This window comes from Cyprinus carpio, chromosome B5, assembly GCF_018340385.1.
Source record: "Cyprinus carpio isolate SPL01 chromosome B5, ASM1834038v1, whole genome shotgun sequence".
NCBI lineage: Eukaryota > Metazoa > Chordata > Actinopteri > Cypriniformes > Cyprinidae > Cyprinus > Cyprinus carpio.
Window position 1 is genome coordinate 24,594,222 of NC_056601.1, and position 54,391 is coordinate 24,648,612.

Sequence of the window (54,391 nt, forward strand, 5' to 3'; positions counted from 1 at the left end):
TTGCTCCCCCCCTCTGTTTTTTTCATCGAATGATGGTACCTTAGTGGTGGTAATACTATAATAATTAAAAAAACCATCTACTAAAACAATCCAAAAAATATAATACACATCAGAAAAGTTAACGAACAACAATTGCATATTGATACTGGTGGTAATATTATAAAAATTTACAAAAAACTAAGCTCTGACATGGCTTACTGAAAAGTACTATAGTATTCTTGAAATTCCTTTATGCATGTAAGTGCTGACATGGCTTACTGAAAAGTACTATAGTATTCTTGAAATTCCTTTATGCATTGTATAATTTCAAAGTACCTTGTCTGTTTTTACTTTTCTTTAACTGAATGTTTTGTTTTCTTATTTCCAGACTAACCCGGTACATAGTATTACTCTACTTTACCAAGCTGCTGAAGGCTTTTGGGATATTTGAGTCATATGATCTCCTCAAAGTTGTGCACATTGTACAGTTTCTCTTTATTTTGAAAATGGGGTAAGGAATGACTTCACATAATAAATATATTAAAGCATATATGTGTCGTGATTTGTTTATTTACAGTATTTGGTAATATAAATACCTTTACTATTCTGATTAGGTGTGCGATGATACTGGTTTTCTTTCAAAAGCCATTTTCATCTGGAAAAATGATCCCCAAGAGACAGGTAGAATGTTCTTCTCATACTAGCGTAACTTTTAAATATTTTTTTTAATTGCTGTCATTTACTCACACTCATAACTCATTTGTCCATCGTCGAATTCCAAATGAAAAGTTTTTTATATATTCTCATCCTTTTAGTCTATCCATTGAAAGTCCACAAAACCCAAACTTTAGCACATTAAAACGTACAAAAAACATTGTAAGAATGATCCATATTAAGTAGTATAATCAAGACTTCTGATCAAACATGATCGCTTTATATGATGACCTGATTCAATTAAAGCTTTTATAATCATACAGCTGAACTGTACTTGACTGACATACAAGAACAAACCTCACTGATTCTGATTTTACGTGCTCTGTGTGTGGAGCAAACCTACATTAAATCTGTTCAATCTGTGTGATTGTGACTTTTAGAAGACTTGGTTTAAATTACTTGTTTCATATGTATTAGAAGTCGCCTCCTTCAATTTAGAAACGTTTTGTCTTTTAATGAGTTGGAAGTTATGCAAGCTTTTATTATGTCCAGACTGGACTATTGTAACTCACTGCATTACACTGTTTCTCGTACCTAAATTTCAGACCTGCAGTTGGTTCAAAATGCTGCTGCTAGGCTTTTGACTGGCACTAAAAAATAATGCAGGTATATCACCTGTAATATCATATCTCCATTGGCTTCCAATCAAATATAAGATGTTATTTGTTTTTAAGGGTTTAACATGGTGAAATTCTTCAGTTACATACATACTCTAGGCCATTAAGATCTAGGTTAACAAAGGTTTCAGTTATTCCCAAATCTCAGTTAAAATCAAAAGGAGATATGGAACAGCTTACATCTTCACATTAGATCCTGTTCCACTCTTGATGCATTTAAATTATTTTATACTTGGTTTAATAATTCTCGATTGTTGTGGAATAAGATGTTATGGAATAAGATGGATTGAAAATGCAGTTTCATGTGGATTTGTGCCTATTTTGAATGTGGTATTTCATCTGTTTAACTTCTGATTTCAGTGGATTAAAATCCTCAAGCATTCTGTCATGAGCTGTGTCATCTCCCTGTTGGGTTTCTTTGGGTTGACACTCTGTGGGCCACTCAGGTATGTCTTTGGGCTAAATCTAAAATAAACATCTTCCACCCTCTGTCCTTTTATTTAACAACCATTTGGGCTAAACGGATGTTTTTTCTTTCAGGACCCTTTTGCTGTTTGAGCACAGTGATGTGGTGGTGATCTCTCTCCTCAGCGTTCTCTTCACCAGCTCTGGAGGGGGACCTTCTAAGGTCAGAACTCTAGAGAAATCATAAGCGTATATCAGAAGAACAAACTGAAAACTCCCCGGCACTGCACATTTTGTATGTCTCCCTATATCTGACACACCCACTTCAGGTCTTGCAGTCTTCACTGATGAGTTGAATCAGTTGTGATAATTGAGGGAGACAAAATGTGCAGGGCAGGGGGTACTCCAGGACAGATTTGACAACCACTGATCTAGCTTATACTATTCAAAACAGTGTGTGAAACTATGTATTTATAGTGCTTCTAGTGTTTATAGCCTGTTTGTGATGAATCGCTTGTATTCCTCAGTTGTAAGTCACTTTGTATAAAAGCATCTGCTAAATGAATAAATGTAAATTTAGAATGTTTCATATATTCCAGCTGACACATTTCCCTCTGCTCTTTTTTTTATAGACAAGGGGTGCTGCTTTCTTCATAATTGCTGTGATCTGCCTTTTGCTCTTTGATAATGATGATCTCATGGCAAAGATGGCAGAGCACCGTATCCTTTAAGGACCAGAAATGTGTTTACTGTTATTATATCAAGGTGAAATGTGTAATTTTGACACCATGCAGGCAAAATGTCAAAAATAATTGTTGTTTTCAAATTAAAATGAAATTCATTTCAGAGGTGGAACAACTTATTACATTTGCATGGCCATTTTATTATTTGGAATGGCATTTACAGTTGTATTGTTCACAATGCCATCATGAGTGTGTGTTTGGTAGGGGTGTAACAATCCTCTCTAGTCATGATTTGGTTCAATACATGATACTGATCTCACAATGCAATACTCGCACACTACTTTTCAAACAAAGACAAAATAGTGTTTTAAAGTGGTTGCTTTTTAAATTATTACTTCTAATATATATATAAAAAGTTAACAGCATTTGGTATTACATCAAGGGTTAACTTGATGACCCTTGTCCTTCTCCACCATCCACAGGGCAATAGTGACACCAGAAAAGAAAAATTCATGATTTCTTAGTTAAAAATATCTAATTTAATACACATATACTTGCACTCTGTCCCTGACTACATGCATTTTAAAAGTTTTTTAATATTGCATTTTATTGAGTGATGTAATTGTTTAATTTATTCATTTCCCATATTTAATGGTAAATTAAATCTGTCTAAACTTTAATTTTGGGTGAACTTCACACAATAGAGAGAGGGAGAGTCACCCTTACAGTACATATTGTTGTATTGCAATATATTGTTACACTTCTGGTGTTTGGCAATTTTTACTTGTAGTTATCTACAACTGTAAACTCCTTAACTCCATTTCTTATAGCCGAGGGACACCATGACAGTGCTCTTACCCATGCACTGTACACAGGAATTGCATTTTTAGGTGTGGCGGACCACAAGGTGTGTTTTTGATCACTATTTTTAAGCTTTAAACGCTGTTCCTGAGTGTTGTGTCATTGTTTACTGCAGTATAGAGTCATTTACTCACTGATATTTGCTCAGATGAAGGATCAGCAAGATGATATGGTGATTTATTTTCATTTTCTGAGCAGGGTGGAGTGGTTCTTCTGGTTCTAGCTCTGTGCCTGAAGGTGGCCTTCAACACAGCATCTAGAAAATTATCAGTGGAGATTGGAGGCGCAAAACGCCTATATGCATTATCTAACCTGGTGTCCACTGTAGTTCTACTGCCCTGGGTCATAGTGCTTTCTGCAACCACTGAGGTAAGGACCAGCAGATGCTTTCTTTATAATGCAGTGGTTCTCAACCTGAGGGCTCTGCAAGCTTCCAAACTGTGTGGTAGGATAAGTGTGATTTCTAGACATGAAAATGACCAACATACTGTATAGAAAGTGTCAAATTGAAATGAGTTTTATAATAACTAGTCCGAGGCAGTATGTGTTTATTATTTACTGGGTACTACATCCTCATTTTACAAAGCCTTTTATTAGACAAATTTGTTTATGCCGCTGTACGCATTTTTTGATTCTGTTTCTCATATGAGAAAGACTGCAGCCTTTAAATGTGTTCATATTTTAATTCTTGTTTTAAGTTTATTTTATCAACTTTTAGGAGTACACTAGTGTGACCTCAGAACTAACAGCCACAAAACTTCAATTCTGATTTCAGTGGTAATCAGTTAGCATCTGAGAGTGTAAATCAGTGTAAAATTATTAAAATCTAAATAGTGTAACATATTCAATTATATTTGATCTTATTATCACCATTTTAAATGATACAGACAGGTTGTGAGTTGTTCATCTTTTTAAAAATGAAAATCCTCAGAGTAAGGTGGAATCCTGGTCTGGCCTCATCTTGCCGTTTGCCATGATCATCTTCTCTGTGATGATCCTGGACTTTTATGTGGAGTCCATCTGCACGGCAAAGCTGGAAACCTCACGCAGCGCTCGATATGGCTCCATTTTCTTGTTCCTCAGTGGATTGCTGTTGGCAAACTTCTGGACCCACCCACTAACTGACCAGCTCAGAGCCATAAGTAAGCCAGGCCAGCAGAGTAGCACTGAGCATGTGCTGTCTGGTGGAGTGCTGGTCAGCGCCTGCTTCTTCATCATGGGTATATCAATATCTCTGAAACAGACTTAATGTAAAGAATGTCTTCCATCATAGAACCAATCTGACTTTGTGCTACAAAAATTGAAGTAAAAATTCTTATAACAGTGATGTAAGTTTTAAACCATTTACATTTACTGTATACACAATACTTTTTCCTAACTGAATGAACCATTTGATGTTTTCAGCTGATAGCATTCTGTCAGCCCCATCTTCAAAGGGTCAGAAGGGAACATTGGTGGGTTATTCCCCTGAAGGAACTCCTCTGTACAACTTCATGGGAGATGCGCTCCAGCACACGTCACAGTCTCTGCCTCGCTTCATTAAAGAATCGCTCAAACAGATCCTGGAGGAATATGATTCACGGCAGATCTTCTACTTTCTATGTCTCAACCTGGTATGTTAGCTCATGTTTTTATTCGATTTTGGTCAATTAGTGTTGGAGACACTCAATTTAAAGGGGTCATCGGATGCTACATGCACTTTTACAAGTTGTTTGAACTGAAATGTGTATTGGCACAACCACCCTATAATGATAAAAATCCACCCAGTGTTTTTTTTTTTTTTTTTATCTCGTTAAATCATTTCCCCTTTCTCAAATTGAGCCTATCTCAGATGACTATCTGCATGAGATCTCACAGACAGGCCCCTCCCATGATTGTTTGAGTGACAGTAGCGTTTCAGCACTGGACTCGTGTCTTACCTTAGACTTGCCCTGAGTGAGCTGTCATCAGTCCACCATTGTTTCGACGCTGGAGTAGATGTAGACAAGAATGGCTCCTAAGTGATTGAGGTGTTCTGTTGTTGGATGTAATAATGAACATAATAGTCGTCATTTACTCCTGACATGTGAGCCGCTGAAGATGCAGTGGATTACATTTGTTTTTGAAAGGAAAGCACCCCCGATCTACCTAAATGCGTCTATGTTTGCGCGAATAATTATTCAGCGTTGAAATGTACTGTCTCAGAAAAATGGTTGCAGAAATCTAATTATTCATGGTATCTTCTTCAGATTTGAAATAAAAACTTGTGAGACATGTGACTTTCAACCCATTACTTTTCTGGATTGCTCCAGGACTGATTTCATGTATTTTTATATGAAAAAAAAATAAAATAAAATCAGTGTGGTACAATTCTTTTTCAAGGCACTTCAGTGTCTATAACTTTTTATCTTTTTGAGCATTATCAACTCTGGATGATGGATAGTAAAGCCCAAAGGGTCCAAAAGACACCAGAATTGTGTGTGTAGCACACTGAAGTCAGGAACTGTTACAATTTGTAGTTAGGTAGGTCATTTTCAGCTGCTAGTCCCAAAATGGGGGGTGCAGGTTAACAGGTTAATTCCTTTACTGTTGATAGCTTATAATTTTTGTTATTTCTTTAAAACAAATCATATTTATAGGTCATTATTGTATGATTCAAATGTTTTAGTCTGCATAGCACTGTGGCATTGAAATGTATGAAACTGTCTATCAGCTTTAAATGGGTCATATAATATGTTAAAAAAAACATTATTTTATGTATTTGGTGTAATACAATGTGTTTATGCGGTTTTAGGTTAAAAAAAACATTGTTTTCCATATAATGTACACTACTGTTTCTCCTCTATATCCCACCTTTCTGAAACACGTGGATTTTTACAAACCTCATCGTTCTGAAAAGCGAGGTGTGCTCTGATTGGCCAGCTACCAGTGCATTGTGATTGGCCAAATGCCTCAAGCGTGTAACGGAAATGTTACACCCCTTAACATACTGTAATGCCGTCTCCCAGGAGGACGAGACTCAGTCCAGCTGCTCTGCTCGTGCACATCCCATCATAGGTTCTCTTTTAGCAGTTCAGTCAATGTACTGGGATATTGTTTTATTTCGTATTAGAGGGAGTGTCAGGCACATTTATAAAACCAAATAACTAAAAGAAATTTGTGAATTAGTGCGTACTGGAGACGCAAACCGTTTCAAACAATTCAGTTCGATTTGGTGAACTGGTTTGACCGGTTCACTATAAAGATCGGGTTAAATAGAACGATTCGTTCACAATCCGGAAATCACTAGACGAGACAAAACCAATAAAACCCATTACAAACAAGGCATTTGTTGCATCCAGTGGGGACATAATTACCAATTATAATGACTTATACTGTCTTTTTATGCATTATGTTGCATATCGCGCTGCGTAAACATAAAACCATGTCTGCATTTGTGATTGGAGAAACAACAAACAACAAGCCTACTCTACACTGCTCAAAACTTGCATTTGAATCATCAGTGGCAAATCATTTAAATATAAAAAAACTTACTTACAGGCTGTGAGTCAGAAGTGCCAGACTGTCCTTGCAGAGTTGGAACTGCCCCACTTTATAGAAACAGCCTTTGTGCCACAGACACATTGTAGGCTAGTCTGCAGCTTCAGGACACAGTCCTCATCCTCAATAAAATGCACAGCACACCTCTGAATATTTAGGTTGAACTGTTCTGGAACAGTGTTGTAAATACAACATAACCACTGATTTTTAGTTGTGTCCTCTTTTGGAAGGCCAAACAAAGTAGTTTCGCTTTCCCAACGAAACACACTTCTACTCCACAATATGGTGGCGGCAGCAACTGTGAGAATAAAAGTTACGCCTTCTTTCTTTGCAAGAACATTTGGGCGGCATTATGAAAATCTTCCCACATAGTGACGTAGAGATGTGGGGGCGTTAGAATGAGCCATTTTAGGAGGGTGTGGTTAACTCTTAATTTTTTTTAAAGAATATCTCTTTAGATTTTAGACTAAAGTCTTTGCAACTTCACAGATCTTCTTTATGCACCAAGAGCTTGTAACACTCCAAAAAGAAAGGAAAATTTTAAATCGCATCATATGACCCCTTTAACTTACCTAGATTTTAATTAATGATCTATTTTAACAGTATATTAACAGTCATGTTAATCTTGGTTCAGGCCTTCACATTTGTGGAGCTCTTCTATGGTGTGTGGACCAACAGTCTGGGTCTGATATCTGATGGCTTTCACATGCTGTTTGACTGCTCGGCTTTGGTTCTAGGATTGTTTGCTGCCCTCATGACCAGATGGAAAGCAACCAGAATATATTCCTATGGGTAAGGTTGTGTTATTTGAAGAAAAATTACATAGTTGCCCTTATTTTGTTATTACACACTTATATGAACTTGTAAAAGTCTAATGATTTTGTTTTGTGGACGATAAAAATACTCAAAAAAATACCATAAACTCAAAGGTGCAACTACATGTACTATTGCTCGGTAAAAATTCACAGACAAAATCCTGTCATTCAAATAAGAATCTACAATATACAGATTTCAAGACCGAAAGCTATTTGGTTTGAATGTGACTTGGTGTGAGCTGAACCAATTTTAAAACCAATTTTAAAGCATTTTGTAATTGCTTACACAGAAAATCTAAATGTCTGGGGATCACACACTGTCAGACTTTCAGGTTGTTCCTAACTGAAACTTACACGTCGTTGTTAGTAGACACATGACAACAGTTTGTTTTAATGCTGGTCACTACCTGATATTCTGTGAAATCTGTGCAAAATCTGCAGACTTGCTCTGACCTTGTGTAACTAGAACAGACTTGAGTTTTTGTGTAGTTGATTTCATTCCAGACTTTACAGTGAAGGAGGAAGAGAGTAGATAGTCATACAGACTTTGGAGTGGATTCAGTAAGCATCCACCTAGAACACGAGTAACCACACCGTAATGTGCTAAAAGCCTCTCAGAACACTAAGCAGAGACATAGAAATGGTAACCCCATTTTGGATCACTTGTGGATCTCACACAAAATGTAGTTTGCTTGTGTAATTGTTGTTTATTAATTTTTGTTTTCATGAACCAATTCCCCTTTTCAAGTTTGATACTTGAAGTTCATCACTTTTGAAAATGTAATTGTTGTGGAGTCATGACCATAGATATAGATATATACATAGATTCCTCATTAGCGACTGTTTCTATGGGCCACGATACGTAAGCCATCCACCATTTTTGGAACGTTCTGCGAACCCTTGGGCTCAAGTTGACTGTGTGTGTTTACAACAGTAAGTTATACTTATCTTTGAATATTCGTTGATTATTATGATGAATGATGTCAGGTCGACCGTTCCAAAATGGCAGACGCGTCAACGTATCTGGAGCTGTTGAATAGGGAATCTATACATATCTATGGTCATCATGAATGTGTTTAATCTGTGCACAAGGAAGTGGTAGTTCTGATTCTGATCTTTACAATGAATTTGGTTCACATAACAGTCTGAAAGATTCATTAACAAATTAGTCTGAATCAGAAATGATCCAGTAATCACGATTGATGGAAAAGTCATGGAAACTCATTGGAACCCTGACTGCTGAAGACGATACAACTGTGTTCTGTCATTTTAATGCTGTTAACAGTATGGCTTGTCTCATTTCAGGTATGGTCGTGTGGAGATCCTCTCTGGGTTTATCAATGGCCTGTTCCTCATGGTCATAGCTTTTTTTGTGTTTATGGAGTCCGTCACCAGACTCATCGATCCACCAAACATCAACACAGACATGTTAACAGTATGTACAGCTAACCTCCAAGAAGACATTGTTGTCAGGATTGACAAAGATTTGTTGTTGCCCATAAATGGATTTTGCTTTAGTTAAACAAACAAAAGTAAGGCAAAGTAAAGTTTCTCATGTGAATCCTGTCACCTCATGCTTATGCATGTTTTTAATCCATTTGTTCCTATTAAGCCAGTGTCTGTTGGTGGACTCATCGTTAATCTGGTGGGCATCTGTGCCTTCAGTCATGCACACTCCCATGGGGCCTCCAAAGGTAGCTGCTCTGGACATGACCACGGCCACTCACACCATGGGCATGGGCACGGAAGTGCAGAACACAGCCATGGAGGACATGGACATAGTCATGGGGGACACAGTCACTCTCACGGCCACGGGCATTCGCACGGGTCTGCTGGAGGGGGAATGAATGCTAACATGCGAGGTGTGTCTGTTTTGAGTGTGTATATGTGTTTATTACATACATGATAAGATTAGTTCATCCAGATATGATAAGTCTGTAATCATTTATCAATCCTGATGATTTTCTGCCTTTTGAGAATAACATTTCCCATTTCCTGTTTGCAGGAGTGTTTCTGCATGTGCTTGCTGACACGCTGGGCAGTGTTGGTGTGATTATATCCACTATTCTCATCAGACAGTTTGGATGGCTGATTGCAGATCCCATTTGTTCACTCTTTATTGCCACACTGATTTTTCTCAGTGTCATTCCTTTATTAAAGGACGCCTGTGAGGTTCTTCTCCTGAGAATGCCACCTCAGCATGAAAAGGAGCTTAACTTTGCACTTGAAAAGGTATATATAAAAAAAAAAAAAAAATACACTACCGGTCAAAAGTCTGGAATAATTAAGTGTAAATACAGTAAAAGCTGTAATGTGGTAAAATATTATTGCAATCTAAAATAGCGGTTTTCTATTTTAATATATTTAAAAATGTAATTTATCCATTAAAAAGATTGTGACACTGTCAATATGTCAATATTCTCTACCTCATATTGACAGTGTCACAACCTGTTTGCACATTCGCCTCTTGTACATTCCTGTGTATCTTAATATTTAAGACTACAGTATACTTTCATGCACATTTTATTTTCTATTCTATATTTAATTCTACAGTATACTTTTTTATTGTATTTTATTCTTATATTTTTATTGTTTACTTTTATTAAATTTTTTTCATACCTATATTTATAAATATTTTCCTCTGTGTTGTATTCTTTAATAATTGCACTGTCCATGGAGCGGACCTGACTCACATTTCACTGCTGGTTATATATTCTCTATATAATCGTGTATGTGACGAATAAAAATCTTGAATCTATTCCTGTGATGGCAAAGCTGAATTTTCAGCAGCCATTACTTCAGACTTCATTGTCAATATCAATTTTGGAAACTGTTTTTGCTGCTTTACATCGCATAGTATTTAATGTTTGCTTGCTTGTCACAGATTCGGAAAATCGAAGGAGTTTTATCCTACCGTGATCCACACTTCTGGAGACATTCAGCCAGTGTCATTGCTGGAACCATCCATCTCCAACTCATGTCTGATGTAGTGGAACAGCGAGTTATTCAGCAGGTATGAATGCTACATCTTAAACATGGCCTGTTTACAGATTTACATCAATTTGTTTGGGCTTTCCAAAACTTGTATTACCATTTTGCCAAAGGGTTAGACATTTAGTTAGATGTCATTTTTCCTTTTCCTTTTTATTTATTTGTTTATTACTTAGAATTAATGGCTTTTTTATTTTGGTTATTTCTAATAATATGTTGTGGACAAAAATAACTGACCAATTCCTATTGCTTCTACCAAAATTCTTCTCAGGTGTCTGCCGTGTTGAAAGATGCTGGTGTTAATAATCTGACTATTCAGTTGGAAAAAGAAGCCTACTTCCAGCACATGTCAGGCCTAAGCACTGGATTCCATGAAGTTCTAACTATGACGCAACAGATGGAGTCCATGAAATATTATAAAGACGGCACATGTATCATGTAAACTGTTTTTTTTTTTTTTTTTTTACATATATAAATATTAAGAAATAAAGGGATTGAAGGTGTAATTTTACTTTCCTCTTTAAAAAAAAGAACTTATTTTATGTCTTCGACAGTTTTATTCCTAACTGCCATAAACACAATAAAATATTCTATTATATTTATGAACACAAATTTGCTTTTCCTTTTTTATAATAAAATGTTTTGTTAAAATTTTTATATTGCATTCTTCTCACATTCCAGTAATTTCCATTGACAATCACTTGTTTTTTACATCACGCATAAATATAAAGTTTAATTATACACTGTAATACTGTGACAAAAGTTACAAATCAGAGATAAATGAAGAAACAAAAACCTTCCATAATACCCATTTATTTTATTTTATGTTTGTTGTTGTTGTTGTTAGAGTAGTGTTTAAATGCAAGGTCTTTATAACCAAGGCATTAGTCCTGATATGTGGGTTGGCTGGGAATATGAAATCACTCATTGATAATTATCACAATTTTCTAATAGCATGAGTGAAGTTTATGAAGCAAACTCAGACACTGTATACATGTTTCAAACCACCACAATATACTACAATGATACGAATATAAATAGTTTTGACAGAGCCACATTTTGCAGTTTACAAGGCCCTGAGTTTTAAAAGAATACATGACAAATGAACTGGTCAGAAAGCTAAATTTCAATGTTATTTGTCTAATGTACAACAACTTATCAACAGAAGCACGTATTGTCAATAAAGTGTTTCAGTTTAAGCTATAAATACATTAGAGTGGTATGTGCAGTTGTTTAGGTGTATTATTAAATTATAGTATAACAGTAGCAGTAAATAGTATAATCACTTAACATATGTATTAGAAAAATAATTATATTCTTCATAGAATTTTTAGAGTAGGTAGTAATAAGTATCATGTAATTATAAACATCAGAGGAGTATAAATTGGGTTCTCAATGTACTCAGTTTGAGCAATACTGTAGAAATAAAAATTATTTAGGAACTTATTTTGTGGGGTGAACGTGTAACATTTAGGTAGAGAAGTTGCAGCCACTCTCTCCACGTCAAAAGATGGCAGTGGAAAACACACAAACTATAGTACACTACAAGAAGAACGTATTCTCCCCGCCCCTGGGCATCACGTGGTTATCAGTTGTCCTGGTAACGCATTGAAAGCAGATGCGACTTAGCCAATCATATCTCAATGATTTTCGAACCCAGCGAATCACGTTCGAAAGAGCGACAATTTAAACCACAGTGCAGAATCAGTCTCAGATCGAGTTCGCTTTAGTACAATCAATCAGTTTGTTTATCGAGTCGCAGCAACAAGCATCCAAAAATGGCTCTCCGTGTCTCAAGGGTAAGTTGTTTTTAGAATTATTTTGGATATTTATGTTTAGACACAATGCATTTGTTGCATGAAGATAAAGTTCACAATTTTTGTTGGGTTTAATTGGTGTGATCCCGGAAATGTGTCCCTTATCTCACACGTTAATCTGTGTTGTAACCTTTAAATAGTTCAGTAACGTTGCACTTAATTTTCGAAAAATTCCAATGCGAGCTTTGTGTAAACGAAATGTTTAAAGGACGTAAGTTAAGTTTTTAAAGGGCATGTTTAGCTTGGGTTGTAATTGGTTTGTGCTAGTGTACTTCCTCGTGTAACTAGTACGTTAGGTGTGAGATCAAGATTGAGCTCTTTTTAGAATTAAAACCTGGTCCTGCTGAATCGTAAATGACGAAGTGTAATGCGTGCTCAGCTAAACCTACCCACTGTTTATGCAAGACTACTTTGTGATCTTCTTGCAGAACACTCGCCTGGCCAGCAGCGAGAATCAGAGCGCTCTGCCCGGAAAAGCAGCTGTAGCCAACAAGCCCGGACTCAGACCCCGGGCTGCGCTGGGGGAGATTGGCAACAATCCCCAGACACGACAGGTTTTGAGGAAGAAGGTAACCGCATTCAGTCTTCTCCAGGCATCGATTGTCTAACAATGGTCTGTCTCGGTTTAACCCATATTGTACAACTTTTTTTTTTTTTTTTTTTAAACAGGAGGTCAAGGTTGCGCCCAAGGTGGAGGTTGTGGCTGAGAAAGCACCTGTGGTTCAACAGCCCAAAAAGGAGTCTCCAAAAGTTCAGCATGACGTTCAGGTAAGCAGTAGGTGAAGTCAGTATGGGGAAAACTACACTGAAGGGAGAGATCCACTGAAGCTTCTGTAACGCCTAACCTCCTTTGTGACTATTTGTGACTCTGGACCACAAAACCATTCACAAGGGCTTTTTTTTTTTTAAACTGAATAAGCTTTCCTTTGTATGATTTGTTGGGTTGTTACTATTTGAAAATCTGGAATCTGAGGGTGCAAAAATTAAACTCCTTAAGTTGTCCAAATTAAGTCAATGTATTACTAATCAAATTTTAAGTTGATATTTACTGTAGGAAACTTCCAAAGTATTTTCATGGAGCATAATCCTTAATATCATGATTTTTGCCATAAAAGAGATCCATACAGTGTTTTGTTGGCTATTGCTACAAATATACCCATGCTACTTATGACCGATTTTTGTGGTCCAGGGTCAAATTTGTATAGTAAAAGTTGTCTTACACCTTTTGTAAATGGTGTAGTATCAGATCCCAAGCCTTCTGGCATTTCATTGGGTAGGGCTAGTGCGCACTTGGTTTAGTGTGTAGATTTTAAACGTGACCTCTTACACTTACCCTGTGGCCAAAGTTGCTGGTTTTAGTGTAGTAATCACTCCAGTACAGCAAACTGTCAGTCCCAAAGTAAGCAGTCACTGGTAAATCCACTATTAGAATTAACTAGTGCTCTGTGAAACTTCCTTCTGAATGCACTTCATTAGGGAGCTGTGCTCACTGCTGTGTAGTTCTAGTATCAACCAACAGGGGTCAGTGTTCACTGTTTCTGGCTGTGTAGCGTTTAAATTAAATTGTTCTAAATTCTTGGTGTTAGTTCATGTCTACTACCTTGCATTAAGATTCACTACACTTGTTGCAGATTGTGTCCGAGCCCTCCTCTCCTGTTCCCATGGAGACCTCAGGCTGTGCTTCGGATGATCTGTGTCAGGCGTTCTCTGATGTTCTGCTTGATATCAAAGATGTGGATGCAGATGACTATGATAATCCCATGCTTTGCAGTGAATACGTCAAGGACATCTATTTGTATCTGCGTCAGCTTGAGGTTTGGGGGAGAAAAAAATAATGCTGCTGCTTCAGATTGTCTTGTAATTTTTTTTTTTAGCAATGTGTTGACTTTTTTTTTTTTTTTTTTTTTTTTTTTTTTTTTTTAACTTGTAGACTGAGCAAGCTGTTAAGCCAAAATATCTTGAAGGAAAGGAGGTTACGGGAAATATGCGTGCAATTCTTATTGACTGGCTTGTACAAGTCCAAATTAAGTTCAGGCTGCTTCAGGAGACCATGTACATGACTGTTGCGATCATTGATCGCTTCCTTCAGGTGAGTCTTTCTGTTTTGGTTCACTGTGTAATGTTGTCTTGAGCACTTCTCAGTTGCCTCCTTGTCCCTCAATCAGGATCATCCAGTTCCAAAGAAGCAGCTCCAGCTTGTTGGTGTAACAGCCATGTTCATTGCCTCAAAGTATGAAGAGATGTACCCACCAGAGATTGCAGACTTTGCCTTTGTGACTGACCGTGCCTATACTACCGGTCAGATCCGGGAGATGGAGATGAAAATCCTCAGAGTCCTCGACTTCAGTTTTGGGAGACCTCTGCCTCTACAGTTCCTTAGGAGAGCCTCCAAGATTGGAGATGTAAGCTAGTGTACCAGTCTGTTTTAAGAAGCACTTCTGTGACATTGCATGTTCTCATAGCATTAATACCAATTGTTTTGCAGGTTACTGCAGAGCATCATACATTGGCCAAGTACTTCCTGGAGCTCACCATGGTTGATTATGAGATGGTCCACTTTCCTCCCTCCCAGGCGGCTAGTGCAGCTTATGCCCTTACTTTGAAGGTCTTCAACTGTGGTGACTGGGTGAGTTCTTGGGCAGATTTGAGGGTTTGTGAAGTGTTTTTGCACCCCTGCCTCCTGACCATTCCCTTTGGCACTTGCAGACACCTACTCTACAGCATTATATGGGCTACACTGAAGATGCGCTGGTTCCTGTAATGCAGCATATTGCTAAAAATGTTGTGAGAGTCAATGAGGGGCTTTCAAAGCATCTGGTAAGTGGATTCAGCCTGACGCAAAGCTGGCCTGCTTGACTGCTTGGTTCAAGTAGCGGTTTCTAGAAGGTTTGTTAATGTGACCCACTGAAGAGTGTTTGTTTGCTTCTCCAGGCTGTGAAGAACAAGTACTCCAGTCAGAAGCAGATGAGAATTGCCTCAATTTCTCAACTCAAGTCATCCTTGATCAAGGACCTGGCCAAGCAGATCTCATAGTGTGGGATTGTTGAAGAGACTTAAGCACTATGTGCTGCCTTGTAAAATTGTAACTTATGCATGCTTTTACTGTTTGTTTTATTGCTTGTTTTACAGATTTCATCTGCACTGCCATGCCTTGAGTAAAGGACCTTTTAATGTTGATGGATAATTCAAAGTGTTTATGCAACTTTGTACATTTGATTTCAAATAAACATTTTAAAAACCTAGGCAATGTCTCATAGCAGTGACACATGGACTTTTTTTTTTTTTAAATCAAGTCCCAAATTGAGATCAAGCTGAACCTCTTAAGTAGAGCTTTTGCAGCAATCTCCTTTTAGCCTGAAAAATGTTATAACTGTCCATTCCATTAAGTTTCTTGACATTCAATATGCAACTGTGCATTGGATTTGAGGTACTGATTGCATCTCACTTTCCCTTTACATTGCCCCATATAAATTGATGGGGTAAATTTGGTTTCTTCAGGTAGTATTTTATCGCTCCGTAGGTACCAGACAAGTTAACGTTCCACTCTAATACAAATTTCCACACTGATTTTTCTTTAGCCTACTTTTATTTTATTTTTTCATATCCCTTTGCTTCCACTCCCCCTGTTTCTTCCCAATTATTTTGTGCATTTTCTCTTGATGCTTTGCCATGTTCTATAGTCAGTTACATGATTTTTTTTTTTTTTTTTTTTTTTTTTTTTTTTTAAATTGCAACCAATTTTAGAAACAGTTTCCTGGGGATAACCAGCATGCATGCTTCTTGCTATACATGAAAAGGAATTCCTTGAAGGAATTTTGTAGTCCTTTCTATTGTGTCAGGTGAAATGCTGGGGCCATGCTTCATTTTAATTAGCCAAATCCAACAACTTGTTAGGGTCTGCAAGCACAAATTGAACTGCAGACCATTAAATTTTTAGACTGGTTTTTGTTCTGGAGATAAAAAATTCCTTAATTTTTCCTCAACATTGAGTAAATTCTATTTTTTATTTTGTTTGATAAAGCAATCCCTTTATATACAATTTTAAACAGCCAGAAAAAAACAGTGATTTCTAAATTTATCGCTGAATTATTGAATGAAAAAAAAAAAAGTGAGATAAAGCAAGCTAGTGATTCCTTAACTTTTATGTAACATGCCGTTTCCGGCCCAGACTCACGGAACAGTGTTTCTTAAACTCCAAGGTACTCATCAAGCGCAATGTAAAACTTCTCCATTATTTCGACTGTTTTTAACAGTTAAAGCAGGGGTGGGGGACGTTGATCCTGGAGGGCCACTGTCCTGCTGAGTTTTAACTCTAAACCTGAAAAAATAAAAAAACTACCTGTATACTGAAGTCCTTGATTAGCTTGTTCAGGTGTGTTTGATTGGGGTTGGAGCTAAACTCTGCAGGGACACAGGCCCTCCAGGATCAACGTTCCCCACCCTTGAGTTAAAGCGAGCTCTTCGGTGACAGCTAGTGCACCTATTGGCCTGTAGGTGGCGACCGTTCACTTTTAATCATGTGAGGTACGTTTCGCAGGCGTAAACAAGGGGCTTTTTACAATTTTATATGATTGAGTGAACACGTTTACATACTGTTGCTTTTTAACGTTTATTGCCTATAGGTATTTCTAATGCTCAAGTCTCCTCTTTTTACTGTTTATTAATATTGTTTAAAAACAATTATTTAATTCAACCTACGCATTGTGAGCCCCTCCCACTGTTGTAGGTGGAGTGCTGAATGAGCAATATGATACGCACTGCACTGTACATAGCCTACATTCAGCGTCAGTCTGAATGGACAGACCCCAAGGACAACATATCATTTGATTCCAAAATCAAGTCATTCATTGGAAGCCCTAAGACGCTATACTATGCTATGGAGAATTTAATTCAAGACCTTAATAATTTTATATCACATAAAATATACATTTATGACAGGTTAAGACTGTCTCTCTGGGTTGGCTGCATTTCCATCAGTTTAAGCATCATTTTCTCAATTCTCAAATTAGATTTTTGTCCCTTGAAACATCACATTTAGATCTGTTATTCATAGCAGATTTTAATATTTTTTTCAAGTAGTCTATAAGCCTGTTTTTTGGCACATGTGCAAAAGATTAAGTACAATTTGCAAAAAATAATGAAATGTAGGCTACATGGCTAGCTGATTCTCTTTGAAACTGTCATACTCTTCACAACTTCTAAACCGCCTTTCATTGTGTGAGCATCACATGAAAAATGATCCATTCAATTGTCAAAATCTGTCAAATAGGCTACAAATATTTTTCATAAATATCTATGTGTGCAATACATTGCAACAAAAATAAATGTACACTGTACAAACAAATGTGCATATTGACTTTTCCCAGCTAACTTTTAGCTGTTGAAAACTCTAGCTATCTAAAAAGTGTGGTGTGATAGACAATAGTATTAAGCTAAACAAAACGATACGTTTTATTACAGCCTATAGCGGAGAGACTGGTGGAAATTGGCAGCAGCCAAAATGTAAAATGTCACAAAAAAAAATCAAACCATTAATTGTATTACAAATCCTTACAAACTTGATCTGATCTTACATTTATGAAAAATACCTTTGTTCCAAAAATCTTTCAAGTAAAATCTGCCATGTTTATATAGCTAGTTGCCTTGAATTATTGGTCCAGAAAACATAGGTACTTAAATACAATATTACTCATGGCAAACACTGTATGGCAGCTCGTCAAAATCTCCCCTATTCAGGCACTAGGATGTGCACACAGCTGCTATTCCCATTGTTTTTTAAGAGGGAAGGGCTTATCTCCTTTGCTCCACCTTCAGTGGTTTTGTTCCTTGGGGACCAGTGATAATGAGTCTCAGTTTCTCTGGCAGGCTGCGCTGGTAAATGCAGGTCTGGGCTGAGAACTCATACTTGCATGCTGAGGTCATGACTGGCCAGTGAGATCAGTTTACAAGACAGATTCCTTGTGAAAAGAAGAGTCATAGGGCTGCAGTTCAACAATTTAGCTCTAACAATAAAATCAATGTTTTATTGTGCACCATTGTTTGTCTGCATTACATTATCACAATAACGTTCCCAAAGCAAAATTATCATATAAAGGAAATTCACACAAGCACACTACTTTACAAATTGATTTGACCCTGAAATCAGTTCTTTATAATTGTTAATGCCCAATAAAGACTTTTTAAAAATATCCAACTTAATTTTTTTATGAAACATTGCTGAGTACAACAGGTTTCTTTCTTGTTGGTCATGGATCAACATTTTTGCCAAGAAACATAGTTCTAGTAGTATACTTAACTCTTGCCATCGTAAGATGAGGAGATACCCCCTGACTATGTAAAGCCCTTTGAGTGCCTAGAAAAGCGCTATATAAATGTAAGGAATTATATAAAAGGAATTATCATAAAACAAGGATATAGCATAATTAATCCATTAAACTGATATTATTTGTCACATATGGCCTGGCAGTTTGTGTGCACGCTCCAACACAATGAGATGAGTCTGACCCGTGTTTGAGTCTGACTCAGGTCATATCCTGACCCTTTGACCTTGTGATTCAATATACAGTTGAGGCCAAAAATATTGGCCCCCTTAGTAAATATGATCAAAAAAGGCTGTGAAAATTCATCTGCATTGTAAATCCTTTTGGTCTTTTATTTAAAAAAAATTACACAAATGTATCCTTTCATTTGGTAATAAGAATTTAAAATGGGGGCAAATATCATTATGAAATAAATGTTTTTCTCTAATACACATTGGCCACAATTAATAGCCCCCTTTTATTCAATACTTTTTGAAACCTCCATTTGCCAGTTTAACAGCTCTAAATTTCTCCTATAATGCCTGATGAGGTTAGAGAACACCTGACAAGAGATCAGAGACCATTCCTTCATCCAGAATCACTCCAGACCCTTTAGATTCCCAGCTCCATGTTGGTGCTTCTCCTCTTCTGTTCACTCCTCTCATTTTCCGTAGGGTTCAGGTCAGAGGACTGGAATGGCTATAGCAGAAGCTTGGTTTTGAGCTCAGTGACCCATTTCTGTGTTGTTTTTGAGGTTTGAGTTTGGGTTATTGTACGGTTGGAAGATCCAAACATGGCCCATTATAAGAGTCAGTCACTTACTGATTTTTTATCTGTTGGTATTTGATAGAATCCATGATGGCATGGATGGATGGCATGAAATGATGGCTCATTTTTTAGTTTCATCTGATCATAGAAGCCATTCCCATTTAAAGTTCCAGTCATGGCTGATAACTGAATATGCTTTAGTTTGTTTTTGAATGAGCTAGGAGAATTTTTCTTATAACCCTCCCAAACAACATGTGTTGATGTAGGTTCTGTTTGACAATTTATTTAAAGGTTTTCTGAACCAGAGACTCAACTATTTTCTGCAATTCTCCAGCTGTGACCCTTGGAGAGTCTTTAGCTACTCAAACTCTCCTTCTCACCGCACATTAGGAAGATATAGACACACGTCCTCTTCCAGGCAGTTTTGTAACATTTTCTGTTGGTTGGAAATTCTTAATTATTGCCCTGATGGTGGAAATGGGAATTTTCACTGCTCTAGCTCTTTTCTTAAAGCCACTTGACCAATTTGTGAAGCTCAATTATCTTTTGCTGCACATCAGAAATATATTCTTTGGTTTTTCTCATTGTGATGGATGATTAAGGGAATTTGGGCTTTGTTTTCCCTCCTCTTTATATTTCTGTGAAACAGGAAGCCAGAGCTGGATGATTTCATGTTTATAATCATGCTGGAGTGCACAAAATTGTGAATATGAATGGGAATAAGAATTTATAGGGGGGCCAATAATTGTGACCAACGAGTATTTGTGAAAAACATTCATTTCATAATGATATTTCCGCTCCGTTTTAAATTCTTATTATCCAATTAAAGGATACATTTTTTGTGAATTTTTAAAATAAAAGACCAAAAGGATTAACAATGCAGATGAATTTTCACAGCCTTTTTTGATCATATTTACCAAGGGGGCCAATATTTTTGGCCTCGACTGTATATAATGAATAATTGGGCCATTGAATTAGTAAAGTTATAAAGCCCAAAGCCATGGGTTGCAGTGAATTTAGAATAGCTAAGGGGAGTTATTTAAAACGACGCAGAGCCTCCTTCCTTGGCTTTGCAGGGCTTATTGCTTTTGTAAAAAAAGGTCAGTCCATAAAAATATTTTTTAATTCATAATTTATACACACAGCAAAAAAATTATAAAATAATTATATGTAAATAAAATATATGTTTTTTTTTTTCCACCGAGCAATGTAGTTCTGATAGCAGGATGGCTCTGAACATGGCTCAACCAATCATAATCAAGGACTGGAATTATCTGTTTTATGCTGAAAATGCACACCCAAGCTTGTGATGTGGCTACAAAGTGCGTCTTATACCACACTTACCACATCTCAAAACCATTGTTTATATTTCAAGACATTTGTCTGGTTTTTGTCATTAAAATGCTCTTGTCCCAAGCCTCCGTTGCTAATTCTAAAACATAATTCTAGAGGGATTAATAGAGGCATGAGGCATTGATATGCAGACTAATGCAGTTACCGGAGAACAATAAAAGGTAAACATTTTTATCATATTGTTAGTCATATTTCTTTGCTTGGTCACTCTCTTTGATGGTTTTGGTTCATTTGCAGTTGTAAGGACTTTTATATAAAAAAATAATTTCCCCGGGTGATGTTTAGCTGCAATGTAGTCGGCAGACCTGGAAGTACTTTACAGTTGTGCATTTACTGAAAAGCAGTTGAACACACCTTGGCACATTCGTCAACCAATCAGAATCAAGCATTCAAAAGCCCAGTGATATAAATATTATCATTATATATTTTAACTAATATAATTTTTCATACTCAAGACCTCTAAATTTAATGCTAAATGTCTGTTGCAGTGTTTAATATGAAAATATGGAAATAGGATTTGGTTACATTTTAGGTATCTTGTACAGGTTTTGTGGTCATGATAATCGCATTTTACTCCCAGAACAACAGAATAAAAATATCTCCAACTCCTTTTCATTGTGTTTATTTAAGCCCACTTAATGTAGGCTAGCACCTCTGACAATTTGGAATCTCAGTTAAAATGTCTAAGTCATTTATGAAATACACTTAATAAATTAATAATAAAATAAATTTGTCTTTTAATTATTTCTCAGAATTGTGAATTTGTATCTCACTGTCTGACTGTATGTCTCAAAATTACAGCTTTGCCTTTCAAAACTGACTTTATTTCATGTAATTGTGACATTTGTTAAATTATTTTTAGAAGGTTTTTTTTCTCTCTCTCTTTAACATAAAAACAAGATAAAAATGAGAATTTAGAAAGTTCTTTTTTTTTTCCGAGAACAGAAAACAGCAGTCTCCAGGTGAGATTGATTAGTCTACCTGTGCCTCTTTTCTCTCAATCTATAAACAGACCTCAGGAACCCATTTGAATAAGGTGCTGACAACCATGTGGAGTGGACGGGGAGACACTAATAAGAGCACAGCTGGCATCTGGGCCGCAGTCTCTCAGAGCCTGGAACCCCATGCATAAATAAACACAGAGGCATTCATTTTCACAATTTATAGATTTTCAAGTAAAAGCCCAATGTTCTTCCTGAACTTTACAGACCTCTGCTGTTCTATGGCACATGAAGGGAATAAAGTGTTCCTTTGTGTCCAAGCCTCAGTGTTTGGTTCCGTTCAGGTGTGAACAGACATTAAGACTGATGTGTTCAGAAGCATCATGACTGTGTAAAAGGCCCCTCAATGTTGGATTTTGAACTTTAATATTAATGTTAATATTTATTTATGTATTATATAAATCTACTCCGTTGTATGCTTGTCCCAAAGACACGTTGTTTGAGGTATTTGTCTAAATTATTTTCTGTAGTAACTGACAGAATCTATTGCAGAGTTTAATTTTCATTTAACACATAAGTATCTATTAGCAGGCCTTTGTTTGATTTGAACACTCAGTGTAAGTTGTCATGCACTGTAAAAGATACCTAATATAGCGCAGACTATTGAGGTGTGCTTTTACTTTATCAGACCTTTTCACTTGCCAGATGATAAAAGAGAGTGAAAGGTGGGCTCTTGATTTGAACCAGTATGTAATCACCTAGCAACCATCCAGAAGCAGCTGCGTAGCAACACGTATAACCACCTTATCAACCACATAGCAGCATCCTAGTGTCATGCACAAGAGAATACCACTGCAATGTACATGATTAACTATGGTTTACCAATGTGATTTTGTTAATGTATAGTTGAAATTTGAACAAAATGTAACTAGTGAATAAGTGGTTCCAAACTCTTCATTTGGGGGAAGGACAGCAAAGTTTATAGATCTAAATGGGTGGCATTGTATTGACTTCTTTGACTCTGCAATGACCCCATGAAGAGTTGTGCAATCACGGATGTATTGTTGAATCATTGCTTGATTACTTTACGAGTTCCCCAATTTGTGTGAATGGCCTACCCCTAACCCTGCCCCTAAACCTCTCTGTCACTGGGATCTAGAAAAATCATACAAAATCGGCTGTTTCAGACATGATTCTCAGCATCAAAATAATGATTACCTTTCATAACAAAAGATCTATTCATTATTTATCAATGGATATTCTGTCTAAAGCTATCAGCATGAATGATGCAATCCTTAACTCATGAATTGATTTTCTGAGACACAATATTTCAAGTTTTATTCTCATGAGCCATAAGAAAATCTCTCTCATTTTTAAAACACCCATCTCAAAATAGACACCATAACAAAATAATCCAATTTCCTCTCGAATGTATTTTGTTTCTGTACACCCCCATTGTCTTATTTTAGACATATATGCCTTGTAACCTGATGCAGGAGCTTCTGTCACTCACACCAATGTGATTTCATTAAAGCAGCTCAAATAATACACCAAACTCAAATGACCATGTCAAACATTTGAGGGATGGGTGCTAGTTCAATTCAGTTATTCCCCAGCCTTGACTTTATTTCCCAAAATGTCTTGTTTTCCCCTCATGCACACAGCTGCAGCAGCAGCACTTATTGATTTGGATTCAGTCAATAAAGGCTAGTTTCCTCTACTCTGATTTTAATGCACTTAGGGAGAAGGTCCCTGCCTGCATGAATGCTGCCAGGTTATAACAGAGCTGAATGCAGAGCACATAAATTATTCAGGGGCCGTGCTTCTGCCCAGGCCTCCATTAATGATGTCACCCAACCCCCGTGGAGCCAGACACTGTCCCATGGGATGTTATGCTTGACACTGCTGCTGTGGGGGTGCTGATCTATAGGACCCCAAGCCTGCTATAGCTTTCCTTCATGAATCAACACAAAGAATTTTTTTTTAATTTGATTCATCATAATGATACCTTCTACTGGCGATTTGTATCACTCTATCATTCTATACTGTAGCACAAAATATTATATAAGACACAAAGAGCACTGCAAGAGATCTTGCAAGATAGTCAGACTGTCAGATGGTAGTGTAAACAGTTAACAGCAGCAGAGCCGATTGAATTGCATATGTCAGTCTGCTTAGAGTTCTGGGAAGTCAGTTGAAAGTATTCTTCTTGGACATGGAAAATCAACACAGAAAAGACTAATATTTTGCCACTTTGCCACTGAATCAGAGGGCCCCTTGATCGCCAGGCAGATATTAAGAGCTCAGAACCTCTAAATTGTTGGCTTGAGCAGTGATCCATGTTCTTGTTCTTTATAATCACCGGGGGGAAAAAAAACTTTTGAGTTGTTTCGTTATGTGCATCCCGCATGGAGTTTTCCCAGTGGTTTATTAAAAATGTAACAATTTCAGTTGAATGCTTAAGTATCATTGTCTTTTGTACAGTCTAAATGAGCAAAATTGTAACCTCCAGAGCAAATCCCAGAGATGCCTGTTGAAACTTAAGCTGTACACAATGTAGCCGTTCTGATTTAATTTATACAAAGACATGATCTGTGGTGGTTGGTCTATAAACACACCTTTAAACATATTTAAGAAGGAATGTTAGTAAAATAAGAGATATTTAAAAATTTACAAATCAAGATAATGTTACAAATAACCATTCATTTAAAAAAAAAAAAAAAAAAAAAAAAAAAAAAGCTTATTTTAGTGCAGTTAATGTCAAATGTATAGTTTTTTTTTTTTTTTTTTTTTTTTTTTGGATTTATACAGAATAATATACAGTATATTTCATTATAAATGAATACGTTTATAATGTTGTTAGGTCAGTAGTGCCAGCATATCAGAGTATTTCCAGGAGTCCTCTGTTGAACACAGCTCTAAGCTGTTGAATGCCAAAGTTATTGGTATGGCACACAGCCATCCCATTTAAATTCATTTGTACTTAGTATTCACTTAGCATTAGCCGGATGTTAACAATTGTTTATTATTGCTTTCCTAGAAAGTTCTACATTTTCCTTCAAGGAGACAGACGAATAACAGAAGAATAAAATGTTTCCAGATGTCAGATTTTCTTTTTTAAACTGTAAAAAGGGTATAATTTCTTGAAAAATGTGGGGTCTTTTCCTAAGTCATTTTCAGTCATTTTACATGCACTGGTGTTTAGTTTATCTCCATACACAAACTCTTGCTGTTCTGGCATTCTTGCAAGTCATTAATCTACTTTTAAATCTCACAATTTATTTATTCTAGGTTTTTTCTTCAACAAGAGAAATCCTCAGAGATTTCTTTCAGAGATCTGTGAATTTAATTTTGAACACATTCTGAACATTAATCATGAATCATCAATTTCATGAGCAATAGCAACTGGTGGCAGCGTGAGTTTAATTTTATGCAAATGAGCATTAATGGGATTTGGGGTTATCCAGTGGAGGTGCAGACACTGACCAACTGCCTAAGGAACACTTACTACCAACCAGCAAAAACTTGCCGAAGCACTATGTATGTTTTGTAATGTAACACTATAGTTAACATTTGTTAGTGTGACTAACTATGAATAGCTTGTTGTAATTACTTTGAATTAGGTGTAGTCCTCTTTATTGGCTACTATATAAGGTTCCTATATAAAACACTAATATACATAATAATATCTACTACCCAAAAGGGCTGGATATTACAGTGACATAGGCAAGAGTAAGTTCTGGGGCCCCAGATTTACTGCAAACTATCTCTCTTTTTTTTTTTTTTTGTGCAAAATATATTAGTATCGATAGTCTATATTGTCATTCAAAATATTATGAATTTTGACATATTACTACTCGCCTGCTATATAGATATAAATTACTGCTGGTGTAATCTTTAGTTGTCTCACAAGTTAATGGTATTAATTTAACTGTGTCATCATATTTATCACTCTGCACTTCAGAGGGCCGTGGGATGCACAAAAAAAGTAAAAAGGTGTCTGTCCCACAGCATTTTCTGCGTTACTAGCATAAGGTATGCAAACATAACAACCAGATTGCAAAAACAGAAAATTGATTAATATTTATTCTGCTGATGGAGAAATCCCTATTTATGAGATATATTATGTAGCTGATTGGCTAAAGAGATGTCTTTAATCTAGATTTAAACTGGGAGAGAGTGTCTGATACTTCTTTATAGCAGACTTTGATGTCCTTCTACCTTTAAGTTGTTGCAACCTTAAAGAGTGTGATGGATTTTAGCATGATAAAAGGTCTGTTAAATACACAAAAGCTAAACCATTTAGGCCTTATAAGTAAGCAGCAATACCTTTCACAGGTACAATGAATTTCTAAACACACAATACATTCAACAGATGCACAATGAGGTGCAAATTTTATTTCCATCTGACTGCCCTTGAAATTATTATGAAATAATATTAGCAAATTATTAGCAAACTCAGTGTAAGAATTTCCCTTATAATCCTCCACTCATTTTTTTTTTGGATCTATTTTTGTTGCACAAAATATGTATGACAGAAATGTTGTGTTTTCTCTTTCTCAGTCAGCATACTCTGAACCTCCATTTAAGGTTGCCTGTCGTCTCTTTTACTATCTGCATTTGACAGGATTAGCATTTTAGCACAACATGCAGATAAGGGGCACTCTCGTCTGATCATGGCAGACATTTTAATTAGAAAGATGCAGAAGGTTAATTCCCCTCTCAGTATACCCCCTCAGATTGAAGGGCATGCACAATTAAAATGTTTTGTCTGCTGTATTTGTTTCAGTGCAACCACAAGTAACATTATTTAAAAAAAAATACATTGTGAAAATGTTTTGACAGTTAACATAAAAATGGGCTTTATATGGTCACATGTAAATATCCAGCTAGCATGGTTGGACTGAGTTTTGATTTTGGACAATAATAAAAAATTACAAAAATGTAAATATCTTCTCTGAGTCTGAAGAGAATAATTTAAACAAAGGGTTATCATTTGTCCCTACTACACACACTAACCCTTTTTAGACTCAAAGTGGAATTATTTACATATTTCTATTATTTAAAACTGAGAAGACTTTGTTGACAAAAACCCTACAGCAATGCAAAGGGTATATAGCCTACTCCATTTGAAACAAAGAGCACTTTCTGCCCTCCGATGTCTAGTGTGAGATGTTGATAATTTTCATCTAGGAAAAGTGAAACCACATTTTATTGGCTGAGAGCTACAACAACAGAATAACTAAAACTGGTTGTTGTTCTTAATTAATGTGCCTTTCTTGTTGTTTTCTTATAATAAACATCACCTCCCCCATTATATGCCCCTTGTGTCATTGATCAGGTGAAAAATTATATTCTTCCCCTCCACTGTTGTGCCTGACTGCTAGCCAGTGAAAGGAGACAGGAAGCACAGATTAAACGGGTCACAAATCAGCTAAAGAGTTGTGAGGGCTGGAGGAAAATAATTGGATGGACAGGAGTGTGCCCCTATCAAAGCCATAAGGTTAAAGCGGTTAGCCAAGAGTGTGTGAAGAAAGGGAAAGTCTGAACAAATGCTGCCAAAAAGGGTAATAGTTTCCTTATAATGACAAAATGACGTAGAAAGCCACAGACAAAGGTTGATTTACCTTTTGTTGCATTTCAAAAGGTGTACTCACAGAGAGATTTCCTCCACACATCATTGACTACACTCTCAGAAATAAAGGTACAGTGAGGGTACAATTAAGTACTTTAAGGTACAAATTTCACAAATGTGCCAGCAAAGGAACAAACATGTATCCAGCTGAGTACCAAAAAGTACCTTTCCAAAGAAAAGGGGTACACAATGAAATATGCATGGTGAAAGGTACATATATGTACCCTTTGAAAAGGTACATTGTCATATAAAGTAATAGTTAAGGTACAACATTCACAAATGTACCATTAAAGGTCCTATCGTGTTCCCATGGGGTACTTAGAAGTACCTTTTGGGTACACATCCTGTAGGGTACAAAAAAGTACCTTATTCAAGTCAAAGGGTACACTTCCTGTGGGGTACTAAGAAGTACTTTTCAAGTTACAGGGTACACAATCCTCTGGGGTAGCAGCTGCCTTTTCTAAGACTGATAGAGCCTTTATCATAATTTGTAAATGTGGTATGCTGAATAATCCTTTGTGATAAGTGCATAATATTATCACTATCAGTTTTCGTAAGTATTTTCATTTGTTTCTGCTAAGGAATTATTTACAGATTTATACTCGATTTTTATAATTGTTATCATTATCGTTTTCATTTAAATAATTGTTGCATATATTTTGGGTTCTATAATAAGCACTATTGGTTCAAATTAATTCAATATATATTATTATAGTTAAGATGGATGTGTGTGCTTGTTTGTGCGGGCGTGGGCGCGGCATTGCGCGCATTTAGAGAAGGAGTTCTCGCGATACGTTTCATTCAAGAAAAAGCAACGCTGATGATCGCGTCGCTTAAACTTCTTGATTAATATCATCCTTTACAGGTAACGAATGTATAAAATCAATGGCATGAATGGAATTTGAATGTTTACATGAACAGCATGTAAACAAACGAATCGTCAACGGCGAAATAAAAGCCGCTAATGTACGAGACCGGTCTGAGAGACCTCCAGCTCACAGCGGGGTCTCTGAGCAGGACTGGCCGAGCGACGAGCTAGCGGCTGGGGCAGACGCCTGCTGGCTGTCGCCTCACTTCATGGAGCTTCTCAACTCCGAAAACTTTGAAACAAATTGTCAATTCGGCATCAATTTTCACAAGACTGCCTATATTCGAAATCTAAACAGTTCTTTTCTCGCCTAAAACGTTCTCATAAGTGAATTTAGTGATGAATAAGATGGCGAACATTGTTAAAATTGTCCTGTGGTTGGTCTGTCTAATATTATGACTGGCTGTGTTTTCGCGCCGTTATTCGTGTTCTAGGTCAGCGCTCACGCCTCTTTCTTTCACTCGGCACGGCGGCAGTCGCTGGAGCCTGCAGGACGCGTGACAGCTCAACAATGGCCCTGCCAACTTTATCCTCAGATGAGCTGATCCAAACATGACAGAAGGTGGTGTAACTATGACAGAAGTTGAAGCACAGAAATTCAGAGGTGAGTAATACTGTCGTTAGCTAACGTTAATTTACATTTAAGTGACACTTGCGGCCCGCTGATTAAAGATGGCTGCACGTTATCTCCAGTTAGATCGAAATAACATTATATCGGGACTTAATTGTAAGTTACCACTAACGTTAGTTACATGTAGCTAGTTGTAAAGAAAAAAGCATGACGTTAGCTGACCTTAGCTAGCTTAGAGATGGCTACAGCTATCGTTAGCCAGCTCGAGTTCCTCGTACAGCCAACGTACTCAACTGCAAAGTTGATTTAAAGTTAAGTTGGTGCCCAAATAGTGCTGCAGCTATGTAGATAATCTTTATATAAGTGTTTTAGTGTATGGGTATTGTATATTGTTTAACTGATGTTCAATTCCATTTGTGCACGCGGAACACAGTTTAACGTTAGAAGATGGCGGGTATGTTGTGTACGTTAGATAGACTATTTGCACGTGGCCGCCATTTTGGATTTTGGACCAGCGAGTGTACGGTTAGACACTTCCGGTTTCTCATTACGTCCTGTGCAGGGAGCCGGTGAAAGCCGAAATGTATCTTTTATAGTTGTTTATAGAATCAATTATCAATTAAAATACTACTAAGATCCGTATTACTATCACACAAGCGTATGGCAATTAAATGCACGGATGCATAGTCAGATTAATGAATGAAATACCACTGTTCACGAACAGAAGATTGTATTTGACTCATGCTGCATACACATACGCAATGACAATTATGCCTACTGTAAATATAGAGTTACAACTACAATTAGAGTTGTTTGCATAAAATGCACTGTGAACATTCACATGTTTGCCCCATGTCTTCTTTGCTGTATTCTTCAGGGTGAACACAACACACCATACCCAATTGTCCAGGTGACCCAAGAAGACTGGAAGTCCACATTTGAGGGACGAAGCTCCTGTTCCCTTAAGGTAGACAGGGTCGAGGTGTGTGAAGGCATGAAGGTAGAGAAAGCCATGATCTCCTCGTTTTATTCATATTTTGTTTTCAATCTTGAATACCAACCCAAAAGCAAGAACACATCACTGGGGTGGTATCACGTCAAAACGAAAATCCCACAAAACAAAACCAACTATTTCTTTCCTCAGTGGGAGAGAAATTGTTTTTTGAGGAAAACATTTCTGGATTTTTCTTCTAACAATGGACTTCATTGCTTACCATCGTTTTTAAGTCCAAATCAATGCAGTTTCAAAAGTCTTTGAAGTGTTTAAACGGGCTGTACGCGATCACAGCTGAAGAAGAGGTTGTTTTCTAGCGAAACGATGGGTCATTTTCAAAATAAACGGACAGAGAACTACATCACGTTGAAAGGTCACGCTGGCAATACTATTTTAACTACTATTCATATTCATCAGAATGTTATTCATATACTATTCATATTCACTGAATACTATTACTACTCCTACGTACGGTCTCACATTAAAAACAGTGGTGTTACATATACATACATATATATATATATATATATATAATAGCAAACAATACTATTTGAACTATCCTCCTACGTACGGTCGCATTGTAAACAGTGGGGTGGTACTTCTGCTGGCGCCGGCGTGACATTTCAACGTGACGTAGTTCTCTGTCCGTTTGTTGATCAGCTCAATCCGAACTATTGAAGGTAAAAAGTATAAATTATAATTTATTTTGAAAATGACCCATCGTTTCGCTAGGCTAAAAAAACAACTCTTCTTCAGCTGTGATCGCGTACAGCCCGTTTAAAAACTCCAAAGACTTTTGAAACTGCATTGATTTGGACTTAAAAACGATGGTAACCAATGAACTCCATTGTTAGAAGAAAAATCCAGAAATGTTTTCCTCAAAAAACAATTTCTCTCCCACTGAGGAAAGAAAGACATGGATATCTTGGATGGCATTGGGTGAGTAAATTATTAGGAAATTTTCATTTTGGGGGTGAACTAATCCTTTAAGCATACAATGAACACTCACAGTAGCTTTTAGTCAATATAAAGCATGATGTTATGTTATGTTATGTTCTTACACTGCAGTATGTAATGCATTTATAAAGTGATTCTCTATTAAAGTTGTTTAAATGTGAAAAAACTTTGTTTATTAAAGTTTATTGTAAACGAAGATTGTGGTGTGCGGTCGTTATTCTCTTTCCAGTATTTTAATTTGTACAGTTTAACTTCTTTTAAAATCATTGATTGTGGGAAAACAAAACATTGCTTTCTTTTGCTCTCATTCTTTTCTATTTGTCAAGGACATTTTTGCCACTTTATAGGTACAATGGGATCGTCGCTGGGGTGGTACCCCTAACGAGAACAAATTAGTACATTTTTGTACCAGTGGATTAAGGTACAAATGTATTGCTAAGGTACCATAGGTTGTCTCTCTCAAAAGGTACAGTATAAAAGGGTACAACTCTGTACCTGTGGTAAGGGTACCATTGCTGTACCCCGGGGGTACCACCCCAGCGATGAGCCATTTGTACCCTCAAAGGTACATATTTGTACCTAAAAGGCACAAACTGTAGGGGTACTTCTTTGTACCCATTAATATGGTACAAGTTTGTTCCCCTTGGGGGTACTGCCCCAGCGACGAGCATTTGTACCTTTTTTTTGCCTTTTCTGTACCTTTATTTCTGAGAGTGTACAATTCAGAATTATATCCATTAATGTTGTTAAAATATTTAGACAATGAAAAATCTAACACTCCCCGTCCTTCATTGTTCTGACTAATTGGGGTAGTCCTGCCCCCAGACTCTCACTATTGGTTGAGCCAGGCAAAGCATTGCTTTAAAAATGCCTGGCCACAGTGTTTACTCAGAACCACAGTGTATTACTGATGGAAAAGTTTCTATTTTTTCTTTTTTATCAGTGATACAGAAAACAAGATGGAAAATGTAATTGTTTCATAAAATAAAATCAAAGGCATTAATGTCAGCCTTTAATCTGCTTTAGATTAGAAATTAGATGCCATTTAAGTCAGAGTACTTACTAAGGTTAATGATTATGGCATGACAAAATACTGATCTTTTAAACTCTGATAATAACTATGAACTGGTAATTCAGCATACATATGACTTGTAGTACTCTCTGCATTATAAGCAAACATTGTAGAAAATATTTTCATTTTGAAAAAAAAAAAAATACTTAATGCTAAAACAATCACTTTTACTTAGTCAAAAATGTATGGTATGAGCATTGATCACGACACCCTCAGAAGCCATATTCAAATGGATCACAAATGAAAGTGAAGTATGAAAAATAAAAATGTTAAATTAGAACAGACGAGAACAGATAAGACCTTGGTAGAATAATCTTTTCAGCATTTAATAGCATCAGCGTCATTAAATAGCATCAAGTTTTACATCCTCTCTACAAGCAACACTAGATTAGAGAAGGTGAATCTGACTGCATTCTTTCCGTCGTCCCAGAAGACCTACACCTCCCAGCATGGCCGATAGACTCTTCCCACCATGCACCTCATGGTGTCCCTTTTGATAATAGCGATGCTCGGGCTCAGGTCTGTTCCGACATCTCTGCGCTCTGTGCTGAGAAGGCTCTCGGGGAGACTGAGATGAGGGAGTCCTCTGTTCAGAGATGTTAGGGTCCTCAGCAGATTGGAGTCGGCCACCACAATGATCCTGGAGTTGCCTGGTGCGGATCCCAGAGAGTTTTCCTCCAAGCTCTCGCTCAAGCCTTGCAGATCTGGCTCTGTGTCTTCAGCTTTGGTCATGGGGATGGCAGCAGTTCTGAAGTAGCTTTCAGACAAAAGTGCAACAGTGATGAGGACCGTACCAACGGAAAGCTTCATTCTTGATCCCGAGTGTTTCTTCAGTGGTTCAGCAGCTGTTTCCTGTGATGTCTTGCAAGCTGGTCTGATAATGTTGGCAACTTGGTCCATTTTTATAGGCCTACCAGCCATAGTCTGCAAATGTGACACGTTATCCTTAGATTCACCATTGTCTTGGTTTCTTATGAGTATGTGGCTATTAACAAAAACACAAAATCTCATTGAGAACTTGATGAGACCACTGACAGAGCTCAAGTGTTTTGTTTGGTGGAAATTTGATTAAGATTTCCTGCAACGTGGCTTGTGTTCAGCACGCAGACTGCAGGGTTCCACTGAGTGGACATCGTAAGAGGGGATGTAATTCCAGAATCCTCACACTTTGAAACAATATGAGAGGATTACAGACCTGTTGAAGAGTCCAAGTTAATAATGACTGTTCTCTTATTAGAATCACATGACAAAGTCATCAAAAGAGACTCTAGCCCTAGTACATCAAAATAAAGATCAACACCCATCAGGAGGTTGTATTATTTAATTTAGAAAAGTGCTGCTGATTCATGATAATGTTGCAGGTGTTTTTTTTTAAGTTTGTATCAAGCATCATGTCAATGCAGCCTGAGTGGGGCTCCTGCTGGTAAATGCTGCATGATACAGAGAACATCTATGCATTCATTGTACTCTGAATAAACTCACTGAATGAACCACATTGGCTATTCATTGAAAACATTTATCATGGCAAAGCAGGTGATTTGTAATACTTTGGTTGTTGTATTGTAGTATTCTAGTGCATACAATAACTAAAGTTTTTACCACCTTTAACTTTATGGTGGAAATACCATTTTCTTTTAAACATTTACATTCTTAGGAGTAAGATTAATGTTTACCTGTTTACATAGCAATCTAAAATGCTTAAAAAAAAAAAAAAAAAACTCCATTATCCAAATATCCAAAAGAGCAGGTTTATATTTCAATAACTCTTTCTTAATCTGTCAGAATTTAATCTTCCATGTCTAATGTACCCAGTCTTTCCTTCTTCTATCTTCTGATTTTTGGTCTACCTCCAAAACCCAAAGGTTTTTCTAAAGACTTTATTGAAATCCCTCATTTAAAAACAGAATTGTTCTCAATAGGATAATCGCTTTTTTGTGTGTCAGTTGAATTCAACTTTGGTTTTTAAGACAGAAGACCTTCTTCTGGCCCTTTGACTGGCTTAGTCATTTTCTATAATCAAAGGCCATGTCAAATTGTACTGTGAGAGCGGAAATGTCAAAAATAATTGGAAGCAAGGCCTCTAATAGGACATCTTACAGAACAAGAGAATCTAAAGTAAGAGATTATACAACGGTGCAAAGTCTTGGGCTCGTCTCGTTGAGAAGATGAAAGACTACAAAATAATAAATACAAATTTTCAAGGCAAATCTTTCATATCAAGGACTACAGAACAGAACAGAACATCCTACAACACCAGAGACCATCTAAATTTATCATTTAGTGGCCAATTAATTATTCTTCCATTGCCCACCCCAGTACTAAAATGTATATATGATGAGTCATATCTTCCCAATATACATCGCACTCCCCAATAATAAAATGTATGAAATATATGATGATTCACAAATATCTACTGCATAAACATTAAAGGTCAATTTAAAGTGGACCACTTTATAGTTCCTGCATAATTTTCCTCCTCTGTAGTGTGTCCATAGTGTAGTGTTTGATTATCTACCAAATAATCATTTCAACTGAGATGAGCAAAGAGAGCAACTGTGAAACAATAATGAGGCTTGGAACCATGGGAATAGTATAATCACAGTTGGGATAAGAAAGGCTGGTTTCAAACAAAAGACCTAAAATGAGAAAACATTCTAAACTGTTTTAGTAATATGCAAACAAGCTCATCTGGTGAGCATTAGGAACAAGGTGGGTGGATTTTACTACTAGATGGTCTGTGGGCTCTAAATGTCCTTTCCTCTTGTTTTGGAGGATTTTGAACCAGACTGGACTTCTTGCCACCACATTTCCTCTCCCACAGGGTGCTGTACATGGCAATATGATGAAATGTACTTCCTTACTCAAAATAAATAGAGAAAAAATCAAAGTAGAGTTGATTGATTGTGCAGATGTACTGTGAGGAGATATTACTTTCTGGTTGTTCAAGATGCAGGAATCACATTATTCTCTTGAAAAAAAAAAACAACTTGCAAAAAGACACTTTGTGAGCACAATTTTGTGTTCTTTAAATGGATTCTGATTGGCTCCAACACTTGTTCCAAACCTGTGTGAATTTATTTCAACATTTCTTCTGTTGAACAAAAAAGATAATATTTTGAAGAATGTTGGTAAACAAACAATTGAGGTTAGCCATTGACTAGTTACCACTTGTGACCAGAATATTTAGTTGTGCACCATTTTTAGTCAAACTCTAGTAAGACCATAGAAACCAATCCAAACCCAAGCAACCACATAGCTGTACCTTGTGTAGTGATTGGCACTCACGTCACCAATGGCATTGTGATTTTTGCATCACACGTCACTTAATATGTGGTTATGTGTATATCAGATGACCATTTCCACAGCACCAGTTTTTTACTTGGCAAAATGAGAACACTCCCAACCGGGCCTGTTTGAAAGTGATTAAGAGATTAAGTTGAGTGTTGCTATGGCAGGATTATGATATCATATGGAAAGATAAATTGTTGCATCTCTGAAATTAATAAGCCGAATAACCTTATTATGCATTATACAAAGAAATGCATTTTATTTATTACCTGACATCAGCTATAAAACATCAAATGTAAATTAGAAAATCATACACTGATAATATACAACAATGCCAAAGTGATATTATGTCCCCCATGATCGAGTGAGCAGTCCAGTGGTGGTGACTTTTTGCACTGATTGTGTATGGGTAACAATGCAGTGAGGAAAGGAGCAGAAATCCTTTTCAACAGTCTTGAATTTAAAGCGCTGTGGAATGCTGATCTCCTGGAGCACTAAAGGGTCCTAAAATCCGCAACATGCAGATGATTGACTCTGATCACGGCCGTTTTTTCTCGGACCGACTTGGGTATCACAAACTATGTAAAAATGACCTGGGACACAAAGTAATAAATTGGGACCTGACCTTGACCTGGCTGACTTTTTAAAATATGGACCCAAACCCATACCCTCGGCTTCCCGGTTACTCATGTTCAGGCTGGACCCGTGAAGACCTCTTGTCTCTGTTACTGTCTCTCACCACACAGGCTGGAGACTCAGAACAAGGAGTGTCTGTTGAAATGGTACATGTATCCCTTTCTGATGAGGAGGAGATTACATTTTGGTGCATTTGCATTTCAATTCTGTGAGTGACTGCTGGCATGAGAGTGTGGAACTCATTTGCATAGTCCAAAACACACAGTTAGAAAAGCGTCCTGAAAGTCTGGCGTTAATCACTTACCAAACCACTACCAGAATACCTTTGGCGATGTTCTGAATGCTTAAAGTCCAAACATGATGATAAAAAATCATAAGTCAAAAGTTTATTTGTCCAAAAACAGCCATTTTTTGTAGGATGGTAAACACATACAGTAGCTGCCACAGAGAATACCTGTTTCTCTGAATAAGTATGAAATATGTTGTAGTTTGCATCAGTTACAAGGTTTCAAAGCCTAGTTAGTATGGATTTGAATGGATCACTGTGGCCTCGCTTTGTTTCATCCACTGCTGCTGCATCCTGAGGTCCCAAGGAATTTTTATGGCGGTCACAGGCCAACACCACAATCCAATCAAAATGTAGCAAACCTTTCTCCACTGCTGCAGTCAGAGAAGTGTTTGGAATGTGCTATTTACCTGCAACCACCCACAACACCTTAACACCAGGTTTTGCACAGGCAAAACTATTACTCACAAAAAACAATTTACTGAACATGTTTGTAACATTTGTTACATCTTTATTGAACATATTTTTAATCATGTAACATTTACTTTCAGAATCTTATTCTTATGTTAATTCTTCATGCTATTAAAAAAGCATTATTTTAAGAGCTCTGTGTGTATACTTTGTGCTTAGATCTGATGTTTGGGCACAGTTTTGTACAACCATTATTTTAAATTACTTCAGATCCTGACTGGGTTACCCAGAATTCAATGGCAAGTCTGATTAAATTTATACTGGCAGATGTTGATTGAGCCATGTGTAAAGATTATGGACCTATCTGTGTGTTTTGCTCCATGTGACCCAGTTTTGTCTCCCATTGATTGTGTAAATTTGATTCCAAAGTGTGTTCCACGTGTCCCTGTTAATTTAGTCATTCCATACACCCGTGTTTCCCCAATATTCCTGCCTTTAAAAGCCCTAGTCTGTTCAGTTCTTTTTTGTTGGGTCTACTCATTACATTGAGATGTCTCCTGTATGGATATTCCCTGTGTTCCATGGATTAAAGCCTGTTTCATGTACTCGTGCCTCCTGCATGCTTCCTAAGTAGCATAGTGTGACACCATGGGCATTGTTTGGGGAAAATCCTGAGTGAAAACCCTCACAGTCATCTCCTCTAAAAAGTCCCTGTCCATTAACACTTGATTTAGCTTGACAAACAAATCTTACACACTCTATGAGGCTCAATGTGAACTCTAATTATGAAGAGAAAGGAAAAGGAAGCAGGAAGCAGATAAACATGATGGGTCTTCCCTTGACTGTTGATGGAAAAATCAGTGAGAATGTGGAACCGAATCATGATGACAGATAACTTGCACCAATATAGAGAGAAACAAAACAACAGCACTATGATATAGCTTTCATTTACTTGAAGAAAATGAAAAATTTCTCTGAAGATTTTATTTTTTATTTTTAAGGTTTTCACTGCCCTCAAACACACTATTATTTTTCTCGGTTTCAGAAGACAATTTCTAATGTACTGAAGCTGTCTCTGTAGTGCATATCTCAAATTGTGAAGCTTATGGAGGAGAAACATAAAACATAGTTTCACATGGAAAACAGTGAATGTTTCTGAACATCATTTATTACACAGGCATATTGTACATACAAGGGTACATATAACCAATCAAGGATATACAGTATAAAAAACATTGTTTATATTAAATAGCTGCATAGTTCATACTGCTTTCAAGATTTTCTTTTAGATATTGTTTCCAAACATGTTTTAATGTGAAAATTTCTTTAAAATCAAATAACAAGCAATTATAATAATTTCAAATATAAATACATTTTTATCACCAATATAAGATCCAAATAAGAAACACCTTAACACTGCATCAGCCATTTAGGTATTGCAGGGACAAACACTATTCGCATTTTCTTCTGAAAATGTAATAATCTGGTTCAAATGGCTCATTTGTCAAATAGATTTTTTAGTTGTGAAGGTTTACAGGTACTGAACCCCTGTGTATCCAGGCATGTTATGGTTACTGTTGTCACAACAGTTCTCAGTATGTTTAAAAGAGTGTGTTTCTCGTGTGTGTGTGTGTGTGTGTGTGTGTGTGTGTGTGTGTGTGTCCTGGGCAGGTGTTTGTGGGTTGGTTTTTGGTTATTTGAGGACAGCTGCAGGCCATATGCTCATAACAGAGCTGTTTCTACAACTGTAAATTGAGGATGGAACAGTTGAAGAATTTTAACCATGCTCTGTTTGTCTAAATCCAACTGGACTGTAACCCTCCCTCCGGTGAACATAACTGGAGCAGGTCTCTGCAATCTGTTTAGAGATCAGATTAGCTTGTGTTACTGATTATAATGTAGATTTTAATTGTCTGTAATATTTGTGTCACTAGCGGCACCAAACCCAATTGTTGTGTTTGCCTCCACCACAGTAATACGACAACACATACTAAATGCTTGCATGGAGAATATTTCTTAAACTAAAACACATTCAACCAAATTCAACAAATACTAGTTTGTCTTTCTCAGTTCTTCTCACTATTTGCTTTCGCTGGCACCCTGAGCACTCATAGACGGCAGCTGAAGCTGTTTGTGTGCTATAGAATCAGCCTGTTAACAGTCTTACCGCCACACCTCACCATTCCGACCAGAGAAAAGAGTCTCTGAGGTCGTAGACTCTGCTCTGAAATGTGCACACCAGCTGACTATATCAGTATCTGCCAAGCAAAACACAAGACCCTGGCTCAGGGGCCGGGGAAAGGCAACTTAGCCTCACTTTGAGAGGAGACAGTGCTTCTCACATAACCCTGAGCCACCACTCAGCCCACGGCAGCAGAACTTTGTTAACGCAAAGAAGCAAGGTGCACTGTCGTCCGAGCTAAAGTGTTATTCCAGCTAGGTAAATAATAGAGCTCCCTTCTTCGTGTGACGAATAGCACATATTAACAGCCAAAAATTCTATTATGTTCCTGAGATCCATGTGCAGCAGTTTGCTAAAAGCCAATGCGGATGGAAATGAGCGAGCTCATTCTTTTACGTTTACATTTTATTCACTTTCTGATTATATCTGAAAAGGAAATACACAGCCGTGTCCTTTAAGGGTGAAATAAATTTTTCAAAAGTTATAATGTTTTAAGAAGTATGTGTTTTGGCAGCTCCTAATATTTTACTGTCTCGGGTGGGTTAGGGACCATATTTGATACCACAATAATAAATGTGTCAATTTTGTCATTTCAGAAACAATGAAATTGTAAAAATAATGTTGTAAATACGGTGCATGGTAATTTGCATAGTAATGCTCTCCCTGAGAAGGTACCACAACGGTTTAGTGAAGTAATAAAATACTTTTCCAAGTTTCAGTTTTTCCAGTTTGCTCAAAAATGTTTGTTTAACCTTTATCGGGGGAATCCATAACTCAAAAATCAAAAAGGAGGCATATTCACAGTAAAATGCCCATTCACACTGATGGAAACTCAACTCAGTACTCAACGGGTTTTGGGGCATATATTTTACATATTTTACACCAGGTGTGGACTCAACATTCTGTAGTACCAGAATTGTTTATTGTAATTCTGTAGTACCAGAATTGTTTATTGTACAAAAGTAAACAAAAAAAGTCATACTTAAAATCATGTTTTTGTGAATGAAGTAAATTTTGAGGATGAAGGAATGTTGTCCTCAAAATGCTGTCTTTATTGGAATCTGCCTAATTTGACAATTTAATACTGATGCAGTACACTAGAGTTTATTTGGACTAATGGCCTTTGCTGTCAACAACAAAAAACTGATGAGCCTATTTTGCCATCCTAACTACAATGAAAAAAAGATACTTTGGACCAACTTGCAAAATACCCTAATTTGTTAAATATGTAAATGTATTATTATTTCTCAAACTGTATGGTGTAGTTCAAACCTAACGTTTTGATTTCATATTAATCAAATCTTTGGGCTTTGAAGCCACAAGCCCCAAACTCGGCAGAGACATGGGCCCTGATGTCTAGTTTGTTGAGGGTAATGTTTTTTTCTCCAACTTGCTTCATATTTACAGCCCAAAGTGAAATCTTCTTCATCTGTTTCCCTTGTACCTGCTCCTTATCTCTGGAATTCTCTTCCACAATCTATATGAGAAAGTGATTGACTACTTTTAACTCTACCTTTCATTCCATCCTGATGATCCAATGATAGCTTCTAGCATCTCAGCATATCTGACAGATATTTCTTACTGGGTGAAGGACCATCCCCTTCAGCTCAACCTTGCCAAGACAGAATTGCTTGTGGTTTCAGCAAAACCATCACTTCATTACAATTTCTCCATCCAGCTCGGCACATCAACCATAACTCCTTCAAGGACAGCCAGGAACCTTGGAGTTGTGATTGATGTTTAGCTGAATTTCTCAGACCACATTGCTAAAACTGCCCAGTCCTGTAGATTTGCTTTATACAATAATAAGAAACTCAAGCCCTTTCTTTTGGAACATTCTTCACAAATCCTTGTTCAAGCTATTGTTTTCTCCAGGCTGGACTATTGCAATGCTCTTTTGGCAGGTCTTCCAGCCAGTTCTATCAAACCTATACAACTAATCCACAATGTGGCTGCAAGATTAATATTTAAAAAGCCAAAAAGAGTATGTCACACCTCTATTCACCAATTTACAGTGGCTACTAATAGCTGCTTGCATAAAATTCAAGGCATTGATGTTTGTCTATGAAACAACCACTGGCTCTGCATCCCTTTACCTAAATTCACTACTTCAGACTTAAGTGCCCTCCAGAAGCTTCTGCAAGTGAACGGTGCATTTTAGTACCATCCCAAAACTGTACAAAATCACCTTCACATACTTTTACCTTAACTGTTCCCTCCTGGTGGAATGACCTGCCCAACTCAATCTGAGCAGCTGAGTCCTTAGCCATCTTCAAGAAAAGGCTAAAAACACATCTCTTTCATCTACACTTGACCCTCTAACACTAGCACTTTCTATTCTATTTATTTTTTATCTATTCTCTTTGTATTCTACTACTTGCTTCATTTATATTTAAAAACAAAACAAAACAAAAAAAAAAACAATGAATGCTCTAACATTAGTGTTCTGTATTTTTTCTTTATAAAAAATTACCCTATAACACTAGCATTCTCTATTCTTTTTCTTTTCTTGCAACTTGTTTTCTTTATGTTTATTTTTTAAAAATTACGCTCTTACACTAACATTCTCTATTGTATCTACTTGTTTTCTGTTTATTTATCATAAAAAAAAACCTTGCTACCTATAATGCATTAGACGAACCAAAAACAAATATTTGGACTCTTCTTTTGGTTTTGATTGCTTCTGTTGTCCTCATTTGTAAGTCGCTTTGGATAAAAGCGTCTGGTAAATGTAAACGTAAGACTAACTAAACTCATTAAAACAGTTTCTGTAAGTGGTGAATTTATGTGTGTATGTGTGCATCACCAAAAACCACAACTACAAACATAAAAATAAAAATAACGACATTAGATTACACACAAGCCAACTACACACCAAGAACGATAACTATAAAGATAACTATAAAGATAACGATATTAGCGTCCACACCAGCGAACGATATCTTCTGTTTATTCTAAGCGCATGCTCGTCTGCCGCTTTAAATTCTCGAGCGCGTTACAGCAGGATGGATTCTGATTGGCTGTCAATTTTTTATCGTTCATCAGCTGGAAAAAAATTGTTTTGAAAGTGATTCCAACAATATCGTTTTTTTTTGTCTTTATCATTATAGTTGTGGTGTGGACTCTGCTGTTCTTTAATACTGAAAACGATTTTTATCTGTATCGTTATCCTTTTAGTTATCGTCCTTGGTGTGAACGGGCCTTTAGTCTGCTTCTGACCTGTCTGTCCATAAAGCAAAGGAAGAATTAATTAAGGTTGGCTAAATCTGATCCCAGACCAATCCTGCCAGTGTGAATGACCACACATAGGACACACTGTGAATTCTGGGTGGGGAAATGTTGTCTTAAGCTCCTGGAGCAGTGAGTGTTAGAAATGGTGCAGTTTGAGAAAGTCTTGCACATACTTTTTGGCTAATAGACATACTATTTTTAAACTAGGGCAAATAGTAATGGCGTTGTGCTTTGAGAGAACCTTGTCACTGGGAGAATCAACATTTTGAAGCTGCACAGTGGCCCAGAGGTAGTGATGTGTTGACAGTTTTAGAGTATGCACAGAGTAACACAGCTTGTAGAGTATGGTAGGTGTTTGGTGAGAGAGACTTGTAAAAAAATGGACAACAGCAGGTTTGATAAAGTCATGGAAATACTTTCTGTTACAACACACAAAGCCCTAAAAGCTAGATTGCATGTCTCTCATTACAATACATTATCAAAGGCTTCACAATACATTTCTCAGAGAAATGCCTAGTATGAAAAAGGAAAACCAGTTTTATCGCAATTTGGAAACAGTACTAAAGGGATCAAATAAGAATCTGCTAAGATACTGAATAAGCTGAAATTATGGGAAAATTACTTGTGCCTATTTTGATTCTTATATGATCATATTTAGGATCTCATGAGAAAAGAAAATCACATATGAGTGTCTTTAATATCTCTTTAACAGTGCTGGGGGTAACGCATTACAAGTAACGCGAGTTACGTAATCAGATTACTTTTTTCAAGTAACTAGTAAAGTAACGAATTACTTTTTAACTTACAGGAGAACATCTGAGTTACTTTTTCAAAAAATGTTTTCCCATTTATTGACTGACAAGTCTTCTGTCCCCATATTGGGAGAAATCGGAAGCACAGAGGCGTTGTGTCAGCTGTGTGAACAGTATGTTGTTCTAGACTAAATGTGAAAAAAATTAAAAATAAACGGTTTAGTATTCATCAAGATTTAGTATTCATCAAGATGAATTAAGACAGTGAAATGCAAACTCAGAATATGAGGCAACCCTGCAGTAATTAAATATGTTAAATAAAACAAATGTATCTAATCCCATTTTATTAACCAGTGTCTTTGCTGCTGACCTTTGATGATCCAGTTCAACCATACTAATAAGGAAAAATGACTTTAGATAAACTAACAATTGTCCTTCATTGTTTTGTTTTATTTTATGGCTGAAGAGTGTTGAACCTTCTTCTCCTGTGTTCTACTGTACAGATGCAAATTTACTTTTCCTTCAGGTTTATTTATTACACTTTTTGGTGTGAAAGGGCTTTTACATTTGCTATAAATATAACTTCTTATATTAAATCAATCAAGCCCTGCTTATATTTAAAAAGTAATGCAAAAGTAGCGTAACGCATTACTTTCCATAAAAAGTAATTAAGTAACATACAAACCCGATTCCAAAAAAGTTGGGACACTGTACAATTTTTTTTACAAAGGAATAAAAAATGAAAGGAATAATTTACAAATCTCATAAACTTATATTTTATTCACAATAGAATATAGATAACATATCAAATGTTGAAAGTGAGACATTTTGAAATGTTATGCCAAATATTGGCTCATTTTGGATTTCATGAGAGCTACACATTCCAAAAAACAAAAAAAGTTGGGACAGGTAGCAAAAAGAGGCCGGAAAAGTTAAATGTACATATAAGGAACAGCTGGAGGACAAAATTGCAACTTATTAGGTCAATGATTGGGTATAAAAAGAGCCTCTCAGAGTGGCAGTGTCTCTTAGAATTCAAGATGGGAAGAGGATCACCAATTCCCCCAATGCTGCGGCAAAAAATGGTGAAGCAATATCAGAAAGGAGTTTCTCAGAGAAAAATTGCAAAGAGTTCGAAGTTATCATCATCTACAGTGCATAATATCATCCAAAGATTCAGAGAATCTGGAACAATCTCTGTGCGTAAGGGTCACGGCCGGAAAACCATACTGGATTGCCAAGATCTTCGGGCCCTTAGACGGCACTGCATCACATACAGGAATGCTACTGTAATGGAAATCACAACATGGGCTCTGGAATACTTCCAGAAAACATTGTCGGTGAACACAATCCACTGTGCCATTCGCCGTTGCTGGCTAAAACTCTATAGGTCAAAAAAGCCATATCTAAACATGATCCAGAAGCGCAGGTGTTTTCCTCTGGGCCAAGGCTCATTTAAAATGGACTGTGGCAAAGTGGAAAACTGTTCTGTGGTCAGACGAATCAAAATTTGAAGTTCTTTTTGGAAAAACTGGGACGCCATGTCATCAGGACTAAAGAGGACAAGGACAACCCAAGTTGTTATCAGGGCTCAGTTCAGAAGCCTGCATCTCTGATGGTATGGGGTTGCATGAGTGCATGTGGCATGGGCAGCTTACACATCTGGAAAGGCACCATCAATGCTGAAAGGTATATCCAAGTTCTAGAACAACATATGCTCCCATCCAGACGCCGTCTCTTTCAGGGAAGACCTTGCATTTTCCAATATGACAATGCCAGACCACATACTGCATCAATTACAACATCATGGTTGCGTAGAAGGATCCGGGTACTGAAATGTCCAGCCTGCAGTCCAGATCTTTCACCCATAGAAAACATTTGTCGCATCATAAAGAGGAAGATGCGACAAAGAAGACCTAAGACAGTTGAGCAACTAGAAGCTTGTATTAGACAAGAATGGGACAACATTCCTATTCCTAAACTTGAGCAACTTGTCTCCTCAGTCCCCAGACGTTTGTAGACTGTTATAAAAAAAGGGGATGCCACACAGTGGTAAACATGGCCTTGTCCCAAATTTTTTGAAATGTGGTGATGCCATGAAATTTAAAATCAACTTATTTTTCCCTTAAAATGATACATTTTCTCGGTTTAAACATTTGATATGTCATCTATGCTGTATTCTGAATAAAATATCGAAATTTGAAACTTCCACATCATTGCATTCCGTTTTTATTCACAATTTGTACAGTGTCCCAACTGTTTTGGAATCAGGGAATCATCTGAGATAAAGTAGAAACAAAACCGAGAACTCAGTGAAGTCTGCACACTAATGAAAGCAAACAATTAGCATTAAAATTCACCTTGTGTTTCTGTTATATGTTTTAATCAGGTTTTCTTGTTTTATTTATTTTTTCCATATGAGACGGCAAGAATCAAAGCCTTAAATGTATAGTTATCTGAGGGAATCTGTTTCTTTATAGTGGAGCGGCTAAGTGCTTATGTTTGGCAGAATCGTTCAGTTTATGATACAAGCGTGAAAATTGGCATGAGCAGTCTCCATGGGTCACTTGACAAGAAAATTGTCCGAGCCACTTGAAATTTCCAGATGGCGGCCATTTTTCAAGATGGCCGACACCTTAGTGGAGCAGTTAAGTGATATAGTGGTTTACTTGGTGATACAAGCATGAAAATTGGCATGAGCAGTCTCTGTGGGTCACTTGACAATAAGCCACCTACAGCTACTTGAAATTTCATGATGGCGGCCATTTTTCAAGATTACCACCACCTAAATGGAGCAGTTAAGCGATATAATTGTTTAGTTAGTGACATAAGCATGCAAATTGGTATGAGCAGTCTCTAAGGGTTGCTTGACAAGAAAACACTCTCAGCCACTTGAAATTTCTATTTTCAAGATGGCCGACCCCTGGATCCTCAAAAGATCAATTTTCCGATAGAAATGTATTGGGTTTTTTTTTCATTAAGGACAATTTGGTGTCATTTTATTTTATATGTTTTAGATTATCTTACAACTTTTAACGCATCAAAATACAGTTGTGTAGATTTGTTGATTATAGATAGATTAGACAAGAGTGAATATCTGCACTACCAGGGCACACTGGTGATTTATCACTGCTGTTAAACTCAGAGTGGGGTTCAATGTCAGCTAATTGTAAAGTTAGTATCCCAAATGCTGTCTAATCTACCCCAAAACAGGTAGATAGCCGCACCTGAATTGACAGGTTGTGCCAGCGCGGGAGAGCCGAGCTAAGGTTAATGGGGTTTTAGTTAACCGGATGGTGTACAGATCGCACGGGATATAAATGGCATTGGATGACTAAGTGTAGGGTTAAGGCATGAACTTAGTTGTATCCCATACATCAAAGTGCTTGGTAAAAGGTGGTAAAAGGATAAACCCTCGGCCTCTGCCTATACATTTGCTGCAGACATGGCAGAAGCCATCATAACAGTTGAGAAAACTAACTGGGACAGATGTTTCATTTGTCAGCAGGACACCAAGGAAAAACTCATTCATCCGAGTTTATTCAACAGAGAGCACGATCATACTGGTTATGATACCATTGCAAGAAATGTTCCATTATGTCATAAGATCAATGCTCTGCCTATCTTAGTCAAACCCGACTAGATGAAGGTGATGGTATAGAAAACACATTGACAAGAAACAGAGCAAAATATCATTCAAGCTGTAAACTTATGTTCAGTAACACAAAGCTGGAAAGGGCACAAAAGAGAGCATCTACTGCTGCTAAAGACAGTGAAGATACCAAAGATATCCATGTCAAGAGGCCAAGAGGATCCCAGCCCTCGAAAGCTTTGTGCTTTATGTGAAAAGATGAGTGCAATGTCCCCCTTACGAGAAGCAATGACGATGAAACTTAATGAAAGAGTCAATGAATGTGCCAGGAATCTAAGCGACATGAAGCTCCTTGCAAAGCTTATTGTTGGTGATGTTGTTGCACAGGAATTTAAATACCACCCTGCCTGTCTCGTTGGACTGTACAACAGAGAGCGAGACCATCTCAATGCCATCAAGCAAGAGTAGAGCCTCAAAAGCTCAGCTTTTGACTGGTATCCCTCTATTTGTTCAGAACTTGTCATCTACATCACGGACACGAAGACCACAAGTGACGGCACGGATCCAGTTATATTTAAGCTTGCAGTTCTAGCCTCTCTCTACAAGCAACGACTGCAGCAACTTGGTGTCGAATCACTAGATGTGAATTCAACCAGACTGAAGGAGCAGCTGCTTTCTAGCATACCTGAGCTACAAGAACACAAGGCAGGACGTGATGTACTGCTTGCATTCAAGAAGGACATCAGCTCTGTTCTTTCTGATGTAAGCAAATACAGTACAGCTGAAGCCATTCACTTAGCCAAGGCTGCCAGCATCATACGTAGAGAAATGCTTAATCACAAGATAAAGTTTGACAACAAATTCCATGAGGGATTTGTTGAAGAATCTGTTTAACCAACTCTTCTTCAGTTCATCTTCAGTTCAGAGTTGTTGGGAGTTGACCAAATGTGGGTGCAACAAGGCATGTACTGGAAGGTGTAAGTGCTTCAGATATGGACTCAGTTGCACACAGTTGCAGTAGCTGCCCCTGCTAGAACCTATTTGCATGTTTCTTTTGCCAGTGTTAGTCCTCTATGTTTTCCGGTGTAGGCCTATGGCTCGGCTTCCCCTCGCCACATCGGCACATCATGTTTTTTTTTTTGTCACCAGACTATCACTGTGACATTTTTTCAGTTTATTTCCTTAGTATTGTTTGAGATACTTTCTGTTTGTCATGGTTCCATGGCTGTGTCAGCCAGAGTTGCTGTTGCCTCTGGATCTGTTCTTATTGACATTCAGTATTGGTCATTGCTCAATTTTTTGTTTGGTGCACTGTCCGTTCAGCACCACAACTGTGCTAATTTATTCATCTTATTTTTGTTTCCACACCTCTCAGTATTAATTTGACATGTTTAATAACTGTTAGTTTAAAAAAAAAAAAAAAAAAAAAACTCCCTTGTGACTGTTACCTTGTCGTGGTAAGGGAGCTTGTGTATCTCAATGAACCCTGAGAGCTATGCCGATGGGAGGCAACTCCTGACAGGCTTTACCAAACTGGACAGGTCATGGGTGAGGAGTCAGACAAAACACAGTCAAACTACCTCTCTTGACAGAGTCTTTTGAGGAACCCAATACATTTCTATGAAATAATGTATCATATAAAGGTCCACATGGCGGGCGGCAGTAATCCAGAAAAATTGCCGCCATCTTAAAATTTTATGTTGCTGTGGGCGGTTTCTTGTCAAATGACCCTTTGAGACAGCTCATGGCAATTTTCATGCTTGTATCACCAACTAAATGATTTCTTAAGCCTAATTGCTCCACTAAGGTGGTGGCCATCTTGAAAAATGGCCGCCATCTTGAAATTTCAAGTAGCTGTGGGTGGCTTATTGTCTAGTGACCATCAGAGACTGCTCATGCCAATTTTCATGCTTGTATCACCAAATAAACCACTATATCACTTAACTGCTCCACTAAGGTGTCGGCCATCTTGAAAAATGGCCACCATCTTGAAATTTCAAGTGGCTCTGACAATTTTCTTGTCAAGTGACCCATGGAGACTGCTCATGCCAATTTTCAAGCTTGTATCATAAACTGAACGATTAGATCACTTAGCTGCTCCACTATTATGCTTAAGATCTTTAGAGTTGTGTCTGAGATGGCTAGTAAAAATGCTTCTATTTTGCATTTCATTTTTTAATGCAAATCTTTAAATGATATTTGTAGCATAACAGTTAAATTTACTGGGGAAAAAAAGTTTTGTTTTCAAGTTTAAATTAGATTTTGCCCAGATTTTCATTGTGGTCTTTGAAAGTTCAGAATGAGATTCTGATTTACGTGAAACCTACATCTAACCATAAAAAGAGGCTTAATTGGTCTGAATTTTACAGATTCTGTGTTTTGTTTTCTTTCTCTCGGTCTGTCTATGTATTTCTTCAGTAAGCATGAGACTTTGGTCACTATTCTAACCTCAGTTCAACAGTCTGGAGCCCACTGGCTTGTGGTTTTGGGGACGAGTTCAGAGAAAGTACTAATACATTCAGCACAGTGAACATTAAGTTACTGTCTGAAAGTGACTTAACAGAATGCACCAGTTCAACTTTCTCCAAATGTTTTCCAGATTCCTGGATGCAAGTCCTATTCATCTTTTAGGGAAATGCCTGGTGACATCCCACTGAGTGATGTGAAAACTGATCCACCAAACGCCTATGATTTCATGTCTCATACAGATGTAGAGTACAGACAGGCAGATTATTGAGCACAGATGAGGATAGACAAATGTTATAGTTTAAAGAACAAGGAGAGAAATGATCCAGTTGACATGGTTGGTGTCCCAATGCAACTACTCTGTTTTCAAGTTGTTGCTATTCATTAATTCATTCATTCATTCATTCATTCATTCATTCATTCATTCATGCTACTTGGTAAAGGATTATTGTGAAAAAAAAAATTAAAAAAATCTCCCTTGTCTAATTTTATAACTAACGCTTTAATTATACATTCTCTCTCTCTCTCTCTCTCTCTCTCTCTCTCTCTCTCTCTCTGATATTGAGAGTATATCTCTCTCTCTCTCTCTCTCTCTCTCTCTCTCTCTGTGTGTGTGTTTGTTTGTGTGTGTGTGTGTGTAACAACCACTGATCTATATTATAGATCTATATTATAGATCAGTGGTAATACCATTAGGTTTTCGTCGTTTTAAAAAATAATAAAGTGTAGGAACAAAGTAATGCAATAAAATGCATGCATCGTTTGAAAAGATACGGTTTTTTAAGATTGTGTAAAGTGATCTTAATATTACAGAAAGAAAGAAAGAAAGAAAGAAAGAAAGAAAGAAAGAAAGAAAGAAAGAAAGAAAGAAAGAAAAAGAAAAAAAAGGAAAGAAAGAGAAAGAAAGAAAGAAAGAAAGAAAGAAAGAAAGAAAGAAAGAAATTCAGTTTTCCAATGGAAATCGAGATGGCAAAATGAGTTTGTTTACGTTACCATGGTGAGACGCACACGCAGCGCTCTCAGGGTCTGTGCAGAGTTGAGAGGTGTAAACAAATCCATATCAAGTGCAATTAAATTATTGTAACTATTTAAGCCTCAGACTAACCCAGGCTGTTGCTTATCAAACAGCGGCGTAATGCAAAAGAACGTGAGTGCAATGACATCAGAGGTTGATGAGGAAAATTACGCGGCTGGAAGGTGTTTACTGGGAAACTGGGTTGAGGAGGTATGTTTCACACAGCATGTTTAAATGATCCTGCAGGCTGAGGCTAAGCAAAGTTTAGTTTGTTATCTTGGTGGTACATCTGTAACCCACCTTTACAATGACATGTTACATTTTTCTATTTTCTTTCACGCGTTTCAGAGGGCTACTGCATTGCTAGACAGGACCGGGCCTAGATCATGCGTTCATAAGTACGGACACACAGGGATTCTTACCATGGACCTGACTGCTCAAGTACAGGGGATCAGTACATTCAAAGCTACTTTCAATTCTCCTAAAAGCCTTGGTGTGCGACAAAAAGGTAACTTAGGTTAAAATGACACAGGTGTTATAATAAGGATTTTATATATTCATAAATAAACATTTGCTGAAAAACGACACAGAATGCTGTTTTTATGTTTTTTCAGCTGTTTTATCAGATGTTTTTTGATTCATTCTTGACAGCTCATGTCAGCCAGTAGGGTTTACCTAAAACACGTGCATAATCAACAAATGTAAGGCATAGTAAAAATGCAAAACTGGACCAATAGTAATAGTGACAGACAGTTCTGTCAGCTGACCTAGGGATTAAAATGACTTTTGCATTATTAAATTCATTTGACTTATTGTTCATTATTAAAATTCCTTTTCGTTCTTCAGCTTATAGTACTCCACAGCGGTCCTTTTAAATAAAAGCCCTCTGTTCTTTCTGCTGCATAAATCTTATTAATAAACTTCACTGTTGTTTTCATTTTAGGAAGCCGGGCTGAACGTTTGGAAAATGATCTCATCAAAAGAATAAGGTAACTAAATAAACAAACATTTACTTTAAAGTTTAATATTTAAGGACCTCATTGTGTGTAAAACAAGAATGACATTTTATGATCTTCCCACATTTCTTGTTTCATGTGTCAGTAGAGGAAACAGTGGGAGAGAGGAGTGATGTAAGAATGTTTGTGTCATGGTTAGATTCATAGTTCAGTTAAATAATTTTCTTTTTTATTTATCATGCAACATTTTAATTCATTTTTGAACATAACCTTGACAACAAGTCTCAGACCCCAGACAAGTGGTTGCAATATTTGTTTTTAAATTAAAAGAGAGAGAGAAAGAGAACAGAAAAAAATATAATCCTGAAGTGAGACAGTACCTCATACCCATAGAGCTGGTATAGGCGGGCATGGAAAGACAAATACTCTTTTATAGAAGAATTTCAATTATCACATTAAGGCTGAGTTGGCTCTTCCTCTATGTCAGATTGCTGTCATTGTGAAGAAATGTTAGACAGACGTGAATACAAATATTGCAATCTGTTTTGTTTCCACCATCTGTTGATTTAGAGAGACTCCTTCTGCTTCACTTAGTCATGAGTCATTACTTCATCATCTCCAGACATCATAGTGACTGTCTATTTTACAATATTAAAAACCATTTTCAAGCAGATGAGCTTTGTTAAAGGGGTCATATGATGCAATTTCAAATTTTTCTCTTTGGAGTGTTACAAGTTCTTGGTGAATAAAGAAGGTCTGTAAAGTTGCAAAGACTAAAGTCTCAAATCCAAAGAGATATTCTTTATAAAAGTTGAGACTCGTCCACACTCCCCTGAAACGGCTCATTCTAACACGCCCCCACATCTCGTCACCATGTGGGAAGATTTGCATAACACCGCCCATATGTTCACGCAAAGAAAGGCGGCGTACCTTTTATTCTTGTTTTAGTACTGTTTTTGCCGCCGCTGCCATGTCGTATACACGCTGTGTGTTTCACTGTGAAAGCGAAATTGCTTTGTTTGGCCTTCCAAAAGAGAAAGATATCCGCTTCATCATGCCTGGGGCTGATCCGTGCTGGTCGCTGAGGAAATACATCAACTTTGCGCTGTGGATCGCCGAATCGGCTTTCACCGTGAACGAAGTGGCATCCAGCCCGGGGTTGTCACATGTGGTTGCTGTAAGCACAAGGTACGCTCCTTCATAGAATCCGCCTGCTGCACCGTTCTCAAGCCGCCCGCCTCTGCTCACTCAAGCCGGCCGTGGCTCACTCTAGGCCTCCGGCTTCTGCTCTATCAAGGCCGAGGTGAGTGACGCTTTTTCACTGAGAAAGCGAAACTACTTTGGCCATCCAAAAGAAGACACGTCTAGAAATCATGTTTATATCACGTTTATAATGGGTTTTATGTTTATGTCTCGTTGCTCCGGCCGGACAAGTCATCACAATATGTTAAGCGGCGTAACATTTCCATTCGGCAAATCACAACGCGCTGGATAGCTGGCCAATCACAGCACACCTCGCTTTTCAGAGCGATGAGCCTTGTAAAAATGTATGCGTTTCAGAAGGTGGGGCATAGAGGAGAAACACAGTATGTGGAAAATAATGTGTTTTTTTTTTTAACCTTAAACCACATAAACACATTTCCTTACATCAAATACACAAAATAATGTTCTTTTTAGCAGCATCATATGACCCTTTTAAACATCTAAAATCAATAACAGGATATACAAATTTTCTTCAAAACATTTTGGGCCTGAAGCAAAGATGGCAGTATGCAGTTTGAGTACTTCTAGGCTACATGATGTGTAAGCTGAACAACTGCCATTGAGATGAACAGATCTCTCTCTAAGTATATTAGAAATCCTTGATAGAATCACAAATACAAACCAACTATGCAGTTTTTTTAACATTGTTATCTATTTTACAGTGATCAGATACATGCAGAGATGAAAGCAGAGCCTCCAGCCCCTGAGTTGTGCTCTGTGACTAAAGCAGACTACAAGGTGGAGGGCTTTAAGTCTGTCCGTGCACCACTGACCACGGTCTGTTTCTATTCACCATTACCTTTAAATATAATAGTATTGCTGTGACTGTACTTTTGTATTTGTGTGCACTGGTGTGTGTAAATTTGTGTGCCTTTCAGCGTTAAACAGCTTGTCTCTTTCAGGATCATGATTACACAGCCGAGCAAGCCATCACATTTTGGAGTGATAACTATCAGAAGATTCAGGTCAGCATCTACTGTGAAGTTTCAGTCAGTATGTTTATTTCTTGCAGCACTGGAGTGTGTTTATGAGTAATGTTTACTTTTTTCAGGGTGTGACAGCAGTTAAAACTAAGGATCATCCATTTAAAAGAAATGCCACTTTTAGTACACCAATCGGTGAACAACTAGATCAGCTCGATGACACAGTGCTGTATCCATAAGAAAATGATGCTTTGTGACGAATGTAAAAATATCCACATTTGATCATTTCTTCTATCTTTTTTCATGTCATAATTTTTGTCGAGTTTATAACCAGCAATAAAGTTGTGTAATGGTTTTCATGCCAAGTATGACTTCCTTCACAATTGTTTTAATGAAAAAGCAAGTGAGTAGTTTATTCTTCTCTAATAAAATAAATGTACTTGTCTTTGCAGCCAAAGGAGAAAATTGTTATTTGGGTGCAGATGGCAGCCTTTTTTACTCTGAGAGAAGAGATCTCTAACCATTTGCTTATCCTCTGTTTCTTTGGATCAGGATGGCTTACTTTCACACAGCTGTGCTGTCAATCAAAGCTGCTCTGTCGCTGCATTGCTCTTTCATGCTTTCAGCAGGGATTAACGTTGGGTAACTATGGCAACAAGTAATTTTAGACTTCATAAAACTGAGTGTTTTTCCTTTGTTTTCACAAAATTTGTTTTCTCTGAGTATAATTACTCAATAGTATACAGTAGTTACCCATAGTTGGGTAACTATGGCAGCAAGTAATTTTAGAGTCAAGTTAAGTCACCTTTATTTAAATAGCACTTTTGCTAGGGTGTTGCTATGTGGTTGCTAGGGTACAAATATTTGAAATTTCAAATCTTATAATATTATCTATCTATCTGTCTATCCATTTATCCATCTATCTATAATCTGACATACAGATTGTGTCAAAGCAGCTCTACAGCATCAAATAGGAAAATAGTGTGTCAATGCAAAATGACAATAGTAAACACTCAATTTTCAGTTAAATGCAGTTCATCACTGAATTCAGTGATGTCATCATCCAGCTCAGTTCAGTTTAAATAGTATCTGTGAAATCATGTCGACGATATCACTGAAAATGAAGTGACTAAGCAAGCCAGAGGCGACAGCGGCAAGGAACCAAAACTCCATCGGTGACAGAATGGAGAAAAAAACCTTGGGAGAAACCAGGCTCAGTCGAGGGGCCAGTTCTCCTCTGGCCAGATGAATCAGCCGGTTGATCCATGCTGTAACAAAGTTCGATTGTGCAGAGGGGTCATCTGGTTCTGTGGTCTTGTCCCGATGGCCGTCTAGGAGACAAGGTCTTTACTGGGGATCTGTCTCTGGGGCTTATCTAGTTGTCCTGGTCTCCACTAAAATTCAGGGCTGTAGAGGTCGTCTCTAGGTGCTGATCCACCATTTGGACTGGATACGGGTGACTGCAGTGACCTCAGAAAAAGAAAGAAACTGACTAATATTAGCATAGGTGCCATTCTTCTTACGATGTAAC

The 54,391-nt window shown here is 37.3% G+C and overlaps 4 protein-coding genes across 6 annotated transcripts in view; 3 read left to right on the forward strand and 1 right to left on the reverse strand.

Moving 5' to 3' along the window:
• Positions 1-11,241, forward strand: part of slc30a5 (solute carrier family 30 member 5) — a 13,332-nt gene extending 2,091 nt beyond the window's left edge. The window contains exons 2-16 of one of the 2 annotated variants that reach the window (XM_042725046.1): positions 368-490; positions 594-660; positions 1,671-1,756; positions 1,851-1,938; positions 2,348-2,435; positions 3,229-3,305; positions 3,458-3,628; positions 4,191-4,479; positions 4,664-4,872; positions 7,413-7,570; positions 8,899-9,028; positions 9,206-9,455; positions 9,599-9,825; positions 10,478-10,606; positions 10,856-11,241. In XM_042725046.1, coding sequence (XP_042580980.1) covers positions 368-490; positions 594-660; positions 1,671-1,756; positions 1,851-1,938; positions 2,348-2,435; positions 3,229-3,305; positions 3,458-3,628; positions 4,191-4,479; positions 4,664-4,872; positions 7,413-7,570; positions 8,899-9,028; positions 9,206-9,455; positions 9,599-9,825; positions 10,478-10,606; positions 10,856-11,026 — 2,263 coding nt within the window. In that variant the 3' untranslated portion in view covers positions 11,027-11,241. Of the gene's footprint in view, positions 1-367; positions 491-593; positions 661-1,670; positions 1,757-1,850; positions 1,939-2,347; positions 2,436-3,228; positions 3,306-3,457; positions 3,629-4,190; positions 4,480-4,663; positions 4,873-7,412; positions 7,571-8,898; positions 9,029-9,205; positions 9,456-9,598; positions 9,826-10,477; positions 10,607-10,855 lie in introns of those variants that run through there. The other variant, XM_042725047.1, reaches the window with a different exon arrangement.
• A 984-nt stretch (positions 11,242-12,225) lies between these two features.
• ccnb1 (cyclin B1) lies at positions 12,226-15,643 on the forward strand. The gene is made up of 9 exons (XM_019111492.2): positions 12,226-12,383; positions 12,830-12,970; positions 13,071-13,169; positions 14,033-14,215; positions 14,332-14,490; positions 14,567-14,803; positions 14,887-15,027; positions 15,108-15,218; positions 15,333-15,643. Exons 1-9 carry the CDS (start codon positions 12,363-12,365, stop codon positions 15,432-15,434), a joined length of 1,194 nt encoding a protein of 397 aa, XP_018967037.1. The 5' UTR covers positions 12,226-12,362; the 3' UTR covers positions 15,435-15,643.
• Positions 15,644-32,164: 16,521 nt separating this feature from the next.
• pmchl (pro-melanin-concentrating hormone, like) lies at positions 32,165-32,744 on the reverse strand. Its single transcript, XM_019111787.2, has one exon. It carries the CDS (start codon positions 32,667-32,669, stop codon positions 32,295-32,297), a length of 375 nt encoding a protein of 124 aa, XP_018967332.1. The 5' UTR covers positions 32,670-32,744; the 3' UTR covers positions 32,165-32,294.
• A 16,899-nt stretch (positions 32,745-49,643) lies between these two features.
• spag8 (sperm associated antigen 8) lies at positions 49,644-53,225 on the forward strand. 2 transcript variants are annotated; one of them, XM_042723422.1, is made up of 7 exons: positions 49,644-49,746; positions 49,832-49,928; positions 50,067-50,226; positions 50,662-50,707; positions 52,600-52,714; positions 52,840-52,902; positions 52,989-53,225. In XM_042723422.1, exons 2-7 carry the CDS (start codon positions 49,839-49,841, stop codon positions 53,097-53,099), a joined length of 585 nt encoding a protein of 194 aa, XP_042579356.1. In that variant the 5' UTR covers positions 49,644-49,746; positions 49,832-49,838; the 3' UTR covers positions 53,100-53,225. The 2 variants fall into 2 exon arrangements, with proteins under 2 accessions (XP_042579356.1, XP_042579355.1); XM_042723421.1 differs by having other exon boundaries at positions 49,674-49,928.
• The last annotated feature ends 1,166 nt before the right edge of the window (positions 53,226-54,391 follow it).

Bases quoted from the DNA above. Each gene is read 5' to 3' on its own strand.
- ccnb1 (XM_019111492.2), top strand. From the start codon at position 12,363: ATGGCTCTCCGTGTCTCAAGG. The intron at 12,384-12,829 runs GTAAGTTGTTTT...ATCTTCTTGCAG, and splicing joins TGGCTCTCCGTGTCTCAAGG to AACACTCGCCTGGCCAGCAG. The intron at 14,491-14,566 runs GTGAGTCTTTCT...TCCCTCAATCAG, and splicing joins TCATTGATCGCTTCCTTCAG to GATCATCCAGTTCCAAAGAA.
- pmchl (XM_019111787.2), bottom strand. From the start codon at position 32,669: ATGAAGCTTTCCGTTGGTACGGTCCTCATCACTGTTGCACTTTTGTCT.
- spag8 (XM_042723422.1), top strand. From the start codon at position 49,839: ATGCAAAAGAACGTGAGTGCAATGACATCAGAGGTTGATGAGGAAAAT. The intron at 50,708-52,599 runs GTAACTAAATAA...TCTATTTTACAG, and splicing joins GATCTCATCAAAAGAATAAG to TGATCAGATACATGCAGAGA. The intron at 52,903-52,988 runs GTCAGCATCTAC...TACTTTTTTCAG, and splicing joins ATAACTATCAGAAGATTCAG to GGTGTGACAGCAGTTAAAAC.